The sequence below is a fragment of the Pyrgilauda ruficollis genome, unplaced genomic scaffold (genome assembly GCF_017590135.1).
Source record: "Pyrgilauda ruficollis isolate IOZ18807 unplaced genomic scaffold, ASM1759013v1 scaffold101, whole genome shotgun sequence".
Lineage (NCBI taxonomy): Eukaryota > Metazoa > Chordata > Aves > Passeriformes > Passeridae > Pyrgilauda > Pyrgilauda ruficollis.
Genome location: NW_024508213.1, coordinates 1,016,527 through 1,077,474, shown reverse-complemented (window position 1 = coordinate 1,077,474; position 60,948 = coordinate 1,016,527). Strand labels below are relative to the sequence as shown.

General features: G+C 36.9%; 2 protein-coding genes across 3 annotated transcripts; one reads left to right on the top strand and one right to left on the bottom strand.

Moving 5' to 3' along the window:
* Window positions 1–1,296: 1,296 nt before the first annotated feature.
* Window positions 1,297–19,260, bottom strand: ARV1 (ARV1 homolog, fatty acid homeostasis modulator). Its single transcript, XM_041468547.1, is given in 8 exon segments — window positions 1,297–5,565; window positions 6,081–6,305; window positions 7,501–7,654; window positions 9,334–9,453; window positions 18,902–19,006; window positions 19,008–19,126; window positions 19,129–19,201; window positions 19,204–19,260. Coding segments are annotated over 8 exon segments (945 nt in total). The 5' UTR covers window positions 19,246–19,260; the 3' UTR covers window positions 1,297–5,458.
* TTC13 (tetratricopeptide repeat domain 13) lies at window positions 19,244–58,693 on the top strand. 2 transcript variants are annotated; one of them, XM_041468527.1, is made up of 23 exons: window positions 19,244–19,442; window positions 23,141–23,235; window positions 26,002–26,077; window positions 28,824–28,894; window positions 31,143–31,208; window positions 32,664–32,756; window positions 33,822–33,938; window positions 34,756–34,866; window positions 37,234–37,316; window positions 38,409–38,550; window positions 39,758–39,932; window positions 40,361–40,517; window positions 40,782–40,912; window positions 41,285–41,417; window positions 41,891–41,983; window positions 46,195–46,278; window positions 47,683–47,767; window positions 50,084–50,193; window positions 51,523–51,658; window positions 52,323–52,402; window positions 53,564–53,642; window positions 55,122–55,201; window positions 58,543–58,693. In XM_041468527.1, the coding sequence occupies exons 1-23, from the start codon at window positions 19,244–19,246 to the stop codon at window positions 58,664–58,666; spliced, it is 2,520 nt and encodes an 839-aa protein (XP_041324461.1). In that variant the 3' UTR covers window positions 58,667–58,693. The 2 variants fall into 2 exon arrangements, with proteins under 2 accessions (XP_041324461.1, XP_041324470.1); XM_041468536.1 differs by lacking the exon at window positions 26,002–26,077 and having other exon boundaries at window positions 19,397–19,442.
* Window positions 58,694–60,948: the final 2,255 nt, after the last annotated feature.

The following is a 60,948-nucleotide window of genomic DNA, read 5'->3' as shown; positions in this document are numbered from 1 at the left end:
AAGTAGGACAAATGTCCTTAGAGGGAAACAGATTCTTGCTTTGGACAAATTTATAAGGTGTATGCTCAATGTAATACATTCTCTTTTGGTCCCTATCCTGCAAAATCCAAGATATTTTTTCTGTGCTGGTATGTGGCATGTTATTATCCAGTGGATGTTCTCAATGGGAAATGTTTTCTTCCTAGTTGTTATTACACTTCTGCTGGCTTTTGATTTTCCGTGATCAAAAGAACACTGTAGCCCTACTGAGAGGAAGAGAGACTATCTCTACTGTAGCCAAGACATGATACATATGTGGCTTTGATGGTTAGAACCAAAGCTTTGTTCAGGAAGAGAAGTGAGAGACCAAAGAAAGGATCAAAGATAAGGAGTGATGCATGTATGACAGTATCAGATGGGCTGCAGCTTGCCTGGCAGGGAATCACTATAAAGGTAACACTCACAGATGCTTACAGAGTGAATAAGCAGTTCTGAGGAAGGAGTGGAGTGCAAGGTGAGTAGAAGTGCTTATATGTTGTTGAAGTCTTGTTTTCTTGTTTAAATCTGTGGAATGTTATTGAATTCGTTTACTGAAAAGATACCAATGGTTTGTAGTACTTTTTTAAGAAATATTTTTCTGCAAAATGTACCAGTGCTTTTTACCTCAAAGTCACAAACTGTCAAATAAAGTACCTTATTTTTTCTTCAAACAGCTGAACGTAACATCACCTAGTGTGCCAGTTCCCTTTGCTCCAAATTTTTAAACTAATTTCAGGTTTATTTTGGCACACAACAGCTGCAATAACTTCAAAATCATAATAAGGGATTAGTGATTTGCTGTACATTCTCCTAAAAGCGTATCTTCAGATGCGTTATCTTCCAGAACTCGCATGCCAGCGAGGGTCAGAATTAAAGCTCCCCTTAGTATAACAAAGACTTTAAACATGTCACCTTTAATATTCACATTCTCTGGCTCCTGGCATGTCTGTTTCATATCTGACATTCGTGGTGTTGACTGACTCCTAACAACCTGCAGCTGAAAGGACTTAATGCTTTTCATCTTTCTAAGCAGACATGAACAAATTAATCCTTCTCCCAAATCCTGTGATGGTGGAGATACAATCATTTTATGGAGCCACATTTATGACTTGCTCAACATCACAGCACTGGTCGGTCTTAGTGCCAGGATTAGGATTCAGGTCTTAATTCAGGCCCCCAGTCCTGTGCTCAGAGAGCCATGGCACGCACTTCTGTACAGCAAAACAGTTCTTCTGCCTAAAAAATGTCCACAGAATTACAGTCAGAGATTGTAAGAAATCAAGGGGATCATCTGGATTTATTTCAGCAGCAGCCAGTACATGTAAAACCTCTTAAGTTCACACTCTTATGCTTCTATGTAAAGGAATTTAAACCACATTTTGAACCAGGATAAAAAACCCAAACAAACCCAAATAATATCTATTATTCTAATGAAAAGCAATTAAAACATCATTAGCAGTATTCCCTAGTTGCTTTGCAGACTTCTCATTTGTCTACACAGAGCTCAAAAAAAGCTCTACAAATTGAGGACAGCAGATCAAGGTTTTATGAAGCTCCTTATGTTCATATCTTGTTTCTTGCCACCTCAGTAATACAGTAAGCATTACTGGAAAGACTAAGAAGGTCAGAACAGCTAAGAGGCAGGAGAGAAAATGGGAATCTTGTTATATACACCTTCCTGCAAATTTTAACTGCAGAAACCTGAGTTTCAAATTAATTCATAAAGAAAAATCCTATTGATTTTAGCAGTGGAGGAATGCATTCATTCTCTCTCTTGCCACATGAATTTTTGCAGAGCTCAACAAGATTCAGAATAATCCCAGCTTGTGGGACAATTTAGGTTTTTTAGAGATGTTATCCTGAAATAATTTGAATTTTATAGCTTTTGTGGTTGTACCTTGAATTGACCTTGATACCAAGTCACCAAAACAAATATTTTGTGATCTGTTTTTCATCACAAATTTCATTCTCACGTTTCTCCAAACTCAAGATGGATGTTCATTTTTAAAATCTTGGATTTGTGATTAAAAAAAAAAAAAATCAAAGAACACATATGTATGTATGTTCCTTCCAGTTTTGAAATCAACAGTGGTTTCCTCATCAACTCCAGGCTGGCACTGCAGTGCTTAACACCACTCAGCTGGGGAGTGCTCAAGGAATGCAAAAGCAGGCAAGCCCCTGAGAAACAAGGGCCTGCTTGTTTTATGAGAAATCAGCTAATAGTTTCCCAGTACAGATGTCCTGCTTTACTTTCAGTTTGGTGAAGACTGGGGTAACAAAAGGCAGCTTATCTGCCTCTGAGACAGGACTTGTGTGGAAGAAAGGGTTCCCTTGTCTGTATGTGCAGGAGGGCACAAGGGTGGTAGCCCTTGCACCAGCAAAGCCTAACGCAGCACGCACTAATGCAGAATGAAGAGCTCTGCTGTTGCACAGCTCTTCCTGTTCAGTGACTAATTCTATCACTGTACAATTGCTAATTCTGCCTTATAAAAGTGTATTTTCAAGGCTGTAGTGCAAGCCATTGAAGTAATGAGGTTACTGGTATCTTTTCTAGGGAAACCCATAGACTTTACTGCTTGGAAGACTATGCTACGTTGTGTTGTCACTTAAACTATTACAAAAATGTCTGCAATAAATACTACTCTTCTTTCATGTTCATCATTTGTAAACTTGGTAGTAGGATGTTTTTATATTTCCTTAATGATACACTCAAACATCTATACTGCATATTTTCTTACATATTTTTCTTGAGATGCTATCTCCTTAGTTTTTTCTGCCATCTTAATTTTGTAGGAGTCTGCTAGACTTCTAGATCTCTTTTAACCCTCCTTAGCTTTTACTGTAATTTTGCAATTTTGCATATGCTAATTTCTAAATACTTGCTACATGGCCTATGGACCCACAGGAGTTGCCAGCTCCCACTGCGCAATCACTGAGCCCTTGCTCAATCCAAGTCTCAATAATACCCCTGGTTTTTCTGTGCATTTCATGCGACACAGTTCTGAATTTGCTCCATAGGCCACAATACTCCTTCTGATTCCAAGCAAAACTCAAAGGAGTTTCTGTAGGTTCACTTCCAGGGTGCTGGTTTTTTAACTCAAATAAATCCTCTCCTATAACTTAATGAAACAGATTATGATACATAGAAAGGGCTATTTGCCATCCATCTTCCAGCAGAGGTAACTGTTTGATTACAAAAAGTTTATGGAAAAAAGATAAGTTCGAAAGACAAAAAAGACTAAAAGCAAGAGAGATGTGACTGTTTTAAACAGACAGAACCTTAAAATATTCTTGGTTTTCTCTGAAACACTATATGCTTTCAAAAACATAAAAAAGGCACTCATCTGCTCCACCCTCCCCTGCAGTGGGTGTCCTTAAGCTCCCCCTAGATTTATGAAATATTAGTGTATTTGTCATTTTAGTTTCAGTACAGGAGTAACTTTAACACCAAAGAGTGCTGAATGCTCTACATTACTAATGACGCTCTGAAGACTGAGAACCTGTACCACACCTGCTTTTGTTCCACAGCTCTGTAGCTTTTAATTGTCTTCTCTTGCTTCTAAGTTGTGTAAGTGCAGTGGTGGCTCCTGGCAGCACTACAGAGTGCATAACTGATACATTATCAGTGTATGTGACATGAGAGGTAAACACTGCTTCTTGCAATGTGTTCGTGTCCATTCTAGGTGTTCTGAAAAAAACCTCAGAAAATACCTGAAATCAGTTTTTACAACTTCAAAATCAAGTTTAATTTAAGAAGACTGTCCTCAAATCAAATTTATATATATTGTATTTACAATTTTGCTGCTGACAACATCATGTTTACATATAATAACCTGCATTAGTTACACTGAAATGGGCTCCACTCAGCCTCTAGACTGAAACCACTGCCAGTGCCAGTCTGGATGTCAGATGCTCACCAAGCTGCTCTGTCACTCCCCAGCTAGGCAATGGAGAGAAAACAGAAGGAAGGGCTCATGCGTTGGGATAAGGATGGGGAGAGTTTAGTCACCAGTTACTGTCATGGACAAAACAGACTCAACCTGGGGAAATTAATTAATTACCAATCAAATTAAGAGTCTCACATACTTAAAAATGTTGCAGTTGGGGTTTCTTGCTTTCTCTGACATGCTCAGGAAGTTGTGAAGTGTTACACAAACAACAAAAGTGCTGTGAGCCTTTGATTTAATAAAAGAGAATCAGCAATCATTTTCTTTTCTGATCAAGTAACTTGCCTAGCATGGGCAGTTCCATCAGACAAACATGTTTGATGTCTTTTGTGGTCATAATCTAGACTTACTCTAAACCTGTTGGGAATTAACTTGAAGATGTTGCAAAATGTTTTTTGATTCATTCTGGAAAACACAGACATGAGACAGCATCTGAAGAAAACAAAGAATAGAAGTAATCCCTATGGACAGTACAGCCTTCCAGAACTCAAGCAGGAGAGTTAAATACTGGATGGAATGAATGGAAACTGGTCTGCACAAAAGTGGGTTTGTGCCCTTTTTACTGTCTTGTGGAAACTAATTCTGTCAGTTCCTTTGTGGGCCACTTAGCTCTCCTTTTGCCTGCTGAGGAAGAAGGTGCAGAACTTCTATACATGTTTCTTCATTAATTTAGGCCTAAACAATTTTGTTTGTTTGTTTATTTTTAAACTACTACTCTGTTGCTGAATGGCCTCATGTTTCAATTTTTTCTTCCACTAAATGTGCAGCCAGATGAAGACTGGGTGTGGGGGATGTGATTTAAATGCAGAAGAAGCAGTATCCCAAACAGCCCAGCATATTGGGGGTCAGTCCTTTCACTCTCTCTTCAGCTTTCAGAACAAAGCAGCATTTATGAGATCTATGAGATCACCTAAAATTTCAAGCCAGTTAAAAACTATCATTCCTAGAGATTACTCTAGAATTAGATATTTTATTATTTTGGATTGTTATACAAACATTCCAGAGAATGCAGCTTGGTTTTCCCACTGTAGTTTCACTCTGGAATACTTGCCTTTTCTCTAATAAACTATTTGCAAATGATCACTTTTCTCTTTGAAAATCTGGTTTTGCGGAAATATAAATTTTGGCTTTTACATTTTTCCACTGACTCCCTTCCTCTTAAGGGAACAATTCATCCTCCTCTCTGCCAAAATGCACTGACTGGTAGCAGAGCTGGGTTTTTTTAGTGTACCTTTCTTCTTACAGCCACAGTGACGCAGCCAGATTTATAAAACTGTTAGGATAGTGAGACATTAATATTTTTAATGGGAAAATAAACAACCTAAGGCTGAAGTTTTATGGCTCAGCACAGTAAACAGCCAAACTTCTAATTTTTTTTGTTATCTATCACCTTCTTTATCTCTATGAAAAGAGTGCTTTTGAAGCCTGCTGGCAGAGATCATTCTTAGAAAACTATCATCTTGTTTTTGGTATTTCTTCACTGGGCTGACATTTCAAACATCCCATTCCATTTTCTGGAACAAGCAGACCACACCATTTTCCAAAATTAATCCAAAGAAGATGGCAAACCAAGGGAGAATTCGGTTCAAGTTCAATGTAACTGCAAAAAAAAAAAAAAAACCCAGAACAAATGTATCATGCACCATTTAAGAAGATCACAGAAATCATATGAGAATTGATATTAATTTTTTTGTGTATTAGAAATCACATAAATTTGTTAAAAGCCTGCATTCCAAAGACATGAATAAAATTAATATGAAATTTTCATTTTTCAGAAACTCAAAAGAAATCTATTTTATGTTTCAATGATCCATGAGTTGCCTCAAATTGTAACAGGAATGGATGTGGAAACAGATGGATCTGGTGGATATAATACTGTATATACAAAGAGATGATGGTGAGATAAGAAGTATTTTTTTTCTTCCTTTTTACAATTTTTTTTTTTTGTTTCAATCACTTTCTATTAAAGTTTAAAGAACACAGATTTAAACTGAGCTATTTCAGTCACATATCTGATATAGATTAAAAAGATAACAATAATGACTTCTGTAACATCAGCAGTCTCTCACACATATTCTATACACATAATGCAGTATATAAAATGCAAAAATGTACCTCTAATTGCCTGAGAGTTTGATATCAAGACAAACACTTTTATAAATGCAAGGCACAAAGGCGTGTAGTCATGCTCCCAAATAACAGCTGGAATTAGCAGGAGCTTTCCATAGGTGGACAACAGCAGTGCTTTGAGAAGCAAGATGAAGTCAGACTTTCTTTTCAGCATCTCAGGTGTCATCCACCACAAGGTAATAAAAATGCCAATAAAAAATGAAATTTGTTCTGAAAGGAAATAAGAGGCATTGGAAAGAGAGAATAAAATGTCAAAAATCAAGTCCAGATCTGAATGAATTTCAGTAAAATGACATGTCCAAAATGCAATGGAGTCACTTTTAAAAGTCACAGGCAAATACAACCTGTGTTCATTTTAATAGCCAAATATTCCTTAAACCAATTCAGTATCATGACGTTCAGAATAATTCTATCACAGGATTCTATCTGTAGGATTATAATATTTCTGATTCCATATAGCAGAGGAAGTTAAGCACAAGAACCTCTTCACTTTCACTTTTTAGCAACAAGAGAGGAGTTTTTTTCAACTGTCTGTTAGGCTGTAAAACAAAATCAATCCTTCTTTGCAAAAGGTCACCAGCAATGACCCCTTTTCATCCAGCATAAGAACGAACACCAAGGTGAAAATACCTTTGAGCTACCAGACTTTTTGACATCACTCCTGTGATATGCTGGCATTAATGCAGATGTCAAAGAAACTCCCACAATAATTGTAATGGATGAGTCACTACTGAAAAATCAGTTCAATATTTTTACTGACATATTATAAAAACCTACTTAAAACAACATTAGACAATAAAGAATTTAAATTAAGCTCTGAATGTGTAAGAAAAATACTAGTTTTAGTCTGCAAGTTTGATTAAAACACTATCACATCTGAAAAAGTATGAGAAAAAATGTTTAACCAGCATAGAACAAAACCACTCCCCTGCCTTCAAGTGCAGTCTTAGAGCACAGAAGAATTTACTCTTTATTGTGGATGACACTGATCTGTATTTCAGTGTATTTGTTTAAAAAAAAAACAACCCCAAGCAGATACAGCTTTTCCCAACTGTTTACTTTAGTAAGACTGTATCATCTTAATAAATCATAAACCTTCAAGTCAACAGAAACACGGAATAAGGCTGAGCTCTACACTGATCTTCAAATTATGCCAAGAGATATCAGGCAAAGATTTCTGAATATTGCCACTTTTCAGTCTCTTCATATCTAATGCTGATCATATCTGTCTGAACTGTAATCAGAACAGGCATTTGCATTACATTTAGACAAATTAAGAGAGTATGTGTGTAATTGTCTAACTATACTGGGTTGGACATCACATCCATTCTGTATCAATTCTTACAGTATGGGCTTGAAGTTCTTCAATGCTTAAAGAGTATATAATACAAATCACCAATCTTACCTAAAGAAGCTATGCCAAACATTCTATAAAAATCCCATTCTTTGGCATATCTGATTAAGTCATCAGGATCTGTATTTTGGCTTGAATCCTGTAGTTGCAACCACCTGATATAAGCTTCACAGAGCAAACAAAATACGCAGAGCTTCCCATGAATCTGGTAAATGAAAGAATAATAAAAGGAGTAGTATTAAATCAGCATAAATTAAAGCATTAGTAAGAAATTGGCATTTAAAATACATTTAAACACCTCTACAGAAACTCTGTAGGTGTGTTATTTTTCTTTAGCATATAAGCAAAATTACTTCTGTTGAGCCACTAATTTAGCACATCATCCTTTTCACATCTGTTAACATGACAGTCAAATTACAACATGCACAAAACTGCATGACCAGTTCTGTACAGAAGAAGGTATATAACTGTGGTTAAGGCCTGATCCATACTGTTTAAAATTGGGAAGACTATTCAGATAGGAATGAAAAACCAAAATTGTGCCATTGTTAGCATAGAATTATACTATCTAAAATTTCTGTTTAAGGGCAACTGCTCCATTCAGCAAACTGGTTTAAGTAGCCTTGTTTCTCTTTTTCCCTGGGACAATCTCCATTAGAAGAAACAGGTAGTGTAGTTATACCAAAATATTTCTTAGCTCATATAAGAGTGAGGCACCAAAAATAAAGGGAGCAATATAACCAAACAAAACTGTTTAAAATATCTTCTGAAGTGACATCAAAAATTATGTTGTGAGGGCCAACAGTTAGCATGTTTCCACATTATGCAGTCTATAAGCCAGTGCATATATGAGGTGATTTTTGGTTTTATACAGATTTAAAGAAGCCATAACAATTTCTGTGCTGGATTCTACTTTTTTCATTGAAGGCAAGTTATGCCAACTGCACATACATGCACAGGCTTTGCCAGTTTAAAATTCAACTCAATTTATTTGAATAGATGAACTTTTCACAGACAGTCCTTGTAGAAGCCTCACAGGAAACATTATTACCAGTCTCCAGAAGCATCGAATTAATTAAAAATATTTAGATAGATTTATTCTTGAAAGATGAAGTGAGTGTATTTATCTACACTGCTTAAACTGAACTGGCTAAGAGGAACCAACATGAACACAGCACATACTTATACTTAGAGATTTTGCTCTAGATTAGCTTCCCTCTCCTGGGAAATCAGTCCTTACAGTAAAAATATGCAATACTAAAATACTGTGCCTCTACACTCCAGACTGGGCTGCCCAACTATGTCATTCTGCATCAACCACAATTCAAGTGAAAGCTACCATTTTTTGCTCTGGCTTTGAGGGCATGGTTAATTACACAGGGAGAAACTTGTGAGAAATTAGTACAGTAGGTTTAACTGGCACAGTGTTGTTAATTTGGTATGTTATACTCCTTTTGCTCATTTGAAAAACAATTGTTTCTAACAGAAATTCAATCTGAAAATTAATTTGCAATTAGATCTTTCTCTTACAGTGCAATTTAGCACATCATCCTTTTAGCATCAATTAATGTGACAGGCAGGTTAGAGGTTAGGTAGAAAACTGCATGAACAGTTCTTTGCAGTTCCTTCTCTTTAACATGTAAGATGACTTTGTATTTGCTGTACTGCAGCATCACTTCTGTGAAGACAGAAGCTGTCTTAGTAACAGTGGGAGTTTGAGATTCCATGTGTTCTATTCATTATATAACTGGTTCAGCTTGCTGAAATCTGTGGAAGGGCAGGAAATGAACAGTCTTTAAAGTTTTATAACTAATACAACAGACTTACCAAACCTAAATATATTTTTAACAAAAAAAGCTACAAGGTAGGGACATAGCAACTTACATTTATCTTTGTGTTGAAAAGAATATGCCTGTATGCTTGTGCTTTGCATAAAACAGCATTAATCAAGATGATAACAGGATCATACTCAATGTATTTATCCACAGGTTTCTGGCAGGATTTCTGAAAATCACAAAGAATTAGGAGAAAAAAAAGGAAAGGAAGAGTTTATAAAATTTCCTCTGATCTTAGTACAACTGGACAAATACAAATTAGCAATTCAATTATTATTAGTTTTTCCCTAATGTCATGTTAATTTTCAATACAGTTTTAATCCATCCAGAAAAATTGCTTCTTCTCCCTTAACACTACACTTGACACACAGAGTTCCCTTATAAAATAGAAAGATTTATTATTGACTTTTACAGGGTTTGGATTAAGATCAACAATGAAATATGGAGGAATGGCCTTAGTTATCATTTTTTGCTCCACAGATACTAAAAAACTAAACTACTTTCCTAAGTCTCAAGAAATGCACCGGTATCATGCTAAAGGTTAACTGATCATGGCTCACCTGGCATATTTTATTTGTGTTATTTTGGGTATTTTTTAGAAAGAAAATTAATTTATTCTATCACTTCTTTATTTTCAGAGATGCTTTATCCTCCTATCCTACCTTTTTCTTCCTTTCAAGGAGACAGTAAATGTTTTTTGCTGTTTCATTGTTCTTCCGTATGTTAAATTGTCTGGATGTTTCAACCAGTTCTCCATCACTGAGCAAACCCCAATACTTTCAGAATACTGATAATGTAGTTTTCACACAGACGCACAGCCAAAGAGTCAGTTGCCACTAAACAGTGGCAGGACACTAAACCATCACTTCTCCAACACATCTGCTGGTTCTGCTAGAGAGGTTATTTCACCCAAACCACTGGGAACTGCTTGCCATCAATCCCCTCCAGCCTTATTGACTTACTTGCCTGGCTGATCACTCCTTGATTTGAGTTAGCGCTAACAAGAGGCTGTTACACTGTGAGCAGGAGGGTTAAATTATCTTTCAAAAGGCTCATCTAGCACACCTAAGGGGGAAGTAACTTCTAGCAGAGAGCTGAGGAACAGCAGAGGAGCAGCAGCCACCACTTCTGCTCAAACAAGTGCCCTTGCAGCAGGGTGCTCTCCTGCAGGCCAGCCTTCTCCTACTGCTAATCCTCTGGTCTGGCTACTTGGTTCCTCAAGATGTCCTCAGCTAATCTTGGTCCCCCATGCCTTCTTGTTAGCTGCCATGCTGAGAACGCAACAGTCACAGAAATTATCTCTATTTCCATTTTAATGAGTGCATGGTGGTGCACTGCCAGAAGAGAAATGTCGGCACACCACTCTCTGAAATGCTGGAACAGTCAAAAATGCAGCATCAGACAACACACACCTGCAGACAAACTCCCAGGTTTTTCAACTTTCATTTTTCTGTCATACAAAGACCAACTAAGTGCCACACTGCTGCTCACTCACCCTGCAATAGGATGAGGAGGAGACTCAGAAGAAGGTAAAACCCATGGGTGGTGAAAAGAATAGTTTCATAACTGAAATAAAGCAGAATATAATAACAATAGTAATGAAATGGAAGATAATAAGAGAGATCATGCCCAAGAGAAACAAGAGCTGCACAACACGATTTCTCACCATCCACTGACCAATGCCCATTCCATTCTTGAGCAGTGATCAGCCCTTCCTGGACAACTCTCCCAGTTCATTTACTGGGCAGGACACTTTATGGGGTATGGAGTATCCCACTGGTCAGCTCTCCTGGCTGTGCTTCCTCCCAGCTCCTGTGCACTAATAGCAACAACTAAAACATCAGTGTGTTATCAACATTATTCTCATTCTGAATCCAAAACACAGCACTCTACCAGCTATTAGGCTTAAAATTAAACCAGACAAAACCAGAACAGCATCTAAAGTTAACACTGCCTTGCTATTCAACACAATTATTTTGTAGAATATGAGAATGCGGAATTTCAGCAAATTGACTCAGAAGTCCAACATCAATGTCAAGAAAAGCATCCAAACAAATGCATAAACTGAATAGAGTGTCTAGGGAATGCTGCAACCTCTAATCAGTGTTTCTTGGTCCAGATTAAGGAAAAACTCCTCATTCAATAAAAACTCACTTCAGTAAGACAACACTGTGTATGGCAATACACAAGAAGTAATGAATTAGAAAAACTCCCTCAACTAACCAAGTGTTTGATAAGTCTAAACATAAAGTAAATTAGATGGAAAAAGGACATAACACAAGACCACAGTTATAAGATTTAACAGAGTGAAAAAGAAACTGTTATTTAATTAGAGGCAGTGTCTTGCTTAATTTCTTTCTACTGGGAAATCATAAACAGATCTTTTTATAGGTGGTAATTTGTATACATCAAATCTCTGGGTTCATGTAGCATCGGACAAGTGCAATTTTTTTAATAGGTTTATTCACACAAGCACTGGACAAGTCCATTCAAAGTAAGATTATTCAACACAATGGGTGTCATAACGGTTAGATGAAGGGTATCCTATGTACACCCAGTTTTATTATGCTCTCAAATTCTCCTACAACAGAACATTTTCTGATCAGGACCAAAAGTCTTTCTGAGTAAAGAATGGTATTTTCAACCGGAGGATCCCAATGAAACACTGATCAAAAAATTTGCAGTTAAGAGGTATTGAAAAATTTTCACTGACTTGAATTTTAGAAAATGAAAATTTATCAGACCAACCATCCAGGCAAAACCAACAATACAGAAATTTACTGCAGATATATATGGAGACTGCTACAAATGAACACACAAATAGTGGCATCTTCTGCCTCACAGCTTCAAATACCAAACCTTCTCTGCAGCTGTGAAAATTATGTTAAATTTAGTATTTCTGTCTTCCAGAGCTAGATGGGAACCCTATTCTTAATATGTTTTATATTCCTAAGACACTTTATTTCTATCTGAGTCTCTGTTGCAAGAAGGAAAAGTCCTCTGTGCTTACCCAGCCAGTGACCTAGCCAGTGTGAGTTCACCCAGGGATCTGTGAGACCTACAAACCACCTTTGCTGCAAAAGACTTGTGTGTGCACTGTTGAGGACTCCCCATGTGTGGAGACACGAGGCTTGACTCCATTTCAGAAGGCTGATTTATTATCTTATGATATATATTATATTAAAATACTACATAAAAACTATACTAAAAGAACAGAGGGAAAAGAATGATCAGAAGGCTTGAAAGAACTAGAATAGCATAACAAAATCGTGTGACTCTCAGAGTCCAATGCAGCTGCGTCTGTGATTGGCTCTTAATTAGAAACAACCAACATGCACCAATCACAGATGCACCTGTTGCATTCCACAGCAGCAGATAGTTATTGTTTACATTTCTTTCCTGAGGCCCTCAGCTCCTCAGGAGGGAAAAAATCCTAGCAAAGGATTTTTCATAAATGTCATGGTGACAGTGCACTGCTACAGACTAAGTGGATGATGGCTGCTGTACCATTAGTACACTACAGAACTAATATGCCCTCTAGGAAGATTTTTTTTCATACCTGGCTATTCATTATTTTTTCCAGCTATACAACTAAAACATCTGACACCAACCTCAAATGTCTAGGAAGGAAACCTGTGAGTAAAGCCTGACTTCAGCAAAATCAGTGCAAGCAAGGACTGATGCAGTTTAAGTACACATATGTTTTACTAGATAGTTTCAGCTAGTAACTTTGGGGACACTGATAATCACTAACACTTTGAGAGAAGATTGGTATGAGCAGCTCAGCTATGGAGAACTGCTTGCACACTTACTTTTAAGATTTAGTTAAGGCAGTTTAGCGGGAACTCCAGTCCTGGTGCTCACGTCTCATTCCCCACTGCTGTTCTGCCCAGCTGCAGTCAGCGACCTGGGCAGCATGAGTGAAGAAGGCACATCTTTAACATAACTGAGCTTTTTCATGTTCTTTGGACTTTCTCAAAGATGTTCTTCAGTTATCACAAAAGCAGTAAAAAGAGGTAACTGGATTTCTCTATGCTTTTAGCCATTTTTCAACTTCTGCATTAAATATGTAATTGGCATCAGAAACAAGTAACTGGTATTTTTTTCTTGAAAAAACAGACACTACTTTGATTAAAAGGTACTTCCAGATTACGTGTCAGAAGAAAAGTCAAGCTTCACACCATAAATTCTATTTACACATCATCTGATTTGGTAAATTTAAGAAACATTATGAGTATTTGATACTGACATACAGAAGTCCAACAGATACTGTGCTCCCCTGAAAAAGGATATTAAAAGTATATAAATATTCTAGCAAATTTAAATGGATATTACTTTAGGAACTGTTTGACTAATCAAGTATTTAGGACTATGCTTGTCTGTTGTTTAAAAAAAATCTTCAATTTTCATAACTTAGAAGTTTGCTTAGTTATCTTAAAAAAATTTAAAAGCAATTAGCAAAGGCAAATTAAAGGAAAAAGAAAACTTCAAAGCGAGTACAACCATCTTCTTCATAGTGTAGTGTATGAGATTCTTTTTGATCAAAGCAATCCAAAACATTTAAGGAAAGTAACATGCATTTTAAAGTCCCAGTTGTATTAAATATGACCAAAAAAAAAGTACTGATATGTTAATTCAAACTTCATGTTTATCAGTCTTTTATAAACCACTACTCAAAAGACATAACTCTTGCTTTTTTCATCAAAGATACTCAACTTGGAAACAGTGTTCACAAATGTGTGCCCAATACAATACAGTATACAAATATTTGAGAAAACACCTTCTGTCTCTGAAGGATAAAGTTTCTAAAGTACATGAACATGACTTTTTTGGATTCATCTGTCTAATTTTAAAACATTACTTATTTTTAGATAAAAATATTTTGGGATGGGGTTTGTGGAAAGTAAAGAACTATTGAAGAGGAAGCCATAGGACATGACAGAAAGTAAAAATATAGACTGAAGAACAAAGCTTCACCCTGATCTAAAACTACCATGAAAACCACACCAGGAATACATTTGCAAATCTCTGGGCATTAGAAATATCAATGAAACAGTCTTATTATGGTATTCCTTTCTCCAGGGTTTGGGGTTTGGCAAAATTAAGCTACAATTTTTTGCTGGACTACATATACAGCAAATAGTAACAACATTTACATAACTTCCACATGAACAGGGTCCATTTGCACAGGTTCATATGCAAATTAAAGACTCTTGTGAGAGCATCCTTAATCCCAATTGCACCCTTAAATAATAAAACACATTAGCTGTGCTGCTTTCAGGAATGGATTCTTTATTAGAGACGCAGCCAAGTGTCACAGTAGACTGAAAAACAAAACAGTCCAGTTTCAGATGCATTCTGTTTCAGAAAACAAATTAAAAATATTGTTTTTCCAGTAGTGAGTTGGTCTGTAAATAGTTATGTAAAATTAGCATATGTTATTTTCCAAGATGATTTTTGTACTCTTGACAGATTCTTTACCATACCACATAAATGCTTTGCATTCAAAGCAAGGTCTCTCTGCCTTGCAAAAAAAAAAAAAAAAAAAAAAAAAAAAAAAGAGCTTTTCAATTATTTTTTAATTGCAAAAAAGCTAAATGAAGTGTGCACAGCTCAGGCAATTTGGCGTTCTTATTACTAAACACAAGGGAGATCCTGACTGTGCTCTATATATTGCAATAAGTAATTTATTTTCCTTTGTTACGGTCTGGAACATTTTTAATATTTTATTTTTAAACAGAACAACACATATGAAATTGAAAACCAAATTTAAAAAAATGTTTGCATGCTTTTCCTTCTATTTCTGAATAACTGAACTTTGCTAATTTCTTTCTGTATTCATTGCACTTTGCAGAGTTTATTTCAGGTTAGCCAAGCATGTTCCCACCCCACGCCCCAGAATTATTACTGTAGTAGCAGTGTTGTTTGAACAGTATTTTTTCCTTGCTGTTCTTAATGGTTGGTTTGTAATATATTCAGTGAAGATTTGCTGTATTATTAACAGATCAATTAAATTTTAAGGGTCTCAAAATAATTACCAAAAACCTTCTCTACAAGGAGCCACCTAGGCTTACCTTCACCATAGCTTCTCGCTGGGAATAGGGAACACATCAGTAATGCACAGATTAGGACTAAACCCAGACCCAGGAGATGCAAAGTGAGTGCCAAACCTCACCTCCACTGGAGGCAATCCTAACATGCCCACAGATTCTACACCCTTCCCTGTCACTCCTCAGTTATCACACTGAAGAAAAACCATATTGAAGAGCTCCATTTATCTCTTGTAATGCTACTTCCACAGCAAAGTACACGCAGGATGAGAAAATGGTTCATCCACTAAATGTGTAATGCCAGAGGTTTGGGCTAGGCTTCAGCTGAAAATGGTCTTAATTAAACAAAACAGATTTAAAAAGAAGTTACAGAACTTGAGGAATTTATGGCAGTTAGCCACCTTGCAGAGTTATTAAGAAGACACGACCTTTCCAGCCCAAGCGTACTGTGTGGACTTCTATGTTTTATAGAAGAAAGTTTCTTTAGTTCCTTCAGCATCTGTTACAAATTTATTCCCAGAGTGGATAATAACACTTGTGAGGTCTTTAATGCTTGCCCATATTAAAATTACAATATGGAGTTCAAAGAAACTTTTAATTATATTAAGAGCGGTAACTAAACTAAAGCAACATTAGGCTGAATTTCCAAAATTGTACTCTAATATTGTGGGCTGGAAACACATGTTCCTTAATGGAAGCTTTTAGTATTTGCCTCTGGAAAAAATTCATTCTTCTCTTCAACAAATTAATAACAGAATAAAAAATCATGGTATTTTGCTTAGGCATTCAAACTGAAATCTTCCACCTCAAAATCACATTCAGATCAGGTTAAACACATCCTAAAATAAATGTAGGGCTAAATAGAAGCTGCTGCTGGGAGAACTTAGCTTCTTCAACCTTGAGATAATGTTCCAAAAATTGCTGAATGACAGGATTGTCCTGAGAATGGCAAAGATCTTTTAGATGCAGATTTCTTAACGTATCAAGGATGACTTTAAAATAGTATTGGGGAAAGTCTGTAGGTCAGTATGAAACAGTGATCTTGACAATGTTCTGCTTGTTCCCAATTTTCTGGGGCCTTCTGTTTTCCTTACTATATGGAACAAATGTTGGGTTGTTGTCTGTTTTTTTTCCTTAAGGTGTCAGTATTTCTAGGTACTACTTGAAAATGGGAATGAAACACAAGTGTTTTTAACAAAAAAAAATTATCTAGATGATGCCCATTAGCCTCACTTTGAGTATCAACATACAATCTTTCTATGAATTTTTCATTTCTTCTCTCTTAATGCTACAGCAGAGTAGTAGTACTCAATGCTCTCACTCCACAAAGACAGATGAAAAATGTTCTCAGGCTGAGTGATCACACCTTCTACTCTCACCTCAGACCTTCAATTTTTCTTAAATACCTTCAGCTTTCTTTAAGGTTTTAGAGGTCTACACTCTAAGTTTTATACATAACTGATATAAATTATGTTTCACACTGATAAGTGGGGTCTTCATATATTTTTAAGTGAAAATTTCTAATCTATCATTATTTTCAGGTTTGATTATCAAGAAGATTCATAACATTGACACACTCATATCACTACTCATGAAAGTCTGTGAAGGATATCAAAGGACATTCAGTACTTGACTATTTTTCGTTGTCAGCAGCATGATGATGAACAACAGAGGTCTCTGGCCAGAGCACAGCCTTGCCTGCATGGAATAGAATGCCTGCAGAGAGTTGGTACAGTGACAAAACTATCCTTGCAGATTAAAAAGAAAAAGTAAACCAAGCATTGCTCTAACCATGGGGCCTTGGTAGCTGGAGACAACAGGAGGGCTTTCCTGCTGTACGCAGATAAACCCGAAGTCACATCAGCTCAACTGAAAGAATCTTTTGATCTTGGCAATCTTTCAACATTCTCATCTCCACTTTATGCGCCATGAGCTAACGTGTCTCTGGCTCTCAGCAATGCCTGAGTGGCCAGAAATTGAGGGAAAGTTTTGTGATGATATGACACACGCCATGTAAGAGCAACTAGAACCGAAACTGAACCATGATGACTCACAACACAGCCAGAGGAAACAGACTGGTACGAGTTAGTGAAAAATAGTACGGATCTGGGGCTGCATGGAAACGTGGACAGAATTCCCAACTGCTAGGAAAGTGTGATTCTTTCCTCTTTCTTTTACTCAGTTCTTTACTCTTTTTATATGAGTTTAGCATTTGTAATGCATACAGTAACTAGGACTTAAGTCTTTGATTTTACGTGGCATGCAAACAGACCAGGTTCTTTGGTCCTCAAATGGTTAAATGCCAAGGGGAATGAGTGCCATCTACTGGCTCCCAGGTTGCCTTAAATCTGTTTATCAGCACTAAATTAATAAGCAAGAGAAAGTTGTAAATTTCAATGAGGTCTCCCCTCAGCCTCCTCTTCTCCAGGTTGGATAAGCCAAGTGACCTCAGCTGCTCCTCATAGGGTTTCCCCTCTACATCCTTCATCAGCTTTGTAATCCTCCTTTAGATGCTCTGCAATAGCTTTACGTCTTCCTTACTCTGCTTTGCCCAAAACTGCCCCAAGGACTCAAGGTGAGGCTGCCCCAGTGCAGAGCAGAGCAGAGCAGGACAATCCCCTCCCTTGCCCGGCTGGTGATGCTGTCCCTGATGCCCCCCAGGACAGGGCTGGCCCTCCTGGCTGCAGGGCACTGCTGGCTCATGTCCAACTTGCCATCGACCAGAACCCCCAGGTACCTTTAAATAATCATCACTAAGACCTGACATTCAGGTCCAGTGGCACGGGAGCTGTGTTCAACCATGGAGCCACGCTCAGATCTGCCGTTCAGCAAGAGCCAGGCCAAGCACACACAGCAGCAAATGCACTGCAGTGCCCTGCACAGAAACAGGCAGGCCAGTCGGGTCAGCTCCAGCACACAGGTGCACTCAAGGAACAGGAAGAAATGACACTGGGAAGCAGAGCAGACAGAAAACCGGCAGAATCACAGAATGGGCCAGGTTGAAAAAGACCACACGGGGTCATCTTGTCCAACCATTCTGCTCAAGCAGCGTCATCCTAGAGCACCTGACACAGGGTTGTGTCCAGATGGTTCCTGAACATCTCCAGTGAGAGAGACTCCACAACCTCTCAAGACAATCTGCTCCAGTGCTCAGTCACCTGCACAGTGAAGAAGTTCTTCCTCATATCCAGGTGGAACTTCCTGTGCATCAGTATCTATCCATTGCCTCTTGTCCTACTGCTTAGCACCACCAAAAAGACCCTGGCTCATGACACCCTCCCTTAGATATTTATACACACTGATGAGTCCCCGTCTCAGTCGTCTCCTCTCGAGGCTAAACAGGCCCAACTCTCTCAGCCTTTCCTGATAAGACACCTGGATTCAGGGAAAACAGCCACAACGCGCGGGCACGGCCCGAGCCCGGCAGCAGGGGGCGCTACAAGGGGCTCAGGCGCCCGCGTGCCACCGGGACCACTACCACGTGCCGCGCGCCGCCGCCTGCTGACGTCAGAACTTCCCACGTGCATTCCTGGCCTCCCCCACCCACTGCTCGCCGTCCTGACTCACGCAGATGGAGATGCGGAGCACCCCGCGCTGGTAGTCCCGGTACAGCTCCGTCGCCTCCCCGTTGCACTCGATACAGCGGTAGGCGCCGAGCGCCGCCATGGCGCCCAGTCGGGAGCACGCCCAGTCCTGTCAGCGCTTCCACACCGCCTCCTCGTTTCCGCGTTCGGAAGCGCAGCCGAGCCAGACCGCGCCGCGCTGCATCCCGGGAGCTGTGGTTTTCTGCAGCTGCCGTACGCCCGACCTCGCCGGTGGAGAACTCCATGTCCCAAGGGGCAGTGCGACGGCGGCCCTGTGGGCGGGGGGCGGCGGGGACACCCCGTGCTCCCGGCCGAGGCGGCGCACATGCGCGCCGTGAAGATGGCACCTGCCGGCGGCTTGGCGCCGGGTCCGTGGGTGCCGCTGGCCCTGCTGGCCCTGCTGGCCCGGACCGCCCTCGCCCTCACCGAGCGCTACCCGGCGCTGTCCCTGATCCAGCAGGAGCGGCACCGGCAGCGCCACGGCCCGGCGGGGGAGTGGGCGGAGCAGTACTCGGCCGAGTGCGGTGAGTCAGGGGCGTCGCCGCGGTGACCGCCCGCAGCCTGGGGCGGCGGTGCCGAGGCCGCGGGGGCGGCGGTGCCGGTGGGGGGCCCGGGGCGGTGCGGGGTGCCGGCGGCCCCTCGGTGTGCGCGCCGCTGCCCTCGGCTGACTCACGCGAGGATGCCCGCAGGTGAGCCCGCCGTGCCTTGCGTGGCGCGGAGCCACAGAGGCTGTGGCAGCGAGCCGAGGGAAACCTCTCACTCCTGGGACGGGCGCACTGTAGGTACCACACGGCAGGATCCCTGCTGCCCATTCATCTCCCGAACCCAGCAGCTGGACTCTGCCTGCTTCTTAATTCCTGCTCTCAGTAGTACGGGGATATGCCAGCACTCCGTGCTCATATTGCTGAGTTTCTCTGTACAAGGAGTTGCTGGAGGGGCTCCAGGGGTCTGGAACGTCTTTCACCAAGAGAGGCTGTGGGAGCTGGGCCTGTTTAGTCTAAAGGAAAGAAGACTGAGAGGGAATCTCATTAGGGTATATAAATATCTCAAAGGCAGGTGTGAAGAGTATGGTGCCAGACTTTTTAGGGATGCCCAGAAACAGGATGAGGAGCAGTGACCACAGACTAAAATAAAACAAGTTGCAGTTCAACTTGAGGAAGAACCACTTTGTATGAAAGTGTCAGAGCACTTGGAGCAGGCTGCCCAAGGAGCTTGTGGATTTTCCCTATCTGGAGACATTCAAAACCCACCTGGATGTGTTCTTGTGTCACCTGCTCGAGGTGATCTTGCAGGAGGGTTGAACTGGGTGATCTTCATCTTCCAACCATATCAGTTCCGTGTTTCAGTCAGTGAGATGTGGCTCAATTTAATTGCAGCTACAGTTATATCTATTTTACTGGTGACTTGGATGCTTCTCTTATGAGTGACAAGTTCGAGTAGCAGATGTTCTGCTGTTTTTCAGGTTAAATTGATGTCTTGTAATACAGGCATAGTTAAAACTATTTTTATCTGCTTGAATATCTTTTGTACCTGGATCATGTGGTTTAATGTGTTATGATTGTTGATCTTGAGTGTGGTGTGAATGGGCCATACAAAGATGCCAGTCTGAATTGCAATATGTATGTAATACAGATGAAGAAAAAGGTCCATCTGTTGCTTGGAATGTGATACTAAATTATGTATAAGAGAAGAACCAGTGATGTGTCGTGACATCTTAGCTGTCAACATGGTTTTGTGATTTTTTTTTCTGCCCTTTATTTCGTACAGCCTGTGCTCATATCAGCAAATCCCATGGTCCCCAACAACTAATACAAAACTAGTGTATTCCACTTGAATAATAGACTTTGTGGAAATAACTTCTTATGAGTTTCCTGCACCTGGGTTTTTGCATTCTTCCCTCCCTTGTGTATGTGCTTTTGTCTTCACATTATAAAGTTCTTTGATTAGCTTTTATCACTTTTTTTTTTGTGGGTGTGTGGCTACAGTGGCTGAGAGCCATAGTACAAGAACATGAAATCAGATCTTGAAAGTTATCTCAGGTAACCGTTGCTGCAAATTATTAAATCTTAAGCATAAAACAAGAAGACTTTCACCCAGTGTTGAGATAAAAATCTGTATACCCTACAAGTTAATAAATGACAAAGCACTTGATTACATCTGTTACTAGACCTGACATGAATGATTGACTCAAGGCACTCCTTCAGAGGTGGAATTGGAAGATTAGATTTTGATTTAATGGTGGATGTTGCTTTAAAGAAACTGGTGTAACTAGGATTGATACAAAGAATTCTGCTTGAATCATCGGATATCTCAGGTACCTTGCATGTACTGGTAGTAAGATAGGCCTTACTTACAGAACAACATACTTACCTTCAAATAGCTGTATACCAATTCACTCCTTGCTGTTTAAGTGTTAGGACTAAATGAATTGCTAATTGAAAAATTCCCTTAAGCTCTCGGTCTTTGTTTTAGTACAACTTGCACAGAAGCTGACATTTTTTTGGTCTCAAATAGTTTCCCCTGTAGCCTACTACAAGGTCCAAAGTACTTTCTCTGGTTGATATTTCTGAAAATGAAGAAAGCTTCATTTTCATGAAGTTGTTAATGTGGTTCAGTTTTGATTGTGTCTGACTGGCAGACAAAGGCAGATCCATTTCTCCATACGAGTAAAGCAGTTTGTTGCCCCAAGAACTGCAAGATTTGAGGGGGCCTTTCCTTGCTGTAGCTTGTATCAAGCTTGTGGCTTGGCTGTCTTATTCCCTACTACTTTACAAAAAATTCTTTCAGTAAATCCTTGCTGTTGTGAAGAAAATTATTCCAGAGATAGGCCATGCCTACACCTCTTTATTTTGATGTCTGAAGCAAAAGTTTTTTGTTGAGTCTGCAGCCAAAACTCTAAAGTTACTGAATCAGAAGCCCCAACAGGAAGAAGTAACGTGTTAATAATGCTGGCATAGTGCAGGAGTGTTTGACCAATGTGGAGAACAAAGGGCAGTGATGAAACCTCATGCTGGCAACGCTCTTTTTGGAAACTATGAGTGGTTTGTCATGGTTCTCACAGGACTGACTTTAAACTTTGAACTTCTGCTTTTTACCACCCTTGCTTTTGTTGTAAAACTTCTCCCACTGGTTATCATTTATGGCTCAACATAGATCCAAGTTCCTATTTACAGGGAATGATTTTACATGCTGTTTTGACTTCTCTTTACAAGAAGACTGTTTCCTTTTCTTTTTTAGCTTTGTGCTTGTGAGAGATAGGGAATTAATTAACTGCAAACCTTCAGAAGTCAAAATATAAGAGCACAGCCTGCGCCCCAGCCTTTCAAACTTGGCATCAAATTTAGATTTACAAACATCAAGGGAGATGATAAATTTGGTGTTTGGGACACGGTCTCAAGGAGATAATGCTGTATATTTGCTTTTTCTTGTTTATTCTTGAAATATTTAAAGATGATAGAAGCTTTCGGTTCCGAAGATTCAAAAGTTAACAATTTTATTGGAATAGCAATTAAAAGCATCATGTAGGGGAAGTAGTGGTTTCTGTAGTCTATCAATCTGAGGGGGTGTAGTTGATTGTTATTGTTACTTCTTTATTTTTTTTGATATCTTAAGCTTTTTCTCTGCTATGCCAACAAGCTGTGTTTGACTTTTAGGAGAAATGAATCAGTCTTATGGTTTTTGAAATTACATTCTTAGTAGCGTACCTTTGTATGTGTTTGGTCAGTTACAGTTCATTATTCTGGCAGCTTTTTACAGTCTTTATACCTCTGTTTTCTGCAGCTTTTCCGCTACCTCTTTATGGTCCATTCCATTTATTTCCGTCTCTGGGATTGTAATGATAATTTTATATGTTACTTTTTGGGTGAGAGAATGGAATCATAACGCTGAAGGAGGACATGCCTGCCCCAAGCTCTTATTTGCTTCCAGCTTCCTCCTTTTTCGCCTCTGCCCCACTTTTTTAGCATCTCTTTTTATTAATCTATTTCTAACCAGAAGCATAAGCAGGGAAAAAACTAATTAGATAAAGCTTTCATGTCAGCTATTGCTTCCCTGGCTGTGTGGGTGTAGTGCTATGGGCGGAAAATACTTCATGAAAGTTCTGCCCTGTGGGATGCCCCGTGGGGAAGGTGTTCGACCAAACATGAGGAAATGTGAGATGTGATAATAGAACATATATGTAACTCTATGAGTTCCTAAAAGTATTTTCTCTCTCTTCACCCAGATTCATCATTTTTGCACTTCCATGAATCGGATTGTGACATGGGAGGATCATCGTCTTGCGAATCTATACTTTCCTTGAATACAGAAAAAATTCTGGTATGTTACCAAGAATATAACATACAAAGTAATTTTACTAGATTGTTGAAGTTGCAGATCACTTCAGCTGCATAACCAGTTAGAATGAAGTTCAGGGAAATAATTGCAAATAGATCTATTAATCAGTAGGCATAGCTGCCCAAAAGGCTTAAGTATGAATAAACTCAAGTTGCTCATAAAAGTATTACTTTGTAGTAATCTGTCATGAGTCTTTAGGGCTGTCAACTAATTGAAGCAGATGTTGTCACTGAGAGCTAACCTTCAACTCAATTAATCAACCAATTAATTTTTTGGTTTTGGGGTACAGGGGTTATGCCTGAAAAAGGGGGAGGTGCATTAGTTTCTACCCAGATTAGCTTCCTGAGGTTTCCTACAAAACACATGTAAGAGTAATGACTTCTAGCCTCTACAGAAGTAACATTGTGCAAAGATGAGAGTTAGAGGCTTCAGACTGTGTTTTACTAAATGTGATACTGACCTGGCATGTGAAGAATATTCTAACAAAAGAAGAGTATTTTTTGATAGAGAGACTCAAGAGAATTATTTTGGAATTTGGGTTTTCTTGCAACACTACTCTTAGCCTTTTGAGAACAGAGGTTTGATGTTGCCTTCAGTCCAGTAGAGTACAGGTGTGGAAAATCTTCAAATTACTTCCGTGTGAATAAAAACAAAGTAGCTTTGGCAAATTTTTAGAAATTATTGGCTGAGGGAATGTGTAAGCAATATTTTAACTAGAAGCAACTTCTCCAAAGGAGGCACTTGGAATTAAAACAACTATACTGCAAATACAATAAGCCAATTGTTTAACTTGAATATTCTCCTTAGACTTCACCATATATTGGTCAGAAGATCTTTCTAGTCTAGTCCAACAGTACCAGCAATTCTTTCTAACACAGTGAAATGTGTATTTGATAGAAAGAAATTTCCCTGTTGAAAAAAACCAAAACAGTTGTTTTAAAGAGAGCAAGAATTAAACCTGTTGGGATATGATACTGTGATGAAAATTCTCCTGTTTCTTGAAGGCAGAGTGACTGACTTTTTTTGTGTGTAGAGTTGCAGGATGTTTAACCTGTACCTGAATTCATAGTTTCTTGTGGAAATGTGAAACCACTTTCTTGGCCACCCCAACAGTTCTCTTCCTCTGCAATGACAAAACAGATGAGATAGTGGTACTCTCTTGCTGTCACATGCAGCTCAGTAATCCATAGAAAATTATTCTAATGTGTTGTGAGATCCTTCTGCCTGGGGCTTATTTTCCAGTACCAGTGTGAAATCTAGCTATATCTTATCTTTGTCTGCAGACAAAGATGTGTAGATCTGTTTTTGTAAATCCATCAATGAAGAGATTGTCCTTCAGTAAAAATGTTGGGCTGTTTTTCCTAATATTATGACAACTATAGAAGAATAATGTTTTGCAGAGTTAAGTGTTAAAGGTCATTTTCTGAATACTACATGAAGGCCATTGGTGATATGAAAATGTTGTGTTTGTAAATGCATATGGATTGCAATGTACATTTAGTCTTCTTGTTGTTATATCTGTTGAACCCTGCTCATTTTTGTGCTGTTTTATTAATGGCTTTTCTCTATCAGGGAAATACTGCTACACTGTTGCTGTAGAGGTGCAGATATAGGCAGAGTAATAATTTTCAGTGTTATAGTGTAATGTAGAGCTCATACATCACCTTCAATTGCAGTAAAAAATAAAAAGTTTGTAAAATCCATTTGGTGATCATGCATGCTTTCGAAAACACTCAAGTTCTTAGAGCAGACCAAATGTTCTCATCATTAGACACACAGGACAAAAACTGTGCAATGGAATTTGACCATTTAACTTTTGCACTTTTTAAATAAATGAAATGTCTGTGTCACGGACAAAATTAATGTGACTACTTTTGATTGTATGGGCAAAACAACCTTAAAGGAGGACAGTAGTGGAAATGAGCTGTTTAGCTGAATTGAAAGAAGATAATTGAATGGAGAGAGATGTTATTTTTCCCCCTTCTTGTTTCCTGAAACAGTTTGAAAGACCTATTGATTTAAATGGACATTTTGTATTTTTATAACATAAACCACTCTGGTAGGCTTACAGCTGTCTATGAAAAGTACTTGTAGAAGTAAAGAGAGCTGAATATTTCTGCATTTTTGAGGGGCTTGTCTTTGACAGTATTGGTTTTTATAGGTGCGTTTTTTAGGGAACAGACATCTAGATAAGGCTACAATTTGAACAAAGTGTAGAACTGATAGAATGTCTTTGTTGAAAGGACAGGCTCTTTAGTGTAGCATTGTGAAGTTTAAATTTTCGATATTGATGGAGTGATGCTCCTTTCAGTTTTTATTTTCAGTGTTTTACTCTTCTGCAGTACTCTTCCCTTGCAGGAGACAAAGGAATAATTACAGGGTAAACAGTATAAATTTCATATGAAGTAAGGTGTCTTAAAAAGGCCTGAAAACTTCACCTTAAGCAATTGCAATACAGAAACATCAGTCCCTGGTGAAATGCTGACAATGTTCTTTCTGAGGTTTGGTTACCCTTGTATTAGAGTGGAAAACAGCAGCATCTGAGTGAAGAAAAGCTTTTTTTCCCTGTGGAAGACTAGGAATGAACTTACAGTTTCTGATTACAGTACTGATTACAGTTACCTTAGTGAAATCACATTAGTTTTAACTTTGTGTTTTAAGGCATTCTCTTAAGGATTTAAGACATGGATTTTCTGTTAAATTCTGGGTTGTTGTTTGCTGAGCACTTAAAAATATGATGTTTTACAGAGTCAAGCGAAGTTGCTTGCAGAGCAAAAACGATTTCCATTTGCTACTGATAATGACAACACAAATGAAGAATTAGGTAAGATGCTTTATATAAGGTTTGTGTAGGTGAATGATGTGCTAATTATTAGCACTAAGTGTTTTCAAAATTGATGATTGAAGTAATGTATTAACTTCAAATTGATCTTAATAAGTCTGGAAATACAGCAAGTTTTCTCTGATCGTATAAAGCAAGTACTTCTCTCTGTTGCTAAAAATCTTTCCTGCTTTCTTCACTAGAATTCTTCATCACGTCTGCTTAAGCAGATGTTCAAAAAAGAATTCATATTAAGTCCTTTTTAATACATTCAGCTACTTCCTGTTTCCATTTTTCTGTGATTATTGATGACTAAAACTGTTCAAACATCCAGAAAATGTTACCAATGCAATATGCTTTCTATGAAGCATGGGTCTTGGATCTGTTTCCTGTCTCCACACTCCTCCCATCAAAACTTAAAAGGCAGCAGGAAGACTTTCTGAATTATGTCCTAGTCTGCTACTTGAAGTTTTTTCAAAGCACACTCTGCACAAAAAAATAGGGGCATTTCTAATAAATGAGCAGGAAATACTTTCCTCAAGGGACTCAAAAATGGAGTCGCACTGCTTCTTCAAACAGAAGTATTACAAGGCAGGAAAGGGATTTTTGAGGATGTGTGTCAAGGCAGGCAGCAGACATCTTTTGTATAAGAGCAAAGAGAGATTTTAATCCCCTCTAATGAACTTAAAATAATTAAGAAGGGGTTTTTTTGACATAGCTTATACCTTCATGAATTTATCCAGGAAAATTTGGGGGCTTAATCTTTTTTTATAATCCTAGACTACTTAGCTGTGTTCATAGGATCCTGCAAAGAATACCAAAACTTCTATTCAGATGAAAATATCTGATACTTCTAGTATCTGTTCTGTACACTTGGAATACTATGCTAGAAGGTCTCTTTCCTCGTGTTTGGCATGTAGGCTGGCACCCGCTTTAGTCCAAGGATGTTGTGGTGTGAGGAGCCTGTTTTGATCCTTCTTTTTTGTGCATGTTGATTTTTAACTGTTCTGAGGAGAAGTACCACAGAATGTATGGGGCCTTCTGAAGGAATGTTGGGACTGAAATACTTTGGGTAATGGACCATTGTTAACCATTAGATTTTTTCATAATGAAGTACTTGCAGTTTTGTAATATTGAAGATTAAAAAATCAAAAAGATACTGTTTAAAAAGAAGCTGGTACTGTATCAGGTACTAGCTGTCAGCCACTTGTCAGAGTTTTACAGGCAGTTCACAGTTCAGTTTGGCATTTTGCCAAGTGTCTTGTAGAAACTAAATACCGTTGTTATCAGTAAGACAACTGAGTGAAAATATGCGTCTTGGTTATCTTGCGTCCTCCACATTTTTTCTTAATACTGGAATGGTTGAGTTGACTTTATTTTATGTTCCACTTTTTCTGTGTTCTGGGATTGGAACCCTAAAGATGATACTAATAACTGTATAGTCTTGAAGAGGAATGAAATGAGGAAAATTCAAGAGCTCTTCATCCTGTCCTTCCCCCTGCCCATTTTTTTCCCTTTTTTGGTAATACTATCTATTTGTGACAAGTGAAGCTTTTTATTTATTGAGGAGAAAGGTTATATTGCACAGAAATATTTCCTTTTTAATAATAGAAATGCTCTGGGTATGAGACAAGCTCTGGATTAAATACACTTCTTATTTCTTTTTCATGTAACCGTTTTCCTTTTATAATGAACTGTTCTTAGCAGCACTGGCAAAGCAATATGGCTCTGCCTACCTGAAAGATAAGTGTCTGTGTCCTATTAATAATGCCTTTGCTTTAACTGACTTACTTGTCTCTTCTCATGTTTGAATAAATAATTAAGCTAAGAGGTGCCTCTTCTGTTGCTAAATTCATTGTCAGTGGGGAAAGGTGAAATCTGTTCGTAGTTCCACTGCCAACTGTTTGAGCAAACTGCCTGGGGAAAGGTTTTCTCTAATTTTCATAGCTGTGGTCTTCAAGGTACTGGGTTTTGTTGGCAGTGTAGACAGAGCTTAGTTCAGAGTCAAGAATTGTGAGAGATTAAAAAACGCAAAATGAAATAATCTTGAGATATTCAGCTGTCAGAACTGAACTTCAGTCATGAAAGTAAAACTACAGCTTTCCAGTCTTGTGATTTCACTGTATTTTTGTGTCTTGTGGAGATTACATGAACATATTTCTAATGATCTGTTTAATTTTCAAACACTTGGCTTCTACTTCAAAATGGGGCCATGTGCAAGAACTTGAAAGCTTTTCATAATTATAACATAGGCAAAGACTCAGTTGTTTTTCAATTAATAATGAAATCAGTTTAGTTGAGAAAGTTTAGCAATATGTGTACAAACAAGTAGAAGTTCCCTAATCAAATTGTCAAAAAAAGTTAGTGATAGCCAGGTGGCACTTCTAATTGAGAAAGCATCCAGGGCTATTGTATTGGGATCATAGTACCTTTTATGATCTTAAGTATTTGAGAAGCAAACATGGGCGGGCCCTTTCCTCAATAACTTGTAAAAAAGAGAGAAAAAACCCATGAACAGATCACAAAACCCCAAAACAGCTCTGAAGAGGACAGTATGAATTGAGTAATTAATGAATGCTAGGTAATGGCTGAAGGAAGTCATGTCATTTTGGTGGCCATTCAGGAATCCTCTGAGAATTTTAATCTTCACTGCCATGTAGAAACTTAAACATTTTACAATTTGGTAGTATTAATATTTTTAAAAAGTCAGATTTTTGATGTTTTATTTACATTTTTAATGTTTTGTTAGCAATTGCGTATGTGTTGATTGGCAACGGCTTGTATGATGAAGCTATACGACATTTTTCAACAATGCTGCAGGTAAGTTTTCTGCTTGGACCCCAAAAAATAACTTAATGAAAATATCCATTGCCACATATGGCTTTTAATAAAACAAATATTAAATTAAGGATTTTTTACATGAGAGTAATTATTCTACTGTTTGTTCATTTTCTTTTCCATCCAAACATAAGCATACTGTTAGAACTGGGTGATCAGTATCTTGGTTATTTGGTGAGTATTTTTCTCATCTGTAGGCATAAAGTTTTATGGCACTTTGACCAAAAAAGCACGTGTTTTCAGAGGCCTGACCTCTGCAGAGCTGAAGTTTCTTAGATTGTCTGCTTGTTGTGTAGGATGAGATATTTTAAAGTAGACTTTTTTGGGTGACAGCATGTTACCAGCAATGTGAGAAAAAAAGCCCAGACAGAGGTAATTTATTGCTAGTGGCAAGTAACACATTGCTTTCACAATGATAAATGATTTTGTATGCTGTCTTTATCCTTTTTTAACAGTAAGAATTTGATTAGTTTAATATATAAATAAAACATAACTAATATCATGGGTGTTTTTCCTGACCAAAATCAAGAATTCAGAATCTTCTGCAGTTAAGTAGGAGGTAGGCACATTTAAAACAAAATCAGCCCCAACAATTTATAAGCTTCAACTAAAGATGATTTAAAAATACTGCATTTTTATTGCTAAAAACCTGGAATATCCAGAAGCATGGACATACTTTTTCATTTAAACTGTTTATAGTACACAAATGCAAACAAGCTGAAAGCAATACTGCAAATAATAGCATGTATTTTTTTAAGTGTCATATGGCTTGTTCTTAAATTGAGTGAAAGTGTGGCAATTTAATGGAATTATTCCAGGGAATTTATCTGAGGACAAGAATGTTCGGGGGTTTTGTGTGCTTTTATTTTTATTGGGTCAATATAGGTTTTTAATGATATCTGTCTTTGATTTGTTTTAATGTGAGGATTTTTTTGTTTTTACCCTAATGAGAAATCCTGCTTTCAAAACCACTGGATTTACATATTGTTTCCTGCTGTTATGCAGAAGGAAACTTAATATGGCAGATAAGCAAGATACCCCAACTGTAGAAAGATACTGAAAGAAGCGTTTATGTGAGAGAGTATTTCTTCAGTGCCCACATCTCTGTTTAAAGTATGCTTTAATATAATGTTTATGGTATGCCTGAAAGGCTGTAAAGCAATCATGATTGTTCATTCAGTTTTCCACAAGGCAATTTTAAATACATATAAAGTGAGCGTTAAAACATTTAACTAAATAAAACAGCCTTGCTTAGCCATGGTATTAAGAGTAGGAAGCTGCCTACTGTTGACGTAGCCAAGTATAAACTTGAAATCAGCTCGAGTCTGGCAAGCTGCCAGCAGTGATTTGCCACATATTCTGTTGTTTTGTCCATGGCAGAGTTTGTTTCTTGGCAGGTGTCACAATTAAAGAAGACCAGGCCTGTGCTACAAACTTTTGTAGTACAGCTGTGTTCCTTGCAGGTGTGAAGATGGTGATTCCTGACTGGTTTTCATGGAAACTTGACTGTATAGGCGTTGTTGTGTTGACAAAACAGTTTTGCTGTGTAGTTCTTGAAATTTGTATGGGAAACTGTGGTTGGAGTAAATTACATCAAACAAGAAGTAGATTTACTATGTGGGGTGCATCCTCCCTAAGTGCCCAAGTAGCAAGGTTACAAAATTAAATCTAAATCAAAGAAAGTTGGTTGAATTTTACAGAAGTATTTTGGTAGAATACCTCTGGTTTTAGTTGATGTCTGAATATAAATTTCATCAGGATGTCACAATATCTTGCTCCCACATTTTAAATCTTGAATTTAAATTGCATGCAAAATAAGCTTTGAGTGGCCAATTGCATGTTTCTTATCAGTTCAGTGACATACGACAGAAGAAGTTACATAATTACCAGTAAGGTTACAACTAATGGATTGGGTAACAGAGTATTCTAGTGAATACTGTGTATGCTAATCTATTCTAATGTACACAGGGTAATAGCTTCTTGTAGGTGGCCACTGGCCGGATAGCTGCTCTCTGTTTGGCTTTTTTATCAGACAAATACTCCAGAACAATTCCATTAAATTGAATTAGAAGTTGTGAGCATATGAAAGTATGGACTGTAATACAATAAATTTCTTTGCCTGGCAGCTGTGATTGTTCATTGCTTACTACTTTAGATCAGCTAAAATTAAATACATATTGAAGAAGCCAAAAAACCTACACCACAAATTAATATGTTATTCGCTTAACAGGAAGAACCAGAGCTGGTTAGTGCAATTTATGGACGAGGGATAGCATACGGAAAAAAAGGACTGCATGTGAGTAGATAATTTTTTAAATTAATACCCGACTGAATTATTTGAGTCTGAACTATAAGAAAGCCTGTAACAGGAGTAACTAGACTGGTTAGCATGTGTTAAGTACGCCCCAAAGTCTTTGTGCTGTTCCACTTCCATGAGGAGTCTGTCCCTTGGCTGGTGCATTGTATGACACAGAGGGATCTAGCAGATCATACTGCCCAAGGCATGGGTACATTTGCTTTGTGAGACTGTGGAAGTAAAGCTGCACAACATAAGTGTGCCAAAGGAGATTAGGCACTGTTGTGAGTGGTTGATAGTAAGGCTGTGAGCCACTGCTTCTTGAAAGAGTTGCCTATTAACATGACAGGCAGTGTCTTGCCTCTGAGAGGCAGGTTTATGAAGTCCCACTGAATTCATCTTCATATCTCAGCTGTATTTGGAAATGAAAAAGTCTTTTGCAGCCTGGGAACATTGTCAGCTCTTCCAATACACTGGATTTCACATTGCTTTTTGATTGCTTATGCCTCTTGATAAGTATGCCACTTTGAATTTGTTTAAAAAAATCAAAGTTCAATTGCTTGCAATACTTACTGCTGAAATAATTTCTTGAGCAGAAAGAAATTTATGAGTAGATTGTGGTCCTTGTAGGAATTTGTGGCCAGTTGAGTCATGATTGAATGTTTACTAGAGTTCTAGAAGAATAAATAATAACTCCTTGAAAATTTTCTTTGTACAGAATGTTTAATTCTAGATTTAAATCTAGAGGTGCTGACAAGAGCTTGAAGTCCCTAATATTTGCTTGTTTTTAACATCAGCATGAGTTTGTTTTCTCAGTTTAGCTAGGTGTTGATGCAGCTTCACTTCGTAAAAGTTTTTGTGTGACACCTTCAAGACACAAAGATATTAAGCACAAAATTGCTTTGTGAAAGAAGGAGAAAATAATTAAATCTAATACAGAACATGCTATATCATTACTTTGACTTTTTTCTAATGAAGTCACTACTTCATTGAGGACAGTTTAAAATTTTGGGTAGGCAGGATGCTGTAGGTGTCTTCCCATTTATGAGTACTACTTGGTTTAGATTGCAGACAGTGCTGATGACAACACTGGTGGCTGTGAGTGTGCCTGTGTGTTGGGAGTTCATGTGGGAGCTTGAACCAGCTTTGCTGCCAAGCAAGGTAACTCTGGAGCTATAAATCTAATATTTATTCACAGTTATGTGAATAAATTAGAGATACAAGACAAAGATGTGTACAAACGAAGTTTAGTTTTGTTGTTTCTAGCAGACAGGCATTTTTTTCCAGCTATTTGCAGAATAATGGATCTTGATGTTTTTAGCAAAGGTGTGAAGAGCTTTTAATACAAACTGCTGCACTTTCAGACACTTAGCCAATCTAGTTGTCCTTCATCTTAGGAGTATATTAGTTTAAGTATGCACAGTTGTTCACCTTGGTTTTTTTTCTACTTTTCAGGATATGAAAAATGCTGAACTTGCTCTGTTTGAGCTCAGTAGGGTGATTAGTCTAGAACCAGATCATCCTGAAGTATTTGAACAGCGAGCTGAAGTGAGCATTTTTTGTCTTCTCAGTCTTTTGGAGAAGTTGCAATTATACAATGTTTCCAGTTATATCTTAACTGATTTAATGGCTAAAGCTTGATGTTCTGTTCTCCTTTCTTTTAAAATATGCACATTTTCTCTCAAACAGTGTAATTTGTGTAATATTTAGCTTAAAAATAAGACATAGACCATATAGAGTTACTCTAGCCAATGGAATGGCATATATTATGTTTAAGTGTTCAGTTTTTTACTTGCTATATAACAAGATCATTTGCGTTTAAGGTTTTTTAAATAAAATTAATCAAAATATCTCTTGAACCTTACTGTTTGCACCTTTTGTCACCTTAGTAAATCTACTGTGAATACTAGTTGTTAAAATACCAAATTTAAAAAAAAATTAAATGTGAAATGAAATGTGTTGGGTGTATATTTGTGCATGTAATTTAAAAACCATTCCAACCCACATATATTTTTTATTTTAAAAATCAAGTTTTGTTTTGCTAACTAAATTACAGAAAATGTTAAGATGTTAAGAAGCAGCTTTGTAGACAAACCAAAAGTATAAATATTAAAGTCAGCATACTGTATAATGATAGCTGCCATAATATTCAGAGTTTTAATGTTTTTAGTGATCTCTTGGCACATTTGTGAACCTTGACCTAAAAATGTGAAAGGCATTTGAATAATTGGAAATGGACTGTTTTCCATTGGGGGAATGTTTTTTTCAAATTAGGCTTAGGAGGATACTTTCATTACATTTTCATTTGAATATGTTGAAATGGCTTGAAATTGAGTATTTTGCATTGACTGACTTGTTTTTCATTTGGAATACAGGGTTTCTGTGGATGTTCACGTACACTGATAGTTTTGAGAAAAATTCTTTCAGATTTACTCCTTCATATGGGTTTAAAAGCCATAATTACTGAAATTTATGGTGGAACATTCCAGTATTTTCTAGCCAATACAATTACTCTGTTAAAGCTGAACATGGAAAAGAATAATCTTTATATTTCTAAAACAAATCTATTCAGTCTGTCTGCTCTAAACTGTGTTTTGGTTTTTTTACTCTTAGATATTGTCCCCACTAGGACGAATCAGTGAAGCATTATCAGATCTCACCAAAGCTATTCAGCTACAACCATCAGCAAGGCTCTATAGGCACAGAGGTACCCTTTACTTCATATCTGAGGTTAGTGGATTTTGCGGATTCTCTTTGGCTTTGGTTGTTTGGGGTGTTGTTCATGATTTTGTTGGCTTCTGTGCTAGTTGTTACTTTTGTTCTAGAACTTCTTTCCTATTTAGTTAAAAAACCTCAGACCAATATACTAGCAAAAGCCGTGGTTCTCCTGTAGCTGGCTTTCTGACAGTTCAGAAGTATTCTCTTAAGTATTTCATTTGCAAATATATTTAATGCTGAGAATCAGAGGACGAGTATTTTGCATGCACACCTCAGGTTCTTTTGTGTTTGAGAAGTAGGATGTGGATAAAGACTTTGACTTGATTTATAACCTGTGGCCGCATTTAATTAGTATTGATAAACACCAGTCTAAAAAGGAAGATGCTTATGTCTAAGACAGTAAGTCTTCTATATGCTTAAGAACAAATACTTCTCACAATAAACAAAAAACACCTACAAAAATGCTAACATCCCATTTTGTGTCTTGTTCTTAAAGCTTTAATGTAGAACAAGTAGCTTTATCTTCAAAGATTGTGTGAATACTAGATAGCTGATTTCCTACTTGATTCTTCTGATTTCACTGTTTGCCCCCAGGTGTTTTTCCATTTACTTTACTGTGTTTTATACAGCACTTCCTGTAAAAGTTGGAAGTGTATTGTGCATTCTTTGATGTTCTGATTGGTAGTTGATAATCATTACTGCTTAGTTCTGAAACTGACTTCATATATTAAATAAAAATCTGTAGTTTACTTTTATGGAAATAAAAGTACATATCCCTCTTTATTTGTATGGTGTTTCTTTGTATCATCTGAAATCTTCTTTATCATAGGATTATGCAACAGCCCATGAAGATTTTCAGCGCTCACTGGAACTGAACAAAAATCAGCCTATAGCTATGCTTTATAAAGGCTTAACCTTCTTTCACAGAGGACTTCTGAAGGTAAAGCTATATTAAATAGTTCATCTAGAACAATACCCTTTATTTGAAGTTATTTCCATAAAATAGTAGAAATATCATTGGTGTTGATATATGTATTTTCTCTCACATAAGGAAGATTTTTAAGGTAAAAGAGTGCAAGCAAAATAAAAAGATTCCATGATATGATATGTAAATACTGCAGATCTCATTGAATCTCATTAGGTCAGTGATTACAGACATGTTGAAGGATAATGCTTTGAAAGATATTTGTGTTTAGTACCTCTGTTAGTATTTATGATTATGTTCAAAAATTTCAAAATGAAATGGAGATTTCCTAAGTTTTGGGAAGGGGAGAGGGATGAAGAGGAGAATAATTTTAAACTCTTACTTGAACGAGCTAGGGAGTAATAAAAGAAAGTGCTGGAGCCTTGCATTTATGCATGTTTATTTCAATGTTATGTTGTTTCTGGAAGGCTGATCTCTAACTTGAGGGAACATACTTGCTCCTTCAGTTTCTAAAATCAGCAGAGAAGAAAGTTCATCCCATGCCTTTTTAAGTTTTCACCATTTTTTAACTCAAAACTTCTCTCTGTTTAGGTATAATAATATTGCCCCTGTTTCTTGTTTGTAAAGTATTTAGAGATACTGCTGCCATTTTCCAGAGTGGAGAGTATTTAGACAAGTTTTCTGAAATCCTCAGATTGAAAAATTAAGATGCAATGGTGTGATTCCTGAACTCAACAGTAGAAGCTTTTTTTTTAACCTCTCATAACAGCTTGGGGTTCATTAAGGCTTGTATGCAGAATCTGCAGGCAACCCAGTTTCAGCTCACTATCTTTCATTGGCAAGCACTATTTTTTAATCTCTATTTTTTTTGCAGTCCACTTCCTCACTTTTTTAGTACCCAAGCAGGTAATTTTTTCCATAGTCTCACTGTGTGCTGTGAGAACATCAGACATTCATTGAGCTTTTATTGTCTGTATCTTCTTGCAGTAAGAAGAGATACTTGCAAATAATAGTCTGGATTTCTGATTTTTGTTGTAGGCAACAGAAACTGCAAAAAGTGATGGTGAAAATGCAGCTGACAAAAATAAATGCTGTCTCAGCAGAATAGAAGCAAAGTTTACTACTTTCTGATACACAGATCAACACATTTCTGCATTACTCCTTCCCCCCAATTTCTTTTCTCAAAGGAAGCATCTTCCCTGTCTGATATTCATGTTCAGAGAGATTGTCACTGAGTGGTTTTTCATCCCCAGGTACACCTTAGCTTCCAGTCAGATTCAGGCTGCCTTTTAAAGGAAAGCTATACATGCCATTTGTTAGATTTTATAAGGCTTGCTGAAAATTGAAGATTTGGGTTGAGGGTGGATGTGTTGATTTTTAAGTGAAAAGAGATTTGTTTGAATCACTGCTTTTGGGAATAATAATCTTGATTTTAAAACTTACCTATAGGATATGAGCCTATCCATAGTAGTAGGTGATTGTCCTACATTTTTTTTTCAATGGGTATTTTTGCACACATTGTAGTGCTCAGAATATATTTGATAGTTTTTCTAAATAAGAATTTCTAGATTGACTAAAGATACCAGTAATTCTTTCCTTACAGCATCTAATTTATTGCACTGAAGACTTCAAGATACTTTTTGGACGTTCCTTAGTAATATAAAGTAGTTGACTATTCCATCCTTAATTCTAAGTCTTAGTATTGAATATTCCAGTTTGTGTAGCCACTCTAGTTTGAAAAGCTGAGTTCTTAATCAGATTCTTTGAAGAGGAATATTTCTTTAACCATGTGCTTATTTTGTTAGCTTTTGTTTGTATTACATTGTATTCCTTACAACAGCAATAGCAGTAATAGCAACAGTACACATTACTGTGTGAAGATGATCACTTACTCTGTAATCCCTAAAGAGAATGTTTCCAACTGAGGAAATAACAAAGAATACAATAAGACAATTAAAGGCAGAGTGCAGATTTGAAGGAGTCTTTTGGCCTCCAAAACTTAAGAGATGTATTATGAATGAAGAAGGAAGACTGTTAGAGGAGACTGCTTTGCCTTTGGGAGCAGGCTGTGCTTTGAAAGCAAACTCTGAAGGGATTTCATCTCTTGAACTCTATTAAAATACTAAAAGAATTTCTCATTCCCATTGCATATTAGACAAAAGAATTCCAGTGAAATCTGTCAGTACTGTAAAGAATGTTTTGGTATTTCATTTATTATGTAATAATTTTTACTCTATAGATTTTGTAATAAATTCCTGCCTTGTTTGTTCCTTCCAAAGCTTTTGATATATAACCATAAATTCCATAGCTAGTAACTACTGAGGATGCTGAAATTTAATGATGTAGTAAGTTACAAATTTTTCTGTTGGTCCCTTTCTGTAGGAAGCCATTGAATCCTTCAAAGAAGCTCTGAAGCAGAAAGCAGACTTTATAGATGCGTATAAAAGTCTGGGACAAGCCTACAGGTACTCATATTCAGAAGTAGTTTTAGAGTAGATTTTTCATCTGGTTGTGTTCTTTAAAATGCACTCTAAGTTTTACACATTTGTTACAAAGTTGTGCAGAACCAAATGTGATACTTGGTAGCTCCAGCAGCTGATAGGACTATGTCAGGGTATGTTCAATATAAATAATTTCTATGTTTGCTTTGCTTTTTTTTAATTTAGTCTGTGGTATCTCTTTGAGTCTTCCAGACTCAATGGTTAGCTAAATGGCAGTTTTCAGTAAGATGTGTTTTAGGTATGGTAAATGATTTTTAAATGATAAAAGGGGTTAATACAACATGAGCTACAGCTGATTAAATCTTGCTTCAAATGTTGTGCCTTTGGTGTTCATGCATTTATTTAAAACTAAAGACTTGTGGTTAATCACTATTCTGCTAAAAATTCTTTTTTGCAAATGTATTTAAAACTAGTAAATCTTGTTTGTTTTTCTTGAGTTGCTCTTGTTTGAATTACTGAATTAAAAAACTATGATAAACTAAATTGTATACTATTTCTATTTTAATTTTCTCATGACAGTTTCTCTGTGACTCTTTTTACTGTCTGCTTACATGTACAGGTGTCCTGCACATGGAGTAATTCCAGTCAATAAATTTTTAGTTAGTTTCAGTTTTCAAACACCATATGCTTTCTTCTTACTCAGCATTTAAGTAGTTGGTAAATTTTGAAGAATGTGCTTGTACTTAAAAGTTAAAAAGACCTCTCAAAGATAATTTTTTCCAAGAATGCTTTGTGTGGAAGTTTTTTTTTTACTTTCATTTCTGAAGAAATATCTTTTTACAAAAAGATGTGTTTTTACAGTTTTAATGTCTGCTGAGGATTGTGAAGATTTGTGGGCTTGTATTTCAGAGTACATTTTTCTGGAAGTAACAAACTCTGTGCACCACAGAAGAATAGTTGCAAAATTACTGCTTTCTTTGTAGAGATTTTTCTTTAGTACTGTGTTTCTCTTCAATGATATCTCCTTTGGACACCTTAAAGTCACCTTTAACAAATATTTTTTTTGTCACTGTTGCCTTCTGTATTTTTCACTTTCCATGTTCTGGAATCACCTAGAGAGCTTGGCAACTTTGATGCTGCTACAGAGAGCTTCCAGAAGGCTTTGCTGCTGAATCAAAATCATGTTCAGACATTACAGCTCAAGGGAATGATGCTTTATCATCATGGAAGCTTAGATGAAGCACTAAAGAATTTTAAGGTAAGCAGGCCCTAAGTAAACACAAAATTGAAATATTTTAACCAGGTCTTGTATTCAACAAGTGCAATAAAATGAACGAATTTCCAACTTTTTCATTCTGAGTCTGCATGCATTTGAACTAGAAGTATTTTTTTCTTAAGTCTGTCTTAAAAGATAAAACTTAAGTTTGTAATTAAAAATGTAATCTTGCTAAAACTAAGATGGCTTCTTTAACTGTTTTATGTGTTTATAAAGCCAAGCACTAACTGAAATATTTTCTTTTCAAACTGGTAATTCTGTTCTTGCTGATACTTTGACTTGAAACAAAGTTTTTTCATATTGGATGAAAGATAAAATGTATTAGTCTGTAATTTTCAGCTGAAAATAAGTTACAATGTTTATCTAATTTTTCTAGAGTATTTTCTTCTGAAAAATTCGGCATATGTTGTGATTCATTGTGCTTGCAAAAATTTTCATGTTGCCAAAATCTTGCCTATCTCTGCTGGCATTAAATAACTGCCTTATTTTGGAGACAGAAAAAAAAGGCAGATGTTATTTGTATGCCCATATTCTTAAAACAGGGAATGAAATAAGATCCCTTTCCAAATGAGTCTGTGCTTATCACAAGGAGAACACTTTATGTGCATTATTACATATTCACCTTCTATAACCCAGTTTGTAGATACTGATGTGATTGAAAAGGTACTTCAACTTCTGAGATGGAGATGCTCTTCTAAAGACATGTAATTGCTGGAAGAATTGAAGCATTCATTTCTGAATCATAAACAGGAATTTGCTGTGTGTTTAATGTACAGTAAATAGCTGACTAAAATACAGGTGTACTAATACATGAAGTACTGAAGAGATGAATGGGAGAAATGACAGAAAAGATATTTTTCTATGTAATTAACCCAAAGTAATTTGTAATATTTTCAGGAGAATATTTTGCCTAATTTCACCCAGTTAACATTGAGCTAATATTGTTAGAGAAAAGTGTCCAAAGCATATTTGCATTGGCAAGGTTTGGATTTTCAGGTTTTTTCCCCTTTGATAAAGCTGAAAATATTTTTTCTTACATTTGCTAGCATTTGAGAGAAAATTGTGATGGAAGTGGATCTTAATAATCAATAAATCTCTTCACATGTCTTCTGGCCAAACAGGTTGGATTATTTGAAGATATTCTTTCTGTCTCTTGATTTATGGGTGTTTTGTTCCTTTAATCTCCTAGAGATGTCTACAGCTAGAACCATACAATGAAGTGTGCCAGTACATGAAGGGTCTCAGCCATGTTGCAATGGGACAGTTTTATGAAGGCATAAAAGCTCAGACCAAAGTTATGTTAAATGATCCTTTACCAGGACAGAAGGCCAATCCAGAATATCTGAAAGTGAAATACCTCCGAGGTAAGTTGGTGTTGTTAAGGGTTTTGTTTTTTTTTTTTAATTTTCTTAAATGCTTCAAGGACCCTAATAGTGCAAGCTTGCTTGTAGTGATAGTCATTTTAGAGAAACCAGTACATTCTCATGAGCACTGTTGAGTATGTATGTAAAGAAGAAAGTGCACTGATTCTTATTGTTCATACAGTTAAAAGCTAGGTCCAAAAATGGAATATACATTTCTATATAAACGTAGAATGTTGTGATACTTAGTTGAAAAAGACTTATTTCTATCTTGGAAATTGGCTAATAGAAAAATTATATTATCTAAAAATAATGACTTACTTAAGTCAAGTTGTTTAACTGACAAGCATATAACCTGGTTACTGTTTTTGTGTAATGGCATAAGTAAACTGATTATGCAAACAGTATTTAATTTTATTTCTTTCCTCCAGAGTATTCTAGATATTTGCATGCACATTTGGATACCCCTCTTACAGAGTATAATACTGATACAGATCTTCCTGGAAATTTCAAGGATCACTGGGCCAAAAATCTTCCTTTTCTTATAGAAAATTATGAAGAACAACCAGGGTTACAGCCACATATAAAGTGAGAATTTTTATTTTTTAAAACCTATTTTAAATGGGGTGGTCTGTCACTGAATTCAGTAAGACTGAATTAATTTGAGATATTGCATGTAACTGCAACATACTATGTATGTTCAGAGGACTGGAGGAGGAATGAGTGTTCTTTATCCTTTAAGTGTTTCTCACACAAAAGCTATAGATTTGTAAAACACAGATTTGTTTGCCAAATGCTTTCAGGACTTTTATAGCCAAGCGGTGTCTGATGCATGTTTTTCTCCTCTGTAAGAGATGTGTTATTTCAGAATTTTGAAAGCTATAAGCCTGATGTGCAAGAACTCATATGTGTGGCTGATCATCTGGGTTCCATGATGCAGTATGAGACACCAGGATTTCTTCCAAATAAGAGGATACATAGAGGTATACTGAAAATGTTCAGTAAATTGGAGGGGGAGGCAGGGGGGGCGGAGCCAGTGTGATAATGGAATGCTGTATCTTTTCTATCTGTATTTACAAAACTAATCTGTCTGTATTTACATAAAACCATTTTTTGTTTTATGCTCTGTTCTTTCAAATCAGATAGGTTTAAAATAATCATTATGTCAGCATTTTCTTGACCTAGCTGGGCACTGGAAATCAGGATCTCCCAGACTTTTTGATGTTGTCCATTCTTTTCCTGTAACTACAATGCTTTCCTGCTTCAGTTTTCCTGTCTGTGCAACACTGAGTATTTGGCTCTAATTGGTTTTCTGTTTCTGTTGTTGGTACCTCTGTCGTACTGTCTCACCTCAGCAATGGGATTGGCCTCTCTAGAAGTAATGCAAGCTGTGCAGCGGACTTGGGCAAACTCCAAAGTTCGGATGAATGGGAAGACCAGACTGATGCAGTGGAGAGATATGTTTGATATTGCTGTGAAGTGGCGAAGGTAATGGTCACAGAGGGCAAGCCTGGATTGGTTGTCATAATGATGAGTGCTCCAGCTAACCAAAGGGCTGCAGTCATGCACAAGAAAATGGACACTTGCTGCCACTCTGTAACTAGAAAAATTCTGATAAAAGAAAAGGATGGTATGTACAAGGAGTGCACTTCTGAAAATATTCCATTTTCTTCTTCTATAAAGGAGGGAAAAAATTGGAATAGCATTTTCCAGTTGAAGCAAATCTATGAGAGACCATTGCAGCTAAGGCAAATAGAAACTACCAGTTTCAACTCCAGAAACATCAAATGTTTGAGTCGTATGGTTTTTATAAGAAAAAACCCTGTTTCTCAGGAAAAGTTATCTTCCATAATCTCTTTTCTAGTTTTTGCCTAAAGTTGTTCTGTGTGTGAAGAAAGCTCCATTAGAAATATTACATGGATTGAAATTTGCGCCAATCTTGATGTCCTTTGTCTTTGTAGGATAGCTGACCCTGACCAGCCTGTGCTTTGGTTGGACCAAATGCCTGCCCGGAGCCTTAGCAGAGGTTTCAATAATCATATTAACTTAATCAGGTATGAGAGTTTTACCAAACAGCATTCCCACACACACTGAGGGGTTGTACCAGAAATTACCAGCTCTTTGTGAAACAGTATTTTACAGCATTGAATGCATATGTGCTTATTGTTTTACTTTAATATTTATTTTATGATTTCTTTTGGAACATTTGGGATTTGTGGACAATTTTCCCTTATGATATTTCCTCTTTTTCCTGAATTTCAATTGTACAACTGAGTTACAGCAGTATCTAACAAGGATCCAGAATATGCATGTTTTCACATGATGTTTTTATTTCCCAAATAACCTTAAATGTAAAAATTTTATTAAGTTCATCATAGTTGTAATTTTTGTGAATGCTGCCTCTCAAAGGCAGTGGCATCAGTGTTGAAACAATGCTGTTCTATTAGTTTTAATACCAGTTTACAGTGAAGAGGAAAAACAGTACTCATAGTTGTTTCCAAGGCAGGCCAAAGTAAAGCAAAAATGACAGAATAAGTCATCTATGAAAGGTAACAGTTGCACTTCCAAATAAAGGTAAAATTTAAAAGATTCAACCACTGTTGTACGTTCCATCTTCTCCCATGCTGCAAAACTCTGTATTTGTAGTCATGACAGTGCTACCTCCCTTGAAGTGGTACAAGTGAGATAGACTCGATGTGGCAACATCACTGTCAATCACAGGAGCAGAGTGTAAATAAATATGCAGTCAGGTTTCATCTTAATCCACCCCCTCCTAGGAAATACTGAATCTTTGATCTGTCATTCTGCTTTTATGTATGTCTATCTCTTTGTTCTTTGAGAAGCTGTACTGGAAAAGGAGAATAAGGGAAACGAAACCTTCTCAAGAATTATTTTAGGCAGAGAAAAATAGTGATGTTCTGATGTTCATATGCAGAGGCTAATGAGAATTTGTCCTCTCTCTTCCTTCCAGTCTGTGGAATGGACCCTAGCAGCCTCTCCTTTTCTTGGAGTGGTTAATGGAGAATTAAACTCCAGTGCAGATCATTTACTTTGCAAGATGTGCTGCTTTTTGAACAGTCTTGTGCTCAGGCTTCTCTCTTCACTCAAGCCAAGGGTTACATTTGGGCTCCAAGCTGTTTCCATCTTTGCTGTTGCTGCATTTCTCTCTTATCATATGTACAGTGCAGCAGAAATGGCAGCCATCTGTACTTGGAGACAGAAAGGCATTCCATACTTCACCTGTTTCTTCATGGTTTTATTTCTTAATGGGAGAGTAATAGCCTAACTTTTAGGTGATCTGTGTTGGCAGAAAGGCATTCATGTTACAACACTTAAAATTAATGTCCTGAAACTAATACCAAACGTTTAATGTGCGGAAATATGTCCTTGTACATAATCTCTGTGTCAGGAACTCTGGTTTTGCAGTGGCCAAGATACTTGTTTTCCTTTCATCAGAGAATGCTGGTAAAACTGAAGATATACTGTTACAGCTGTTTTGGTCATTTTATAGAAGTCTGAAGTAAGTTTCATGAACGTCAGAACTGTAGGCCCACAGTGAACCTAGTTCTAACCTTTTTGGTTTGGCTCAGCCGTTTGGGGATCTCATCAGCATTTTGGTTGTGCTTGTTTGATAGCTAAGTAGTGGTTCTCTGAAAAATACTGGTTTGCTGCCTTTTTTGAAGAAACAGTAGATTTGAAGCAGCCTAAATACTACTGCCTTAAGAGTTGCTCATTCTTTAGTACTGGATGGTGATAGCATTCTTTTTGACTCTGGAAGCCTGTTCTGGTTTGGTCATTCTCCAGCCTTAAGTAATAACCACTTTCTTTGATCAGCTTTCTGTTGTGATTTGTTTCTGCTTTTGGCTCCATCCTGATTATGTCACATAACGTGAGGGATAAAATAAATTAACGTATTAAGTGGTAATGGTTGTTTTTTTTTTTTTTTAATTCATTTTAGTTTTGAAGTATGTTCTAGTTCAGATTTCTAAATGACAATTTCTTCTTAAATAATTATGCAGATTTGTATAATTTCCTTTTTACATTACTCAGCTTGTAAAATGGCTGCTGATTGAAGAGACTAATAGGGTACAAAGCTAATACGCTTTTCTTGATAACTGAGATGGATTTATGGTCTTTTGACTGTCTTCCAGGAAGATATACTTTGTTTTATAGTTAGGTTATTGTTTGACAGTTATTCTCATACCTGTATAACTAAGGCTGAATTCTTTCTAAAATAGAATGGCTACCTGACAGCCAGGTGTAACAGTAGATTTAGGCTGACAAATAGCAGTTTGCATGATTATTATGTATGTTAAGATAAAAGCTGTTCAGTCAAACATGAAGTGTAGCAACAGCAGTTGGTGTTCTAGCATTTGTAAAAGATCTAGTCATGCTGAGCTCAAGCTGTCTCTAGGTTTTATTTCATCTGAATTGTACACCAGGAATTTCTGTGGGCAGAAATACTTGGATTACTTGTCTGTTAGCACAACCTTTTGCTTTACTCGAATTCTTTCCATTGGAAGTCCACTACTGTTCAGTGATTCCTGTCAAATGAGTCTTGTCATTGAGGCATTAGTATTCAGTGTCTGCAGACTTAAATTTTTTTTCTTTTCCAAAATGGCAAAATGTTTGGAGCGTGTCAGAAAACAAAAACCTTTTTTTGTTTGAGTCAATTCAGGGACCTTTTTAAAAAGATACATAAGAAACATCTTTAACTTCACAATTTTGGATAGGCTTTCAGATCTTCATGTTCTCAAGATGCAAGTGTGTTAGCCGTCTCTTTGTTGGTCTGTAGACAAGGATCTATAAGCCAAGGGAATTTGGCTTATCTTCTTTCTGGCTTAAATGATCAAAGCCAGTAAGTTTGATTTAAAGTAGAGAAAATGTTTTGGAAAGCTTTAGCTGTTTTCATAGACAAAGGAAGGATTTGTGATCAGCTAAACATTAATGATATGCTTAATGTTCTTACGAAAAAAATAGATGCTCTGGAGCATTGCAACTTTTGAATTCTTGGTGGTAGTGTTTACTAAACAAGAAGAAAGAGTGGGAATAAACACAAATCCCTTTTGACCACCCACCAAAAGTCTTTCTTAGTACAACAGCTTCTAGATGGCCTTATAGAAGATAGATCTGCTTTGGATGTATTTTCCAAGACACTTAAAGGAGAATGCACTTCCTTATACTGACACGCTACTGCCTGTTGTACAGATATTTTTTTAATACAGATGGGAAAGGATGGGACGTACAACAAGGGCAAGTTATGTATATTAGATTTGTCTTCATCCTTCCACTTTCCCTGTCTCTCTTTCCTATGTGCAGATATGTGTATGTGTTCTAATTCTGTTCAGTTTTTGAGGACTGATTCTGCTGGCTTTCTGAGACTAGGCCTCCTAAGTTGAGAGACTGTCAAGTGAGACATTAGAAAGGGACTTGAGCTGACAAAAATCCATTAAAGTGGAAAGAAAATGCTAGGTGTACACGGCTTCCTGTGATTGGCAGTGATTTTGCTTCCTCAGAGAGCGATAACACTTGCTTTATAAAATCTTGTTTTGTAGACTGGGAGAAGAGGAAGGACTTCTACAAATGCAGTAATGGTATGTAATTTTTCCTGTCAGAGTGGTTATAATCCTAACAGGTTTCTACCACATTTTAATATTGATTATTCTTTTTTTTTTTTTTTACTAAATAGTCCAAGGGAAAAAGCAACACTTTTTAATGTTTTCGTTTTAGAGTTACTACTCATAACTGTTGGGATTAAAAGCAAAAATACTTCAATATAGAGGGACACAGGTGAATAAAGAAAAATATATTGGACAGCCAGAGCAGATCAACATGTATATTGCCAAATATGTAAACTGAGGCGTATTGGTTCTCTAGATGTGCAAACTGAGAATTCTTTTCTAGTTGAGTTGTATCTGAGTCTAGGGAAGATTATATCTTGTACAAATAGATAATTGTAATATATAGATAAGATTTGCTGGAATCAGGCACACTAAAAATGGAGAAATATGCATGGAATGTAGTTTATCAGAGAACACCAATTCTAATGATACATGAGTTTGAGTTTGAGCAAGTCCACTATGTAATCTCTGTTTCAAATGGGAGATTGGCAGTTCACCATGTAGATAAATCCTACATGGTTCATTCCTTTAATTTACAGAGCAACTATGAATAAAATTGTTGCAAATATTAATGAGTAATATTTATGTCCTGGAATGTTGGGTTGAAAAACAAGACTTCAGAAAACCCTCTCTTTTCTTTGTAGGGGACAGGTCATTAACATGCGGTACCTGGAATACTTTGAGAAAATTCTTCATTTTATAAAAGACAGGATCCTTGTTTATCATGGGTAAATCACAAATTTTTTGTTCCCCTGGTAACAGTGACCTGAATTTTACAAAATATTTATTTCAGAAAGTCTGAAAGATTTTTTCTTAGTTTAGTAAATTCTGGTTTCCTTAGCATATATAATTGTTTTAATTTCTGCTGGAAATTGAAAATTGTATTCATTGCCACATAAAGAAACTTAAATTAATAGGAAAAAACCCCTGTGAATTATAGTATACCTAGAAACTAATATCTGTTTTGAATTTGTAACCATGGTTCTGTCATGATTGGATCTCTATTCTTTCTAAGCATATGATTTATTAAAGATGTTGGGTTTCCTCCTGGTAGAATCAAGTACAGTTACTCTGACTATTGAGATAAATTTATTAAGAACTGACGAAAAAAAGAGAAATGAAGATATGGAGGGTAATTTTCATTGAAACAGGTGTTTGACAAGTAGTTTTAAATGAGCAGAGACTCTTTACTATCTGTTACATAGTAGTAGATGAAGAGATTTGTAGACTCTTGAATGAAATAATATGGCTAAAGGTAATATGAAAATTGATGTTGGTATCTGTACTGAATACAGTATTCTGATAACAAAAAAAAACCTAAAAAACTCTTTTCGCTTTAAACCCTCTGATTTTCCTTTGGCCTGGTAACTTTTATTAAATACTGAGTTCTGTTTCTCAATCTCATTATGCTACTTAAATATCAAAAAATGAAAGAAAATCCTTGTAACAGTTGAAAATGTTCAAGTTTAGAAATTTATCATAGTTGCTGAAAATATGTAAGTTCTGTAGTAACTGGCAGTCTGTCATCTGTTGCTAGGAAGTTTGTTCAGAGTAAGCCCAGTAGCATTTGACCTTAAACCAGACCAATTTGTGGTGTGATTTCTAAAAGAATTCTGTTCTAAAAAATCACGTCTAATGTAATTAATAATTGTTAGAGCAGTAATTCAACAGGTTTCTACATGATCCAGCTGTGCCTGCATCTGAAGTATTTACTTGCCTTTGAGGCTACCCAGATGCATATATTTTGTGAAGAATATTTCTAATTTTGGCTCTCTTCTACTTCCATCTTTCCTTACCTAGAACCCCCTGCCCACACACACTCATGCAAACACTGATGCTTTAAAGTGGCTAACAGCAAGAGTAAGACAGAATAGTTGATTAGAATAAGATAAATCTGAGTACTGAAATTGAGGTTTGAAGCTGAAAAAAATAAGCAGAACTGATATAGGAGAAAACTGCTTTTTGAAATATAGAAGATTATGTCGACAAGTATAAAGGAACTAATTTTCAGAAAATAAATAATTAACTTTCAATAACTTACTTCACTATGGCTGATTAGGTTAAAGGTACATGAGTTTCCAGAAATGCTACATGTGTTCAACTGTTGTATTTAATACTTAATTTTTTTCCAGTGCTAATAATCCAAAAGGACTGCTAGAGGTTCGAGAAGCTTTGGAAAAGGTACATAAAGTAGAGGATCTTCTTCCAATAATGAAGGTAAATCACACAAAAACTTTAATATATGGTAAAAACCATAAAATGTGTTCTGGGAGATATTCAGTTCCTCAAAATAAAACCATTGTATATAAACTTAAAATGAGTAACTGGAAATTCTAGCTCAGGTTACTCCAACTCTGGATATATAGGGTTGGACCTTTCCTTTGATATGTGAGAATGAGTGATGTATATTTGCAATCCTTGGCCTAACTGTGAACTGGTAACAAAATAATGGGAAACAAAAACATTAAATGTAATTCTTTGAAGCAACCTTCTCAACCCAAGAGGGTTTGTGGTCAGATCTGCCATAGTGGGCTCGGGGCTCGCTCTGTTCCTGTACAATAGGAATGAAAAACATTGATTGATGTGCCTGTAAGATTAGGAATATGGAAGCTCTTTTTACTTTTAGGTTCATTGGTGCAGCTCAGTATGTGGTGGGGCTGGCACAGGGAAGTGGAGGAATAGTTGCTCTTTGTGACTGATAGCTAAAATGAAATCTTGGATAACATTTTTTAGCTTAGGAAGACTTCACAAAAAAGGAGTGGGAAACTTGCAGGTTTTATTCCTCCTGCTGGTGGTCTTTGTAGAAGGGCTTTGGATATATGACCTGCAAAATGATTTATACTTTTATCTTAACTTGAGTAGTAAGGCTTGAGCTGGGTTTAAGTAAAAGTTAAACCCAGCTCAAGTTAAACCATTTCCCTCCCCCATTCCTTCAAATTAATCTAGGGTGAGCAGTGTGTAAGTATTTGGGGTTGAGGAAACAAAGTTACAAAGTGTGTCTTTTTAAAAATTGTACAGGATTTTAATCAGAGCAGAATAAAATTTGGGAAGAAACCATTATGCTAAATAGAGACAAATTCTTTACTTTCTTATCTTGTGTGTCCACATTGGAATTTTGTATCTAAGCAAAGCAGCTGGGTTGCCATAGAGCAGAGATCGCTGAAGCTGCCTTGCTGCTACTCCTGACAGACTGTCTGGGTTTGGATGTGTTCTTCGTACTACTGCTCACTCATGCACTACAATTATCTTTGCAGGAGCTGTGTGTTTAAGCACTACATTTTTCTCTGGGTTTTAAAATGTGTTGTGAATATATGTTCTTTGAAGACACCCTAATTTAAGAGGTCCTTTTTTTGTACTGTCCTGTTCTTGCCTTTGAAATATGAAGCCAAATGGATACAAACCAAACCTTAACAAAAGCTTTCGCTGAAGAGGTAGTAGATGTTGGGGTGGACGGACAGCTAAGTGTTCCCTCTTGACACACGTTGCACAATCTGGTTACTTTTTAATTGTAGGCCAGAAAAAATGCTGCCAGTGGATTTTAAAAAATACAGGTTACTACAATAAAATGATGAAAATATATAAACATAGTGGACTGTACATTATTGTTTCAAAGTAAATGCCTCAACTGGCAGCAAATATTCTTCCCAGTTTCCATACCTGCACGTTTTGGTCCGGTTTGAGTCTCCTGCATCCCATTCTGAACTGCATCAAAGTGCAATGCTGTCTCATTAGAGACTTTTTGTTCCTTTAAAATAAATGCAGATTCTCTTGAAACAAAACACCCTGGATCACAGGTTTTAGGTTAATATAAATAACTGCATGAGTAAACGCTAGTGCATACTAGTCTTTATTAGTGCCTATATTAAATGAATGTCTTTCTTATAGTGATGTAATTTGGTTATTTGGGTAGCTGGCGAATGCTGTATGTGGAAAGCTGGGCTTTTGGCTTTACTTAAATGCAATTCTGCCTGGTTTATACAACTCTGTGGCTACAGTGTTACTCTTAGATAATGTACCTTTGTAAAATTCTTAAACCTAGAGATATTTTCCTTCTGATGAGAACAAACATCAGTTGAAACTGGATCACAGTTAAGAAACTGTTGCTTTGAGTTGTATTCTGGAATTCACACTTGGACTAATGCAGTCACTTCTTAGTGTAAACATAAAGTGGGATCTCAAATTCCTACTTTTCCATTTACATTGCTGCACCAAAAGGTCACCATCAACATGCAGTTTGGGGACAAATCTGTACAACTTGAACTGCTTTGTACAGTGGCTTTTCATAAACAGTTCATTTTATTCACTATTTAGTTATAAAGTTGAATGCCACTGTGCCTCATTCAGTATTTATGGTTTCCATTCAGAAGGAGATAAAGGATGAATGAAATAATGTCACTGACAGTAACTTTGTTCTGTTCTGTAAGTTTGTCCACATTCATTTCTACTCCATGTATTTTATGTGCTTCAAAGCAGTAGGTAGGCAGTCCCTGTCTATGCTACCTTTAATATTACTTTTTTTTTTTATTTTGAAAGCAGTTTAATAGTAAAACCAGAGATGGGTTCACTGTGAACACAAAAGTCCCCAGCCTGAAGGATCAAGGGAAAGAATATGATGGATTCACAATTACAATAACAGGAGATAAGTATGTTTGCTGTTTTCAAGGGTTATGGTACATTAAGCAATGGTGAATTATTAGCAACTAATTCTCTGAAATGCCACTTCTGATCACATAAAGTGAGTTTTGTTTTTTACTAGTGGCATTTTTGTAAATAATTAAAGTTTACTCATTTGAGGGCTTGGTTCCTGTTGTGTTTGCAACAAGAAGGGAATTTGGATAACAGTGATGGAACTGAGCTGATTCTCTAACGTAGAGCACAAAAGTGAAAAGAGACCTTGTTTTTCAGCTTAGACTATAAAATGCCTAAAGGGGAAAAATATCAAATACAAATCAATCAAATATCTTTATACATATCAAAACGCATTTCTTCTTGTGAGACCTTGTCTTTTGTGTTGACTGAGATGTCCTGAATGGAATGGAAATTTCTGTGATCTAAGAATAGAAGACACTGTCTTCTATTTGAGATTTTGACTTTTTTATGTTTGAGATGTTTGCAGACTTTCTATCTGCAAGTGAAAATTTAAATAGTTCCGGAATGTATGAGAATACATTCTGGCTGAAATAGTAAATGTCTCACTTTATGGATTCTGACTCCTTGTCTTTCTAAAAATTGAGCAAGTTGAAGCTCAGAAGTGCTGTCAAACTATTAAATAAAAACTTTAATTAAAAAAAGTTAAAATTCTATGCATTGTGATTATTCCCAGAGTTTGTGTGCTTTCAATGAGTGGCATGGAATCCAAATTTCCCTACTAAAATGCTAATGTATCTCTTGTTTTTTATTTTACATTCTAAATCACAGGCTTATGTATGGTGAAAGGGCATTAAATATATGGCCTCACTATTTTGAGGAAAACATTTTGGTGTCAGTAAATAGCCTAACTTTCTTCTGGATAAACTTTGTTCAGTGTAACTGCTTTATACTAAAACAATCCTGTTTTGGTAGTTTAGAAATGAAGAAAACTACACTCTACATTCTATACAAAAATCCAAAGTCTGTGAAGATATTTTAAAATTTCATTTTAAATTTCATTTCTTATTTTTTACCCAGAATTTAAGTGAAACACTAATGCTTGTCAGGTGTTCTTCAATGGAAATACTTCTTCTGTGATCAGGTGGCAGCCTTTATATATTCTTTCAATCTTTCAGATCACTTAGGATCTGATGTAGCATCTTTAATTAAGTGATTTTTGGTTTTTTTAAATTAAATGGGAAGTAATGCACATAATCTCCTGCTTAAGGAAGATAAGAAAAAGGTGATGTGTAACTGTGGTAGATTTGTAGTTTACCCTGGATATGCATCAAGTTCTGTTCAAAAAATGTCTTACCTCCTTTTCTTTTTCATTTGCTCAACAGAGTGGGGAACATACTATTTTCAGTAGAAACTCAGACAACAGAAGAGAGAACACAGCTGTATCATGCAGAAATAGATGCACTTTATAAGGATCTAACAGCTAAAGGAAAAATTCTGATTCTATCTGCAGAGCTGGGGGTAAGGCTGTTCAAGGAATTATTAATTCCTTGGAAAAGCCTTTTATGTTTTTATGCTTTCTGTTTAATAGTCCCAGTTCTAATACTTTTTGACAGAGTTCATAGGAGATAAAGTTACTTAAACCCAGTTATGACAAGTACCATAAGAAGTTGCTATAATTCTGTCTGTTACTTAAAATTTGCTGGGCTTTGCCTGCAGTATTAGAGAGTGTCCAGGCAAGGTGTCAGTATTACTGTGTGTTCTGCTTTTTTCTTATTTTTCTCATAAGTCTGTGTTCATCTTTGTCATCATCCCTGTAAGTACTGTTTGGGGTTTGGCTCATGGTGGTTACATATAAGATGAGTAACAAATTCGTGAAAAGCACTAGAATTGTGTTTGTGTTGATTTGATGTGCTAGGACAGTCTGACTACATTTGAGCTTTTGCTTTTTCTTTTTCATCTTTTAATAGGTGTGTAGACTGTGTTTCACCTAAATGTTAAAGATACAATAAAGTAGTTTGTTCAAACTTCTGTTAATTAGCCTTCAGTTTCATAATTTGACATTTTTTCATTTGAAATAGTTCTTAAAAAATACTTGTGGTAATGTAAGACTTTGCAATGTGTACCATTGTAAGGTATTACCTGGCTATTAAATTCTTTTATTCATGCTTTTTTCTTCTCTTAGGAAGTAGATGCTGTTTGCAACTTGATCCTGTCACTAGTGTATTACTTCTATAATTTAATGCCACTTTCAAGAGGATCTAGGTTAGTGTTGGTATTCATCATGTCTGTTACCTTGAATGCCTGCTGTATGATGTCCATGCCTTGCAGTATCTTAATGTCTTTTTGAATATTAATATTATTTTAAATAGAACTTTGTGCTCTGCACAGCTTTTCCTTTGTGCTGCTGTGACAATGGGAACTGACTTGGTACTGTTTTAAGAGCTAGTTTGGAATTGCTAATGGTAACTATTCGTAGCTTCATGTGTATTTAAAATGATGAGTAGTGTCAGCTCAAAATTTATCAATATCAGCTCACACATTGAGAAGTGTTTTTTTTAAATTGTAATGCTTGGTTTTCTAATCCATATTGTGTTACACCACTGTAATTTCACTTAGGAAATTTTTCTGAAATGTGTATTTAAGATGAAATATACTTTGGCATAACTTACTTACTTACTTTAATGAAGTACATTAAAATATTATTTTAGTAAATTGTTGCAACTGTTAAGGTCACCAAATGAAACTAGGATAAAGTTCCATATATCACAGAACTTTTCAATTGGAATTCTAATTTAATGCAAACCTGCTCACATCTAAGACTATTCTGAATCTCTGTTCCACAAAGCACTTAAGCACTTAACATCTTTAGTCTTACTTCTAGATACAGTTCAGTATGAAAAAAACCCTGAGATTTTGGGATTTTGTAATCAGATTTGGCATTTATCTTATAGAATATAAAAATTAAGAGACATTCTGTCTGAGATTCACAGTTAAAAATTAAGTTAAAATTAAATAGCTGAACAGCTTTACAGTGCCTCTAGCTCTATTGGAGTAGAGTTCATAAACACTTCTGGGCTACAGCTGATTGTCTTGGGAACATGAGTCTGCTTTGTTTTCAGCCCTGGGGAGTCTTAAGTGCTCCAAAGTCTGAAAATATGGTTCTGACTTATGTAGAAACAGTAGTAAAACTCCATAGGGTCATAACTTCATTCTAGTGTAGTTGGATAGTTACAGTGATTTCACTTTTTAAATGTTTTGTGCTTGTTTATTTTCTTCTAAAATAACTAATTATAGTAGTTACTAGCACAGTAATCTTTACTAGCCTTCTATGAAACAATACTATGTTTCATTTCTTTTGTAGTCTAAAATAGCATTATGGAATGACTTCTACTCCATTTGTTGCTTTTAATTTTATTCTTTTAGTGTGATAGCTTATTCAGTGATCATGGGAGCACTAATGGCAAGTGGAAAAGAAGTATCAGGAAAAATCCCTAAAGGAAAGGCAAGTATCAAAATATCAAATATCAATACATTAGCTCAGTCTTGATGGAGGAAGTAATACTTGTAAATGTGGGGAAAGAGTTGTAAGAATGAACAGAAATTGCATGCTTATTTGCTGGAGATGGGTCAGCTGCATGCTGTGATATCCTGCAGCCTGAGAGAGTATTGAAAATTCCATTGCTGTTCTGACAGCTGGTGAATTTGGAGATGGTATGTGCAATAATGTGGATTAGTCAAATTGCAGTTTGGTTCAACAGGAATTACAGATCTGTTACTGAAGCATTTCCAGTGTGCTGAGCTGCTCTTTTCAGCTTGCTTTGAGAAGAGTTCTGAGAATACTGGGGCAGAATCAGTGATTCTTCTGATGCACAGCAGAAATTTTCTGTCTGTACTCTCAGTGTATTGTAGAGCTTTTAGGGCTTGGTTAGTAGAAATGGATTTACAACTTCTCTTGATTTCTCCTTCCCCTCTGTACTCTGCTGAATTCAAACTAAGTCCTAGTTTTCAAGTGACTCAATTTGAGTGTTATGCCATTGTTTAATAAAGGATTTCCTTTTCTTTGACAGTTGGGGATTGTTAGCTGTATTACCCTTTCAGCATGAAAGGAGTGAGAACACCTCTGTCTCTTTAATGTATTGTCAAAAGAATCAGTAAAATTCCAGTAAGAATCCAAGTTGTTGAAGAAAATACCCTGCATGGATAACTGAAGAAAGGGTGATTTTCTCTTTTGTTCTAGACAGCCCTGAAAACAATGCACTCCTTTGAGTGCAATGAACTCTAGTAGCTTTTAAGAGCAAGCAGCATTTGCTTAGCAGCAAGAAAGCTTCTTTTCAGTACATCATTAAGCTGGTACCTTCCCCATTCTGTGGGAGTTCAAGCTAAGGTAAAACACTTCTTTGGGGTTTCTTAAGTATTTTCTTAGGACTTGATAGAGTAGTATTTTGCTGACTGATTTTATGCTGGCAGAGTTTCAGGATTACTACTAAGCGGGATTTCGGACTTACAGGAATACTGGGGACATCTTTACATTTGAGGGTTTTTCCTGAAACAGCGTGCCTGAATACAAATAAACTTGTTTTTTAGAAAAGCTCTCATGACGTGGAAGAAATTGTGGAATGAAACTGGAATTTGTTTTTTGCCTGAGTTGTTAGAAGGGCTAAGCATTTTCAGGCTGCTGTGAAGTCAAAGGTGCACAGTAGCCAAGAGTCCTGTTGTTGCCTGGCAAGTCATTCAGTAGCCATGGCCAGTGTAGCTTCCAGTATTGGTTGTGTTGGGGTGTGCAAACCCCACAGAAAATTTTAGTGCCTGGCTTGAATGCTTCAAATGGATGGTGAGGGACAAAGTGGTGAGGGCACAGACTGGTTTGTAAGCTTACTCCTGTCTTACCAAGAACATAGGTAGCAAAGCCCTTCCTGAAGTTAGAGAACTTAAAAATTCTGTAATTTCTTGATTTTTTTTTTTTGTTTTCTTGAATTTTCAGTTGGTTGATTTTGAAGCCATGACAGCACCAGGGTCTGAAGCGTTTACCAAAATAGCAAGGAGCTGGATGAATCTAAAAAGGTAAATAATTTTGCTCAGATGGGGAATGAGGAAATAAAATATGAAAGACTATATGTAAAAATCAAACTTATACTGAGGAATGTCACTCAGAAATTACAAGTTTAGTAAAGCATTCAGTGTATCTTTTAACACTGTTTAGGAATTGATGAGAAGATTTGCATTTACACAGACAGTAGTGTATTTCTAGTCTAACAGAGTAGTTAGTAGTCTAGACATTCAGTTATGTGAGTATTATCTTCTTAGGAAATTATTTGGGTTAATGTTTTCTTCATTTTATCCAGTGGGTCAAATTTGTCTTTTTATATTATGGCTTAGCATTAGTATATCTGGCAATGAGTGAACAAAGCAAGGAGAAATTTTTGATCCTTTTCTAAAACTCCTACAGGTCTCTTCAAACTATATTTCCAAAGTAATTTGCTTATCCTTTAGTTCTGTTTTGATTCGGAGAATAAGTGTTTTCAAAGTAGGTAGACATTTTAAATATGGAAAATTCCATTACTTAGTGTAGGTGCATGACTTTAGTGTAATGCTTCAAATTTTTGATTTTCATATGAATTTATAACTTAATACTGCATACATTGATAAGGAATTTATATTATTAATTGGGTGCATTTGATTGGTCCCCTAGTTGTTATTTCCCATACAAAATCTAAAAATCAGGCCAAAGACAACACCAGTTCTAGGATGCTTCAAGTCAGGGTCAGGACACTTACAGGGTTCTGAGAGAATTGGCCAAGGTCCTTACCAGGGTCATCTATAATCTTGGAAACATGGTGCACATCAGGGGACATTCTTGGTTACTTCTTCAGGAAGGCCAAAAGGAAACCCAGGAAACTATAGGCTAGTCAGCCTCATTTTGATCCCTGGGAAAGTCATGAAGTGACTTTTCCTCTAGGAAAGCATTTCAGTTGATATGAAGGAAAAAGTCACAGAAAACAAGCAATGTGAGCTTACCAAACATTCTGTGACCCAGTGATGGTTCTCTGGTAAAAAAAAAATTACTTTTGGGGATGATGAGAACAATCAACATTGTTTATTTTCACTTCAGCAAGGGTCCCACAGTACTGTCATCAAGATAGCACATTATAGTCTGGACATAAGGACAACTAGATGGATTAAGATGATGTTTGGATAACCAGATTTAGGGGGTACTCGGCACTTTGGACCACACCTAAAATACTGCATTCAGCTGCAGTAAAGACCATAATAAACCAGAACAAATTTGGTAGAGAGCCACCAATTTGGCCAATGGGCTGGAGCACATGCCTTAACAGGAGAGAACTGGGCTTGTTCAGTCTGGAGAAGATCAGGCTTTGATCTAAGAGCAGCTCTGCAGGACCTGTGAGTGTTTGGTGGGAAGACAAAAAGCCATGTGTGTGAGTTGAAACAACGTTTAGACTTTAGCCTAATCTTTTCATCAGCAGACTGCCTAAAGAGGCTGTGCAGTCTCCACCCCTGGAGATTTTCTAGACTTGGCAGATAAAGCCATGACACCCTGATTTAACCTTGCTTTGAATAGGATCTTAGATCCCATACCTCCTGAGGTCTGGTCCAAGTTCCTAGAGACTGTGGAACTCTGCAGCCTCTCTTTGTGCCAGACATCTCTACACTGATGTGTGTTATTTAACTTTATTATCAGAGGTTCTGAGCCTGGTGAATTTCACTGGACTATAAAATCCCTTCATAAAGGAAGAAGGCTAGTATGATTCAAGGATATCTTTGTCAAACTCAGGCTAAAAATTTACTTGTAAATAAGTAAAATTCAGTATTCATTAAGGAGGGACATTTCTAAACTACTGGTGTAGCAAGTTGTAGACTTTATTAGAAGTAGTCTGCACAAATATTGAGACATTCTTGTCTTGGAAATATAAAATATTTATGGTTCCCACGATTTTTTCTGTAATTCTCCCAATTATATACTCTTCTTTATTAATCCTGTTCATGCTGGTTTTGGTTTGGTTTTTTTAAAGACATATCTTTACCAAAGAGAAACTTCCTTCTTGGGAGTAAAGTCAGCTTAAGACATTTCAGTGCTACCCAGGTGTTTCTGACTCCCTCAGCTGTACTGTTGAAACTTATGGGAATCCATGTCAAACCAGATCAGGGAAGTAATTTGTGTTAAAAATAACCTTGCCAAAACAATTTATTCTTAACCAATACCATTTTGTGGTATAGTAGAACCTAGGAAATTGCTGGGTCAAATTAGAGATGTATAATAGGTGAGAAAATGCTAAAGTTGACTTTGCTGAGGAAAAAAAAAAAAGAAATCTGAAGAAGTACAGCTTAAAGGATTGATGTAATAATATGAAGGTAATTAGCCTGAGTGGCTAATTTATCTGTGGTAGCCAAATAAAAGTAGATGTGGTAAATAAGGATGGAAGACTAAAAGCAATACATTTTTCTTTAAATTCTGCTGCTTTTGAAAGCTCTTCTATGTAGACGTTGTTTTTATTCTGTATGGTGACGGAGTAGTCATGAAAACATCTGTTGTGAACAACAGATTCTGAGAATCATTGAATCATTAAGGTTGGGAAACAACTTTAAGATCATTGAGTCCAACTGCTAATCTAGCATTGTGTTCACCACTAAACCATGTCCCTAAGTGCTGCATCCACACACTTTTGATGACTTCCAGGGATGGTGGTTGCACCATTTCCCTGGGCAGCTTATTCCAATGTCTTCACACTTCCCATGAAGAAATATTTCCTAATATTCGATCTAAACCTTCTCTGGCACAACCTGAGCCAATTTCTTCTGGTCTTGTCCCTTGTTAGCCTAAGAGAAGAGACCAACCTCCATGTGGCTACACCCTTCTTTCAGGTGCTTGTAGAGAGCAATAAGGTCACCCCTGAGCCTCCTTTTCTCCAGGCTAAACCCCAGTTCCTTCAGCTGCTTCTCCTAAGACTTGTGTTCCAGACTCTTTACCAGCTCCATTTCCTTTCCCTGGGCTCACTCCAGCACCTCAGTATCCTTTTTGCAGTGAGGTGTCTAAAACTGGGCACAGGACTGGAGGTGTGGCCTCACCAGTGCTGAGTACAGGGAGACCATTACTGCTCTGGTCCTGCTGGCCACACTATTGCTGACAGAGGCCAGGATGCCACTGGCCTTCTTGGCCCACTGCTGGCTCATGTTCAGCTGCTGTCAACCAGCAGCCACAGGTCCTTCTCTGCCCAGCAGCTTTCAGCCGCTCTGCCCCAAGCCTGCATGGGGTTGATTCTTGACACAGGTCCCAAATTTGTTAGAGAAAGTGATGAGGAGAAGTCTAGTTAACTAAGTTAATGTGTTAACTTGCAAGTGAATTATAAAACTCATTAAAAAAAACTTTTTTTTTTCTCTTTCAGTATTTCACCTTCTTACAAGAGCCTACCATCTGTATCAGAGACTTTTCCAACCCTGAGAACGATGATTGAAGTACTAAATACAGACTCATCTCATTGTCTAAAAAAAACTATAGTTGTTGTATAATTTATACAAATAAAAGGCCAAGAGGTACTGCTTTGCAAATTATTTTGAAAGGCAAATTATGGTCAAAATGGTTTGATTTTATTTTGCTTTTTTTTTTTAATAGAACAAACTTACTTGACTATTTATCACCAGTAAAAGAAATCTTTCTGTGACCAATAATATTAAAGAGGAAAAAAGAAGTAGAACTGCTTTTTCATATTAAGACACACTCTAACAGAAATAGTTGTTCAGGGGCCAAACTGAAGAGCAGTAAGAAACTTGATCAGTTATGAACTGAACATACTACAGGTGAAAATTTATTTAATAAAAAAATAGAAAAGTTATCATCATTGGTAAAAATGCTATACTACTTCTCATTGTTTTTTTCCAAAGCCTCTGCACAGAAAACTTAAGAGCTCTACCATGTGTGAGTAACTGGAGAATACACAGGCATTTCATGTAGTGCAGCCCAGTGAAAGAACAGATGGCAGCTTAAAAGAATGGGGTTCAGGGAAACATCATTAGGAAACAAAACCAAACCAATTACTTATTTGGAGTTAGGCTCTTGGTGAGTAAATGTCAGAAACAACAATCTTCCTTTCCAAATACCCTTTGATGGTGATGGTTGGCAGAAGTTATTAACAGATTGACAGGATTGAAGTACATGGGGAGCACTAGCTAGTGTTCCTCAAGTTGTTTTTTGTTGGACAGACTTGGCAGCATTCTGGAAAGGTAGGTTTCCTTAAACAAACCATAATAAAGGCAAATTTGACTGCCTGTATGTTTAGTACTAATGAATTATGAATTCTAAACTTTCTTGATCAGAATTTCTGTAAAGGGCAAAAGTAGGTATTTTTTTGCAAGTAAGGATAAAGGAGGCTTGTAAGTTTTCATTAAAAGAATTGGTATGTTGTCCATTTGTGACACAGGTATTCCCAACATTCTGTTCTTAAGTACCTTCTTCTATCCCACTAGAAATAAGCACTGTTTGCTTCTTCTCTTTAAAAGTCTAAAAGTTTAAGAAACCTCTACTACATTTCATTAAGGAGGAAAGGAATTGTTATTTTTCCTGGAAAAACAGCAGTCTGGAAAATATGCCTAACTTTATACCTTGATTGTGTTCTAATGTGATCTTCCAAGCCTCTTCTAAGTTTTGTTATGCCTTGTATTATTCATTGAGAATAGGGAGTTATATTGGCATTTGACCAGACAGTCTTGGGAACTATAAAAAGAAGGGGTTTTGTTTTGGGGTTTAGACCAGAGGGAATGGATGGTGGGGAAGGAAAAACCGGCCTGGACAAACAAACCATATGCAATTGTCTGGGTTTCCTTGTCCTCATTTCTTAATCCTGTGACTGACTTCGTCCCCACCCCCTGGTGGCAGACAAAAGAGATTAATGGGAGATCACGGGAGGCTTCGGAGTAATGTGTGTTACACGTCTTATGAGTGTGTGTGTTCCTGCAAACGTGTTTCAAAGGCTTCTTTCTCTGGGTGTGATGCAGATGACTAAGAAAGAAAGAGAGCTCGAGTCAAGTGCTCTCAAACAAGTTTAACAAACAAAACAGGATTATATAACTGGGCTGGTATGTGATGACTTGGGAAACTAATTACCTCCAAAGAAGCAAGTATGTGGAGAAATCTAATTGTCATTTTCCATCCTCTTCTGTGTCATCTTAGCTGGTCTGGTGATACCATTTGAACTCTTAAATGGGAACAATTAATGTATTGCAGTCCCAGTCATTTATCTATTAAGAATGATACTAAAGAAAGCAGACTGAGGAAAAAAAATAGGCTAAGCAGTGAAAAACCATTAATCTGAACCTCAGTGTCTGTGCTACTTTGTAATATATTTTGAAGATAATAAAAATTCCCCTGTAACTACCTAGGCCAAAAGTCAAAATAGATTTAGTTGCACATAAATCTTCTGACATACTTGCCTATCTTAGGTAAACTTGATGTTGTTGTTGTTTGTTTTGTGGAAAGGAACTGTGCTTCCCCCACCCCACTCCAGAAGACTGGTCATCTTTTGGGAATTTGTGTGTGGGACCTCAGTGAATCTTTGGCCAAAATAAGGACTTGTTACCAGAAATGAGCATTTGTACAGTAAAGGAAGAGACCAGAAAACCTAATTATTTCAGCCTTTAGGCATCTGTTTTACCAATGTAACTAATGCCTACTGCACAGACTTGTTACACTCAGGCTGCAACTTTACTATCAAATTAATACCGAGGCTTCCGATCGTCTTGCACCCTAACTCGTGGAGTTGGACAAAAGCACCTTGCCAGGCATCCTCTCTCGTCTG

Bases quoted from the DNA above. Each gene is read 5' to 3' on its own strand.
- TTC13 (XM_041468527.1), top strand. From the start codon at position 19,244: ATGCGCGCCGTGAAGATGGCACCTGCCGGCGGCTTGGCGCCGGGTCCG. The intron at 23,236-26,001 runs GTATGTTACCAA...GATGTTTTACAG, and splicing joins TGAATACAGAAAAAATTCTG to AGTCAAGCGAAGTTGCTTGC. The intron at 50,194-51,522 runs GTATGTTTGCTG...TTTGCTCAACAG, and splicing joins ATTACAATAACAGGAGATAA to AGTGGGGAACATACTATTTT.